General features: G+C 48.0%; 2 protein-coding genes across 3 annotated transcripts in view; both read left to right on the forward strand.

Moving 5' to 3' along the window:
- Window positions 1-8,958: 8,958 nt before the first annotated feature.
- On the forward strand, window positions 8,959-33,116 carry LOC127605782 (BMP/retinoic acid-inducible neural-specific protein 3-like). 2 transcript variants are annotated; one of them, XM_052073554.1, is made up of 8 exons: window positions 8,959-9,565; window positions 9,919-10,234; window positions 15,725-15,915; window positions 18,494-18,678; window positions 26,847-26,952; window positions 27,317-27,553; window positions 28,553-28,775; window positions 31,344-33,116. In XM_052073554.1, exons 2-8 carry the CDS (start codon window positions 9,981-9,983, stop codon window positions 32,458-32,460), a joined length of 2,313 nt encoding a protein of 770 aa, XP_051929514.1. In that variant the 5' UTR covers window positions 8,959-9,565; window positions 9,919-9,980; the 3' UTR covers window positions 32,461-33,116. The 2 variants fall into 2 exon arrangements, with proteins under 2 accessions (XP_051929514.1, XP_051929513.1); XM_052073553.1 differs by having other exon boundaries at window positions 8,960-9,565; window positions 9,927-10,234.
- A 35,935-nt stretch (window positions 33,117-69,051) lies between these two features.
- The window catches only part of LOC127605831 (regulator of G-protein signaling 5-like), a 5,117-nt gene continuing 2,422 nt past the window's right edge, over window positions 69,052-71,746 (forward strand). The window contains exon 1 of the mRNA XM_052073643.1: window positions 69,052-69,151. Within this exon, the coding sequence (XP_051929603.1) occupies window positions 69,111-69,151 (41 nt within the window). The 5' untranslated portion in view covers window positions 69,052-69,110. The remainder of the gene's footprint in view (window positions 69,152-71,746) is intronic.

Below are 71,746 nucleotides of genomic sequence, written 5' to 3' on the forward strand. Positions count from 1 at the left end.
CAGACACATTTCCATGAAAAATCAGTTTTGACTGAGACACAAAAGGTCAGAGGCTCAGAGGGGGGGCGGGGGGTGGGGGGGGGGGTGGAACCTTTTCCGTTGCCGCTCCTTCTCTGGAATGATTGGGCAAGCCCCATCGCCGCCCGTCTTTCAAACTCACAAACTTTTATTCTTCGGTTTTTGACTCGGCTTGAGACTTGATTATAGGCTTCGTATTGTTTTGTGTTTTTTGTTATTGTAAAGTGTCCTGAAAGGCGCTTATAAATAAAATGTATTATTATTATTATTATTTCAGCTGCGCATTTTTTCTGCCTTCAACCGTCTTTGATATTCATCGATTATGTGCATTATTTTGTCTCATTGTACAGCACTTTGTATCCGGTTTGATGGGAGTCCGTATTCCTTCTCCAAAATGATGACTGAGTGAGTCAAAAAGAAAATTGCTCCTGCAATAAACGACATTCAGTCCCGAAACACCCTCAGCCCGTATTAGTTGCGCGTCCCGCGCAAACGACTTTTACGGGACGCGGAGGCTTAAAGTGAGCCGGCGCGTTCCATTTCATTTTCTTTCCTTCCTTCACTTTGCCAAAGCCTTCAAAGACGAGCGAGTCGGCGTGCGCGGGGAGGGAGCCGCCGCCGCCGCCGCCGCCGCCGCCCGATAGCGACGCTGACGGAAAACGCGCGGCGGCGTGTTGGCCGCTCGCCTGTTGTGCTCTGCCGGACAGCCATTTGCCAGCGGTTTCACGTGAGGCTTTTTGGTCATCAAGCAAGGACGTCCTGTTCAGGAAGAGGAGATTAGTCGCCTAATGTCAAGGAGGGATTTTCTCTCCCTTGCCTACTTAGGGGGACGCTGAAAGCTCAGAGACAGCCATTTATCCCCACCCCCCCCCTTCCGCACCCCCATTGGCTTTTTTTTTCCCCCGCCAAATAACACTTGAGATAATGACATTAACGTTGGATGTAAAATGTCTCCACGCTAGCAAAGCTGGATTTAAAACTAAATGAAAGATCCAAGGTACATGGGGACGCAAAGGATTCAAGTGAAATGAAGCCTTCCAAAATCGGGCCAGCTCGCCTTGTTTCCGCGGAAACTCCACTATTCTCACGTGCCCCACCCCCACCCCCTCCCGTCAAAAAAACAAAAATCCAGTCCGTGCGCTGCAATGTCGATTGTAGAGGTGCATTTTCTGTTTTTTGTATGAATGTTACATTCCTTAGTCAACCAATTGTGGTATGGCCGTGCCCAAGTCGTTTCGTTTATCGTGGGTGGTTTTGGTCCCCATTAACCACGATAAACGAGGGATTACTATACATATATATGTATGTGTGTGTGTGTGTGTGTGTGTGTTCCTCAAAGGATTGCGGTCTCCTGCCAAGTCGCCCAGCCAGTTGACTTGGTAGTCCGCTCACACTGAAAAAGCTTTCTTCGATGGACAAGTGCCGCAGTCTCCTCTGCGATGGATGTGGGGACTCTGTGCTAGCACCTTTTTTTTTCTTCAATTAAAACCCAAATTTCAAGGAAGTTGGGACCTTGTAGAAAATGCCAATAAAAGTGATTTGGAAATCATTTTCAACCAATTTCAACCCACTTCAAGGGCAAGATATTTAATGTTCAAACGGACCAACTATTAGAACTATCCATCCATCCATTCTCACGCTTATCCGGGGTTGTTTTGCGGGGCCAACAGCTTTAGCAGGGAAGCCCCGACTTCCCTCTACCCAGCCACTTCTTCCAACTCTTCCTGAGCGATCCCAAGTGACATCGTTTCTCCGGCGTGTCTCGGCTCGTCCTGCCGGTGGGACATGCCCGGAACACCTCACCTAATTAGGCGTCCGGGAGGCATCTTGAGGCATCAGATGCCCGAGCCACCTCATCAGACTCCTCTAGACGTGGAGGAGTAGCGGCTCGGCCCTTAGCCCCTCCCGGATGACCCAGCGTCCCAAAGTAGAGCTCAGGAACTCATTTCGGCCGCTCGTATCCGGGATCTTGTTCTTTCGGTCACGACCCACAGCTCGTGACCAGAGGTGAGCGTAGAAACGTCATCCCAACCGCTTCACGTTCGGCTGTGAACTGCTCCGGGTGCAGTTGGTAAGCATCTTCATCTTCATGTTCAATGCAGTTAACTTGCTTTGATTCTTTTTGGACTCGTAGACTTGACATTTTGGCGTCTTCTCAATTCACGCTCATCAATAATTGATTGTATTTGTGGCTAATGGAGCGCCAACTAAGACGAGAAGACCTCGGGGCTGAGCTGCTGGAAGCTTCTTTCGGGAGAAGAGAGTCCAAGTGGCAGACAGCGATGAGTCTGAGCGCTACTGAGGGGTGTCAATATCGTCAAAGCGTCATTTGGGAAATCGTTACCTGCCACTTACGCGGCGGGGAGGTTTAGTTAATTAAGCCAAGATTCCCTCAGCGAATGGCCTTCATTTCAAGGGTGACTAAATGCACGGGCTGGCTTGGAAGGGCCATTCAGATCCAAGTGGATTCTCGAAACCAGTGCCTGAATTTTCGAGACGCTCTCCATTGCCGCGTTGTTTGTATTTTTGACTGAAATCTCTTCCCGGTGTGTTTTCTTGTTAATATTTGGATTTCTCTTGTCCTTTTGTGGCAAGCTAGTTGTATTTTCTTACACGCTGATTGATTTGTCACGTTTTTCCTGGTTTGTTTTATTCATTCATTCGTCTTCCAAGCCGCTTGATCCTCACTAGGGTCGCGGGGGGTGCTGGAGCCTATCCCAGCCGTCTTCGGGCAGTAGGCGGGGGTCACCCTGAATCGGTTGCCAGCCAATCACAGGGCACACAGAAACGAACAACCATTCGCACTCACACTCACACCTAGGGACAATTTAGAGTGTTCAATCAGCCTGCCACGCATGTTTTTGGAATGTGGGAGGAAACCGGAGCACCCGGAGAAAACCCACGCAGGCCCGGGGAGAACATGCAAACTCCACACAGGGAGGCCGGAGCTGGAATCGAACCCGGTACCTTTGCACTGTGAAGCCGACGTGCTAACCACTGGACTACCGCGCCGCGGTTTGTTTTATTATTTATTATTATTATTTTTAAATCATTCCAATTTGACAGGTTAAAAAAATGACATCTCTGCGCTGTTTCAAATTTAAAAGACATGCTTATTTATTTATTTTTTATTACAGGGTGTTGGGAAAAAAAAAAAATTCTAGCGCTAAGCTGCCACTTTGACATCCCACGGGTGTAAATCCAGCGGGACCCCAAACAGGAGTAAAGCGAGGACGCAGCCGGAGGGATTTCTTGCTTTGACCTCTCCGATCTGCACCATCTGATATGATACCAAGGTACGTTTGCAGGAAGCTCGGCAATACAAACGAAACTGTGCTGAAACGGTGTCCACAAAGAAGCGTTTTGGAAAAACGGTTGCAAAATGAACACGCTAACCGCTGATTATTTTGACCGTGTCTGGGAATCTATATTATATATTTATATATCTGGATTCTTCTTCATGGGGGGCGGGGGGGGGGCGGTTAATTTAATAGCTTTGAAGGTTCATTCGACTGGCTTAGTCCACAATTGAATCCAACCTCTCTCCTCGGATGAGATTTGCATGCGGTTAGCACGTATCCCCATCGCAGTGGCGACTCATTAAGATTTGCAATTTGGGATGCCATCCAGGCAAACGGCGAGCATAAAATTACAATACAATTATTCGCCCTCCCAACTCGTCAAATGTTGATCTCATTATTTTCTCTGCTTTAATTTGAGACGTTGTTATCGGCCCCCCCCCGATGCTTCCTTTTCCATTCGGGCCGTGTTTTGGAATCATCATCATCGTCATCGTAGAGACGATACTTGCTCCGTCCGTCCCTCCATTTCTGATATGGATTATTCCTTATACGGTGACGCACAGAAAATGTTCCTTCGCTCATTCCGGTGTGCCTCCTTCTTGAGAACCAATTTAAAAAGGAAAAGATCCAATTACTCTGAGAGGGAGGGAAACATATCTGAAGCGTGCAGCCGAGTAATAAATAAATACGCGAACTTTCTGCTGTTGGCTGTTTAATAAAACGCCACAACAAGAACTGCAAATCCATTGTTGGCAGCGTACACATCGGTGGAACAGCGAGGCTGTCTTGTGGTCACTATGGCAACGCTTAAACTTGCACCAGGCACCGGCACCGGTTACTGCTATTGATAGAGAAAGAAACAATGGCTTTGGTGCCTTGCCGCTTGGTCTCCGGAGTAATCCGGAAAGGCGGACAAGGATAAGACCGTGGAGGAAAAATTTTTATGAACAGACCAAGTACAATGAAGGATGCGGGTAACAAAGTGAAACAAAGCAAAAACCCTCGCAAAAGGCAATCGACAAGATAAATGTCTGTGGCTTGTCATGCAAACGACAAGCTAATCCAATACAGGAGAAGGGAAACGGAAAAATTGCAACAAGAAGTACTTCTGAGTGGAAAAACACAAACACGAAAAAAACCCAATAAAGCCAAGAAACAAAAAAAACAAAAAAAAAAATAACATGACAGTAGCACAAAACAATATGGCCGCCCTTTGAACAGAAACAGCGAATGACATGACGAGCAACAGGTGCGACGCCGGAGGAGGAAGCTCTCCTATGCCGCCTGCTGGTCACAAACGGAATACAACCATGACAGTCAACTACGAAAGGAAAATCAAATCTAAAGCAAATCTAAACAGAATCGTGACCATTTCAGTTGCTCAAGTTGATGTTTTAGTTTTGACTGTGCTCATTTCTTCTCCTCGAAATAAACTCGGTCTGCGGAGTAGTCTGGAAAAAGTGTATATTAAGTTCAAAGTGATACAAGACTGGATCGTTTACACATAAATAATCCGTGTGTGTGTGTGTGTGTGCGTCCTACAGAATACACGTCAAAATCGTTCAGTGTGAAGGGAGCCGACGCGCAGTGAAAAGCATCTTGCGACGAATATACCGAGCCGGTGCCTCTGTGAGGTGACGGCATTATTTCATGATTTTTTATTTTTTTTTCTATTTCAAGGTTAAGAATAGAAACGCGCCGTCGATACGGACTGCAGTGAAGGGTTCCTCGTTGTGATTGATCCCCACGCGGTGTTGTGTTTTTTTTTTTTTTTGGCAGCCATTTTCAATTTAGTCCAAAAAGCCTTCTTCGTTTTCGTCGTTCTCAAAACTAGTTTTCGTCGAAAAATATTCCAAAAGCTTTGAATCGCTTTGAGCTAAAGCTAGTTTTCCTCCTGTTCGATGAAGGATTCTTATGCACCGAGATGAAGTGGTCAGAGCGCAATCAATGTGCATGACTCCAAAATAAGACGAGAGCCCAAATATTTGTTTTGGCAAAATGAGCGCTAACAACAAACAACAGAATGATGAGACGTGCCCGTGTTGGGCCAGCTCGCTTTCTGCTTGGAGAAAGACGTTTCGGACGTGTGCTTTTCACAGCTGTCTGATGAATGCGCCGTTTGTGTTTCGGCCTTGACGAGAAACACGTGTGCCGCTTTGTTCGCTGGATTTTTTTTTTAATGAACGCGATTGTCATCATTTCCGACGTTCCAAAAACAAAAAAAAAACGTTTCCGACGTAGGTTTCGTTTCAACGTTTTGCCCATTGTTCTCGTTTTGTCATGATCGCTCTCACTAATGACGCCAGCAAATGAACCGAAATCAGGAGGGAAAGAAGAGGCACCAAGACGTTGCCGTTAATGCCGAGGCTTTTATTTTTTCACAAAGGAGATGCCCTCACGCCTCGTTGAATCCTCCCGCTCGTGATTTACAGCGAGGACATCTGAGCAACTGATTAACGCTTTGTTGGGCTCCGGGATTTTTAATCGCCACGTTACGCATGCCTCTAATCCAATATGTTGGCCATCCGCAAAGCGTTTTTTTTTTTTGTCTTGCGCTTTTGAACGCTTGCACCACTGATTGCAAGTGTTTTTTTTGTGTTTTGTTTTGTTTTTTTTAAATTATCTTGCACATAAAGCGGTAGTTAACTGGCATCAATAGGCCCAAAGTGCTTTTCATCGGAACAAAACCAAGGTCCTAAACGCATCTTGACGGTTGCAAGGCGAGCAGCGTAGATCACAAGAGGCGCCACCAACAAACGGGCTGACGGCTTTTCAAGCTAATTAAAAGCGCCAGCTTCAACACTCGGCTCCCTGATCACTCGGCACAAAGACCCACGAGTGGCATCAACGAGCGCGCGAGCGAGAGCTTAAGTGAATGTTGACTCCCTCTAATGACTGAGTGCCTCGGCAACTGCCAGAGTCCTCCCTGCCACTCGTTGACTCATCGCACTCTGACCGAGTCGCTCAGCCCGGGATCTGACGCTCAATAAATTGCCGGCCGTTATTATTTTGCTGCTGTCTAATGATGACTTCGAGTGGAGGAGTTAATTAGAGAAAAGCCGAGTTTCCGCTTCCGCACCTCGGTCCTCCTTCTTCGCAGCCACATCGTTTCGGACAGAAATATGTCTTGCGTTCTTGCTGCTGCTGCCGTCTGGCGCCTCATCTCCATGTCGTGGTACACGTGAATCTGCTATAGATCGATAAATATCTATCTCTGTAATGTGTATGTATGCATATATATATATATGTGTGTGGGGGGGTGTTAGTGCGCTCTGCTCAAGTGCAAAGGCCCACGTAGGGCAGTTTTTTTTTTTTATACATGTTAATTGGTCGCTACTTCGCGGCTTTTCGTTTATCGTGGGTGGTTTTGGTCCCCATTAACCACGATAAACGAGGAATTACTATACATATATATGTATATGTGTGTGTGTGTGTGGGTGTGGGTGTGGGTGTGTGTGTGTTACTGCGCTCTGCTCAACTGCAAAGGCCCACGTGGGGTAATTTTTTTTAATACATATGTTAATTGGTCGCTACTTTGTGGATTTTCGTTTATCGCGGGTGGTTTTGGTCCCCATTAACCATGATAAACGAGGGATTACTATACATATATACATGTGTGTGTGTGTGTGTGTGTGTGTGTGTGTTAGTGCGCTCTGCTCAAGTGCAAAGGCCCACGTGGGGCAATTTTTTTGTATACATATGTTAATTGGTTGCTACTTTGCGGTTTTTCGTTTATCGCGGGTGGTTTTGGTCCCCATTAACCACATAAACGAGAAATTACTATACATATATATGTATATATATGTGTGTGTGTGTGTGTTAGTGCGCTCTGCTCAAGTGCAAAGGCCCACGTGGGGCAATTTTTTTGTATACATATGTTAATTGGTCGCTACTTTGCGGATTTTCGTTTATCGCGGGTGGTTTTGGTCCCCATTAACCACGATAAACGAGGGATTACTATACATCTATATGTATATATGTGTGTGTGTGTATGTTAGTGCGCTCTGCTCAAGTGCAAAGGCCCACGCGGGGCAATTTTTTTGTATACATATGTTAATTAGTCGCCACTTTGCGGATTTTCGTTTATCGCGGGTGGTTTTGGTCCCCATTAACCATGATAAACGAGGGATTACTATACATACATACATATATCTCAACCCCTCTGAAAATGGATCTGACCGGTCATCCACTGCTAATCAAGAATGATGTTTTCAAAGATGAAAAAAACTTTTCCAACGGAGATGCGCAATCCGTGTCCTGTTTTGCGCTGGCCGGTCGAAGTCGGCAGTAGTTTGCCCGTCCTTCACAAGTCATCGCGGCTGCAGAGGGGCAAAAGAAAAGCCGCCCGATCCCAAGACACGCTGATGAAACTGTGACAAATCACCTCTTTCTCTCGCTCCCCTTTGGACGAGTGGCCTCGCCACGGGATTGCGGCTTCCCTTTGAGTTTGGGAGTCGACGAATCTCACGGCTCAGCGGTGTTCGTTTCTATAATCCGATCTCGGTATAAAATCGTCCTTTGAACGTCGACGGCGAAGCCGAACGACGGCACGTCTCGCCTCCTTTCTCTCGCTCTGATCCGCACGAGGCGCGAGCCGGGATCAAGCAGATCTAATTAACTTCACTTACGGCGAGAGTGATGACGATTGTGTCGGACGAATGAGTCGCGGGAAGAGGGCAAAGATGAAAAGTCAACGGACTTTGCGGTTTGATGCGGTTGCCGATCACAGACATTATGAAGACGAAACCGCGACGGAGTCGGATGCACTTGCACATAGAAAGACCACCTTTGCTCTGCCGCCAGCCACTTTGCCACTTTCTGGCCCATCCGGGAGCGGATTGAGCCACTTATTGGTCCACGTGGAGAGGAGCATGAAGTGGCTCGGGCATCTGATTAGGAGGCCTCCCGGATGCCTACACGGAGAGGTGTTACGGGCACGTCCAAGCGGCAGGAAAATCCAGCGTGGCAGAGCTTCCGAAGGTGGCTGGATAAGGAGGATGATTAGCGACGGGTGCGACTCTCAGGGGAACGCCCTCCACTCCCCGGCGGAAACTGAAAACACAAACGGGGACGAGATCATCACGGCCGCCTCCCGTTTGGAGGCAAACATTTTTTTGCCTCAACCGATCTCATTTTGTTTTCCTCCCAGCCAGCCAGATTGATAACATATTCGCTACTGTACAATAATAACAATCACAACTATAACTTGAAAATGTGTCATTGAATACGTGTGGATCAATCTGGTAGCCCTTGACGCTAATCAGCCACCGTGCATTAGCTGTCACCCTCAAAAAGTTTGGTCCCCACTTCCACCCCCCACCACACACACACACACACACACACACACACACACACACACACACACACACATACACGCAAATACATAAATGTGGGCTCCATCTGGTGTGGATCGTTCTGGATCTGCAGTTGTGCGTCTTGAAATCCGATCATGGAAGATGACCGGAAACAACAGGAAGTGCAAAATTGATTTCACGAGCCGCTTATTGAGTATCAGAAGTACGGGGGGGAGGAAATTAGACTGCATGACTCCAGCACTAAATGCTCGCGCCTCCTCCGACCACCGCCTCCTTGTGAACCCCCCCACTCTCACGCCTCCCGTGCTACGGGGAGTGCTCTCGCTGCTGGAATAAATGACAAAAAAAACGAGGCTGAGCGTTAAAGTCGCGAGGGAGAGGGCGCCGTTCATGCTCTCCACACCCGCGCGCACCCGCGCGCACGGAACGCTGTCAGTCGGCGCGCGGTCAGGTCGGCGTCGCGTTTGCGCCTCCAGCCGCCGTCGATCCGACTCGGTGCAACTTGCACTCGACATTTTAGCCGAAGCCAGCGAAAGAGTTGCACCAGACGCGGCACGTCCAGCCGGAATATGCGCTCTTGGATCATGCGCGACTCCTTCCGGGGGGATTGAATTGACGATGCCCATCGCCACATCATTTCAACCGGATTAAGGAGAAGGAGGAGGAGAAGGGGGGGGGGAGTGGGGGAAAGCGCAACGGGAGAAGAAGGAGCGAAAAGGGACCCACAATGTCGAGGTAGCCTTGGACTGAGCACTTTCGAAGGCGCGTTTGTTGAAATGTTGAAGACAAAACCGCGCTAAATTTTTTTTTAAGTACTTTTCCTTTGCCGGCTTGTCCGTTCGTCGAACCGCCCGCAACTTTGCTCGCCGATCGGAGGATTTATCGGGGACCCATTTCGGCAAGTTACGGACCGCAACGCTTCCTGACCAGGTAACGGATATCAATATATAAAAATAGCATTATTGACTGAAATGATTTGTTTTCATTTCGTTTTTTTGTTTATTTCTTGCTGGACTTTGGAATCGACATATTTGATGTGATTTTGTCAGTTGGGGGGGACTCAAACGTGTCCCCGCATTGTCCAAACCCCTGACCGACCAACCAAATCCATTCTTACTCGTCATTTGTACATAAACTAATCAATGTATTATCTAAAAACTGCAGTTCTCAATCATAAGGTCGAATTTATATTTTTAATTAAGGGGGGGGGCAGCTGCAATCCTTTGTTTCCTTTCCAAAAGATTTTCCGTGCGTCCGTCTCACCTGGCGCTCTCTCCTTGAAGATCTCGAGGACTCGACGGAATTGCGAGAAGAATGAGGAGTCAGCGGGGACGTTGGAAGCAACATGAGTGGCCCCTGTATCCTCTTTAGACCGACGGCCCTCATGTTTCTATGGACGTGGCTGACGCTAAGCCTGCTGGCGAGCCGGAGGTCGGCGGGGGTCGAGGCGGCCCAGCCCACGCGAGCCGGATTCGCCGGCTCGGCGGGGCCCCTGGGCTGGCTCCTGACGGCCAAGGGTCCTTTCCAGCGCTCGCAGGAGTTTATCGATTTCACCGAGCGCTACCGGCAAGGATTCACCACCAAGTATAAAATTTACAGGTAGGTGGCAAATGGCGACAGACTTCAAAATGAATGATCACCAATGTTTTGAGTTTGCCCAAAAATTTTTTTTTCTTTTGCATTTGATGATCGAAATAACTCTTTGAGTCATCCGCAAAACAAGTCTTGGCTTCATTACTTTTTCCGCAAATGAAAACGAGGCGCCTTGAGGTTTGGACGCATTGCTCCTTCATTTTCAGAATCGATTTTAGAAAACATGAAGCCTGCGTGTCGGTCAAAAGTGAAAATGGCGCAGGCACGTTTGAGCAAGCCGATAGCCTGCTGAGCCAGCTCAAGGGTGACGCGCTAAACAGAATGGCTTCAGAGGTGTGTGTGTGTGCGTGTGTGTGTGTGTGTGTGTGTGTGTGTGTTACGAGGCACAGTGGGTGAGTGCACAATTGACGCCACAGGCTATTGTTGGAAAGCTACTTCTTCGGGATAAAGTGAAATAAATATCAGGGCTGAAAATCAGCCTTTGGCAAAATACTTCTTACATCAGTGGTCTCCAAATTATGGCCCGGGGGCCATTTTCAGCGGCCTGCGACATGAGCCCAAAAATAATATTTTTTTACAAATCTCAACGAAAAAATAAATGTTTGACAGGGGCTGCAAGGTGAGTTGCAAAAAGGTGAAGGTGGGCAGAGTGAGAAGGGGAGGGGGGGGGGGCGGCAGAAAAAGACAATTCCATTGTCGAGCCCGCGCGTCCCCCGCTGGTGGCTCGTTTCCACCCGTCAGAACAATTTGCAGAAAAATTGTTCCGCCGTGAGCTCATATGGACGGAATCTGTTTCAGGTTCAGCTTTTCCTAAATAGCTCACCGTAAATCCACGAAATGTAAAATATGACATCCGTCGGTCCCCCACCTGCCCCCTCCCCCTCCCAAAATGCTGGTGAAAAAGAAAGAGAAATGCAAGAGAGCCACGTAAAAAAAAAATTGTTCAGCTCTAATTTGCTGTCTGGAAACATAAATGGACTGCTTCAAGAGGCGGCTAGGAAACGCAGGTGCCGGGAAGCCATTCCACTGCGATGCGTGCAGAAAATGTCAGGCAATTAACGTCACTCCTTCAATGACGATTCTTCCTTCTTACACTGACAGAATGAGTTTGACATTTTTGGGGGGGGCATCAGAGGTGGCGATGCGGTGGTGACGTGTTGAAAGAGAGCGTCTCACACCGCGTACCAACATGAGTGTGTCAAAACGTCAGCTCTTCATTTATCCCCGCTCCATGGACCATTATTTTTTTTTTCATTCATTCATTCATTCACTCCAATTTTTTTTTAATATCAAGTGACTACGTACGTCATTCCAAAGCCGCAACAAAAAAAAGCTCAAGCTTACTCACAAGCAAGCATAGCTAAGCCGCGTGTGTGCCATCTAGTGGCGAATGCTGATATTACAAATTCAACTACCCCGTGAAATCTCACCATCCCTGAGGGGAACCAACTGGGGCTTAGCCACAAGAACGCTTTCAGGTCTTGCGGTGTTGGTTGTGTGAAGCGCATTGAGTTGCCGTGTGCGTGACACGTGCTACTTGAATTTAGCGTCTTGGTTTTCTGGCGAGAAATTTTAAGCGTGACATCGTGTTTCACCGTCTTGGTGTTTCTTGAAGAAAATTGCACACTCGCTGGTGTACTGCCCATTGTCCAAAGTTCGGAAATCGCAGGCTTTTTGTTTTGTTTTTTTTAATTGCTTGAGAAATATTGCCTAGCACCGAAAGTGTTTGGCTACATTTAGCGCTAGCTTGATTCAGATTCAGAGAATGTCTCTGACAAAACAAGTGGCCCAGATGATGAGATGCAAGACCACCACACCACTTCGTATGTACACACAAATGCCCGTTTAGCTGGTCCAGCGAGAACCAAGTCAGTCTTTCGTCCTCCAGTCATAGGTTATTGTTGTCTTCAGGGGGGGGGGGGACCAAGCTGAGCAAAGTCCTTCCCCTGATGACCGGCAGCCATAGCAATGACGAGGACGTCAGCCAGCGCGGAGCTTATGACTTGTGACAAGTGTGTGATGGAGGAATGATCCTAGCCAGAAGAAGTTCTTCAAAGTAGCCCCCCCCCACCCCCTCACCCCCTCACCCCCTCCACCACCAGAAAACTATCGACTGTATCTGGATCCAGATGCTTTCATTTCGCGCTTACCACTTGACGAAATCAAATTGAGTACAGTCAAACTTGGTTACCACGCACCTTGTGGGGACATAACAAATCATAACGGTCGGTCAACAAAATGGCCGCCACCTCCAATGCGGACGACAGTACAAACATTTACAGACATAAAAACCCGAACATGCGATTCGGTATCGACATGAGATTTGCTTCCGTTTAGCAGACGCGTTTTCAGACCATGTACGAAGTAGAACGACAATGTACCGGGTCATTAACGGGGTATGTTGAAAAGAGGTTCTATTTTTTTTTGTTTTTTTTGTGCACAGCCACACCAGTGACCAACATTATCGTAATTGTAGCTTAGTTGATCGTTTTAGCTTCAAATCGATACGGCATAGCGCCGTATCGTAACGTGCCGCGAGATGTTTTTGTCTTGCGGTCTTGCTTGCACATGACGTATCGAGTTATGTATCGACACGCTTGGCGCTGTCTCGTACGAGTCACCGCATCACTCGTCAAAAGCGCCATGACAAATTGCAATCCGGGAGGGATCAGCGGGTCGTCCGTTGGCGCGGCCTTGCGCAAATCTCGCCGACTCGTGTGGTCTGCCGTTGTCGCAGGCGCGGTGGCCTTCACGGCAGCAACGAATCAATACTGCAATTTCCTTGCTTCATAAAACGCTCGTCCTGCACTTGTGCGGTATTGTCGCGCTAGGCGGGATTTAACCGTTTCGTCCGGCTTAATTGGCTTGTTAAAAGAGGCCGCGGATAAAACGAGGTCCTTACGTCGTCTTATTTTTGTCCGTCTTGAAAGCAACACGAATGCCACGGCACGGCTCGCGATGCTTACATGCTTTTCACTAGTGGAGACGCTGCCTTGCAGATCAGCCGCACTATCAGGGGGGGGGCAAAACAAGAAGGAAGGAATTCCTCTCCGGTCCTGCTATTTTTTGACGCGGTTCCAGGCAGACCCCTGTGAGGTGAACACGATGGCCCCAGCACTTAATCGCGGCGTTCTAATGCGCTAGCCGTTTCAATCATCGGTTAGCTTAGCAATCGCTTAAAGCTTATTTGTCGTCACCCGGGTTGTTTTTGCTCGAAGGAGCAAGGGCGCAAATGTTTTTTAGAGGACTCTGTTGACCTGCCGAGGATGGAAATGTTCATCGCGGAACAAGGTTACAAGAAAGCAGGCGGCGAAACCCGACGGAAACGACCAATTATATTTGCTGCGCTTCTGTGTGACCTTTAAATAGTCCCGTGATGAGATGTTTTGGGAATAGACGCTGTAGGTCATGAACATGAGCATGTTTGAGAAGCGGGCAGCTTCACACTTGCCAATTGAATAGCTCCTGTTGACCTTGGGAACCGCCCCCCCCCCCCCCGTTAAAAAAAAAAAACATGGCATTTGAACAAAGATTTGGCGACTTTCTACGTCGCCCGTATCCAATCAGGAAGGGCATTCCGTTTCCACTTTTTAGTGAGCTCCGCCGAGTTTTTATTCGCATTTGTGGGTTGCGCTTGGTGTATTTTTAGCGCGTTGGTGAAGTTGCCTGTCCAATTTGCCGTGTTCAGCAAAGAGGCCGCCTGCCTTCATGCGGATCCGAGGCACCTGGGCTCTGACGGACAGGTGACGGCTTACGACCTCTCCCGCCCATCACAGTTGAGCTGTCAAAAGGGCCGCCGACAGGTACGAGCGCATCCAGGCCTTCGTTATCTTGGTGGGCGCTCGTCTTCGGTCACGAGAGCTGTTCGGGATCTCGGCGGGAAACCGGCCAGTATTTCGCAAAGCTCGCTGGGACTTTCTGTGAAGTTCCGCTTGAGGTCTTCCAGTCGCGTTCTGCAGTTGCCGGCTCAGCTGGATGCGAGCCGCAAATCTGGCTGGAGTTCTTTCATTTCAAGTCGCTCCCCAAGGACGAAAATAAATAAAATGGCGGCCGGTCACGAGGACGGGGACGCACATGAAAGCGGGTTTGATGAGCTGTTTTCTGTTTGGTGTATTTATTTCCCGCGGGGGGGGTCGATGTTATTGGTGGGAAATTGATTGGCGGCAGGCCCGCACCCACGGGGGCTGAATGATATTCCGGGCAATTGAAAATTACTTTCAGCAAGGCTAGCTTTGTGTCACTGCTCGCTGCTGCGATACTGGAGACGAGGTTTGGCTTTAGTTTTTTTTGTGTGTGTGTGTAAGGGTGACCTCAGAAGGATTTGGAGGTTGTGGTTCATATCGTCACTCCTTCTCGACTTTACCTGTTTCGTCCTTGTTATCCGGGATTCCAAGTGTTTGTAGGTCAACAGATGGTTTTGGACATCTCCTCAGCTGCCGGTTAACCCGGCTGAACTTTGACCCACTTTTCTCCAGATTGTCGCTACACGTCTCCATTTTCTCTTTGATTATTTTCTTCTCTTTTCTATCTTTACCGCCATTTTTTATTTTTCTCCTTCTTCACTTTGGCCTGGGGAGTCAAGTTGAGCATTCGCTTCAATGATATCTGGCGCCATCTAGCGTCGTGAGTGTGTATAATGTCTAGGCCCCCAATATAAGACGATCTTATTTCAATGCAAGAAACACCGTCTCATATTTGGACCGATAGGGTGTTTTTGTGTGTGTGTTTGTGTGTGTGTGTGTGTGTGTGTGTGTGTGTATATACATATATATACATATATATATATATATGTCAGATCCCTGACTGCCCAGACCTCCACCATGGCACCCCGACGGCCTCTTAGGCCATGGGATGAATAAGAATAAGAATAAGAATATGTCATATACAACTAGTATAGTATATTGGAGTATCGTTAGACCAAAAAAAAAAACATGGATTGAGCTTTGCGATATACAATAAAAGATGTTGAGTAGCGACCCGATTGCAAGGTGTTTCATTTTCTTTGATCCGCTCAAATACGGCGTCCGTAGTATTTGGGTCCTATTCATCTAGTGTATGTATCAAGCATCAGGTTCTGCACCCCGTAGATAAAGACAGCTTGGCATGCTCCAAGGACAGGCTGAATATCAAACGCTTTCAGACCCAGCTTGCACCAAAAGAGGTGCTTAGAGCAGCACGGGTCTGTCCAACAAATGAGGGGGGTGAAGGGGTGGGGGGAGGGAAAAACTCGGCAAATGCAGATGAGATTGAGCAATGTTTTTGAATAATCCCCTACAGAGAAATGTTTTTCACTGTAGTGAAAAGCCATTGTCGCAGCCAGAAGCATCAAAATATGATCGTATGTGCAGCACACTTTTTTTTTAACGGCAGGGGGGGGGGCTCTCTTGATCTAAAACAATGATTAGATGACCTTGTGTAGCACATACTTGTTTTTTTAAAAAAAGACATGTATACGTGTGTCTGATTTGCGTTCTCTTCTTCTCGTTGTCTTTTCAGGGAGTTTGGACGATGGAAGGTGAACAGCCTCGTTTTGGAAAGGCAAGCGAACAACGCTTTGCCCTTTCCGCTGGACCCCGAGTTCCTCCAGGCCATTCGGCATCTGGGACGGCGGCCCAGTCTCAGCGCCATCACCGACAACATTATTCGCAAATACGGAACCCACTTCCTGGTCTCTGCCACGTTGGGAGGTAAATAAAGTCAACGGGACCTGGTTCGCTTGTCCTCTTCGGTATTGTCCTACTTTGAATCCGCTGCTGGATAAATGTGATCTTCGGAGCACGCCGTCTGTCAATCTGTGACATTTTGGTAAGTCGTCGTTATAGTAGCTTTCATTTCATTTGAAAAATCGCAAACAACCTTACAGGCTGGCAGCACCAAAACATCCTGAAATAACAGGATGCCAAGGAGGACACCGGAAGGACTCGCCAGAGTCCGCGCAGGTGATCAGGGCACACCAAGGGCATTTACAGTCAACTGCAAGATCTCCACTTGCGGATGATGTCATTTTTAGCCGCTATGGATGAACTCTTCTACTCCTGATCGTGCGCCCGTGCATGACAACACTCCCCTTCCACCACCACTCTGGTGGGGGTGGGGGGGGTTCTCGGTGGGGGCGCCTTGGTCCTTCTTTCTCTGACTCCCTAGGGGATCCTTCATTCATTCATTCATTCATCTTCCTAACCGCTTGATCCTCACTAGGGTCGCGGGGGGTGCTGGAGCCTATCCCAGCTGTCTCCGGGCAGTAGGCGGGGGACACCCTGAATCGGTTGCCAGCCAATCGCAGGGCACACAGAGACAAACAACCATTTGTACTCACACTCACACCTCGGGACAATTTAGAGTGTTCAATCAACCTGCCATGCATATTTTTGGAATGTGGGAGGAAACCGGAGCACCCGGAGAAAACCCACGCAGGCCCGGGGAGAACATGCAAACTCCACACAGGGAGGCCGGAGCTGGAATCGAACCCGGTACCTCTGCACTGTGAAGCCGACGTGCTAACCACTGGTCTACCGGGCCGCCCCTCCCTAGGGGATCGAGAAAGAATTTTTTCTTGACATCTTTTGACTTTCTCCTTGACTGCCCGTGTAAGAAGCATCTCTATTCATTCTCTTCTCCGCGTTTTGAGCGATATCATGAATGCAACACTGTGAGTAAGCAACATCCAATCAATATAGCTAATTACAGAGTAAGGGAGAAAAAATTATTAAAAATTTATAAAAATGTCAAAGTCAAGCAAAATGAAAACTCCAAATACGAATGAAAGTGGTGAGGTAGTCTCTTGAAATTGTTGGGCTCTCGGCAACAGCTGAACGGTCGCGCCAGAAGAGCGCGGCAATATTATGCCCTTGATTAATTAAATCTCCTGCATGCTCAGTGGGCCAGACATCTCGGCCGATTGTTTGTTGTGTTCTTTTAATCATCCAAAAGGTCACACACACACACACACAGTTCAAAATCTTGTTTTTGTAGTAAACCTCTCGATTATTCCTCAACTTGTCAGGCAGTGTGAGCTGCACCAGAGATGCAATTTATGCACCTTGAATCGAGCCCGTTCTTCTGATTCGTATTTTTTAAGCATATATGAAGTCATGTCCTTGCATTCCTTATTGTCATTTTTGATTTCAATCTAAAACGTGATGTCTTTGTTACCATTTTCCCATTTCTGAATGATTTGTCGATTCGTCTCCACGAACTGACTAAAGCACAAAAAAAAAAAATGCCTGAAAATGAATCCGTGAGCTGGATCGTAATCTCTTATCTTCCCCCTTGAACAAACTAATAAGAACAATACAACGTGACTGAGATTTTGTTAAAGGTTGACATATTACGGATATGAAAAATCACTTTTTAATTGCTTGCCCGCCCATCAAGCGCAGGATTTAACCTGCCACGCCAAGATTTTATGCGAGCTGCTTCTTTCCGTGTCCGTAAGCGAGGAATGATTACGTTTGCTTAGTCGCGACATTTGGCAGATGCAAATCCCCGCAGACACGCCCCCGTGACTTAGTAGCTGGGCGGAGCAAAGATCCCACTTGTCAATTAATGGATTCATTGTTGGACGTGCAGCTGACACGCTGAGCTGGTTCGCGGCCGTCGCGCCACCGCCCTGAGATGAGATTTTTCTTTTTCTTTTTTTTTTTTTTCACTGTAGAAGAGACTCAGATGAGTCTGTTTCGCTGCGGGGTCTCGGGCAATGAAACCAGCACCGCATCCGCCATTAAAGCTCATTTTGTCCGGAGAATTTTTCGATTGCTAACTCTCATTGCACCTCGGAGTGCTGCGACAGCTGTAGATTTGCATTAAAACAGAAAAAAAAAATCTATCGGGCTCAAACGGCGATGATGTGAAGGTGGCTTGAGATGACGCAACGCAATCATTTAGACGATTGAAAAAAAAAAAAAAGTGCACTCATTAGATATTTGCTTGTCTTTCTTTTTGAATGAAAATATCTCATTTTTTAAACGTAGCATTTCGATTTTTTTGAGCGTGTTGATGCAGATTTTATTTTTATTTTTTTCAGTGTCCATCACCTTGGGTGCACGCTTACAAAATCGTCTCGTTTGAAATAGAATTTTTTTGGGGCGAGTTTTGTTTTCATCTTTTTTTTTTAATTCGCTTCAGATTGTCCTGCAATCATGTCGCCGTTCCGTCTGGATTTGGATGAACGATGCTTCCATGCGTAAATTAGTAAATTAAAGTTGTTTTTGCTTGTGCTTCAATTGACTAATGACACGTTAATGCGTCTGTCTTTCAAATCGGCAGGAGAAGAGTCGTTAATGATCTTTGTGGACAAGCGCAAGTTGAGCGGCGTGAGCGAGTTGAGTGACGCGAACGGCACGGCGGTCACTCTGGAGGCTCTGCACCAGCTGGCCGCCTCCTACTTCACTGACAGGGAGAGCACCCTGCACAAGCTGCACCACATCCAGATCGCCTCGCCTGTCATCAAGGTAAAAAAATGTATGCGGAATATATGTGGAATGTGCACAACGCTGCCTCTGGAGGCCATTTGCCAAAAGACGGCACCGACTTTTTGAGGTTTTGTCAGATCGACAGGGATATGGAAATATATATCACCCCTTTTTTGGGAAAAAAAAATTTAAGCGGGTTGGGGGGGTCACGAGGGGCTTCAAACAAGCCAATGTTTTGTTTGTCCCATTCAGATGTCCCTTGAAATCAAAGGTGTACAGTGGAAGAGCAAGATTTTTGGAATATTTGGTTAGCCCTTAACTCATTCACTCCCAAAGACGTTTTTAAACGTCTTTTCAGGCTTGGTCCAGAATTGGCTGCTACCGAATGAGTTTTCATTGTCGGAATGGGACGTGTTTGAGCTGCATTGAAAGGCATTTTATTGCCATGTTTTGAATCTTCATTCGGCCCGGTAGCCAAGTGGTTAGCACGTCGGCTTCACAGTGCAGAGGTACCGGGTTCGATTCCAGCTCCGGCCTCCCTGTGTGGAGTTTGCATGTTCTCCCTGGGCTTGCGTGGGTTTTCTCCGGGTGCTCCGGTTTCCTCCCACATTCCAAAAACATGCGTGGCAGGCTGATTGGACGCTCTAAATTGTCCCTGGGTGTGAGTGTGAGTGCGAATGGTTGTTCGTTTCTGTGTGCCCTGCGATTGGCTGGCAAGCGATTCAGGGTGTCCCCCGCCTACTGCCCGGAGACGGCTGGGATAGGCTCCAGCACCCCCCCGCGACCCTAGTGAGGATCAAGCGGCTCGGAAGATGAATGAATGAATGAATGAATCTTCATTCATGGCATTCAGTCTGATCAGAAATGGGAAATCTTGCTTTTTACGCGTGATTGGGGGGGGGCGTATCATCCGCGGCTGTCTCTTCAGCCCCTGATGGATCGGCGGTGCCGTTCAGGAGGCGGCGGGTCAAAGAGAGGGGGTGGCTTCGGTTCCTTGGAAGCAACAGGACGTGAAGCTCCCCTTTTCAGGAAGCGCGCAGGGCGACCGATGATCTTTTGCGCTCTCCTGACCACTCGCCGGAGCCGCCGTCGTTCCGCCTCGGTGCGGCCGAGTCGAAACGCTCTCCGCGGTCGCGAGCGGCTTTCGGCAGATGTTGTTTTTCTCGAGCGGCCTCGGGGCGCGCAGACGCCGCCGCCGCGCCATCTTGATGACAGCCCAGGTCCGGGAGAGGTCGGAAGAGGTCACCTGAAACGTGAAGATGCGGCGCGGCGCCGTGTGTCTTGAATTTCCGCGTGTTACTGTCAGTTCTCAAGACAAACAAGTCGGTGTGGAGTCGAATGGCTTGCCTGGTGTCAGAAAGCGCAAAGGCGAAGATCAAAACAAAACAAAAAGATCCGTCTGTTCAGATGTGGCAACCATTTCAGCTCAGGCATTTGGAAAATAGTCCCAAGAAACTAATTGGCGTTCAGGAAATATGTTGACGTTCTAAATTGAGCCCGGATCGTTAGTGCAAGTTGCGCATGTACTGGATCGGCCTCTTTATTTTGTTTTTCTCAATATTTTAAAATGTTTTTTCGAAAAATTTTCTTTTGGAAGATGCATTTCAACAGCTGTCAATTATACGCAGCGAGTGAGCAGACCCCCATTGCCCCCCCCCCACCCCAATTGAAATGTTTTTCCATAATTTGCGTCAGGCCGCGGTCCTCATCTCCGCGCCCCGTCAGCCGGGGATTATCGTCCCCGCTGGAGCGGATGAAAGAGTTCCTTCGATTTGATGTACTTTAACAGTATCCGCCATCATGTCGTTCAAAACCATCACGCGCTGCTTTGGTCTCCGATGCCAAACGAGATGGGGAAACATTTTCCCAGCTCAGCTAACGGCCGATGATGTGATGCGTCATTGCAGTTGACATCCACAAAAGGAGAGAGAGAGAGAACGAGTGAGCGGCCGAGCGAGCGGCGCTGTTTGCTCATCGCTCGTGTGCGCGTTCGCCCGCTCGCAAGGCAAACAGCCAACTTTGCATCTCAAGATATGCTTGTGTCTGTAAATATCACGGTGCATCTTTCACCGCCGAGTACCTTCGGGGTGTTTTCATTCATCACTCTGTCACGTCTTATCGCGCCCGATGAATTCAATTGGCTGAGTTTGCCCTTTGCACCGCATGCCCAATCGTCATTATGGTTCCTCACGCTACCAACAAACACATCTCGCCGGCTGTGCTAACAGCTAATTTTTTTTCCGAATGGACTTTTCATTGACTTCCTGAGTGATGTTGTATTGGACATTGCGCCCAATCGAGGGGTCCCAAGTTGATCGCGAGGGCTGTAAGGGGAAATTTTTGAGCGATTTTGCTCATTTCACTTTCACCAAAAAAAGTATTTCATTCATTCATTCATCTTCCTAACCGCTTGATCCTCACTAGGGTCGCGGGGGGTGCTGGAGCCTATCCCAGCTGTCTCCGGGCAGTAGGCGGGGGACACCCTGAATCGGTTGCCAGCCAATCGCAGGGCACAGAGAGACGAGAACAACCATTTGCACTCACACTCACACCTAGGGACAATTTTTAGAGCGACCAATCAGCCTGCCATGCGTGTCTTTGGAATGTGGGAGGAAACCGGAGCACCCGGAGAAAAGCCACGCAGGCCCGGGGAGAACATGCAAACTCCACACAGGGAGGCCGGAGCTGGAATCGAACCCGGTACCTCTGCACTGTGAAGCCGACGTGCTAACCACTGGACTACCGGGCCGCCAAAAGTATTTTGAAAATAAAATAATCAAGCAGGTCCGTCGTTAGCGGTCCGTATGCGCGCACGTGCGGTAACGGGTCGATTGGGGGAAGCTAGCTGGTTGCTTGAAAAGTAGATCTTCGGTCCATCCATCCATATTCCATCCCGCTTATTGCGCAATTGGTAAACTGGAGCCTATCCCGACTTTGGACATTGGATGATTTGCTGCAAAATCATCAGCCTTACTCAAAACTTCCAACTTCCAGTCCCCAATTCACCCGCCATGCACGATTTTGGGAATGAAATAAGCTCGGCGAGAATGTGCAAACTGCACTCAGGCCAAGTCAAGGCCCGGATTTGAACCCCCGTCCTCGAAAATGCGAGGCGGATGTGCCAAACACCCGTCCCGCCGCGCGGGAATCCAATGTATCGTTTCTGTAATTGGCTTCAGCCCACCCCGGAATGACATCGGCTACATCGCCGGAAAAGCCGCATCAATCAATGCTCGTCCCTTTGATTTGCAGCCCAGCCTCCGCTGGATTGAAGATTCATTAAAGTCAAGTTGGGAGGGGGGGGGGGGATTTCATCGATGGGGAGGAGAAGCGATAAGAAATGTCTGACCCAATTTGTTCGGCATGCCGTGAGTGTTGAGGCCCGTCGTGCGGTCGTCCGCATCAAACCGTCAGAGCGGGAAGGAACACGACTCGGACGCAACGTCAGAAACCAAATTGCGGCCGTTGACCGCTAGCGTGAGAAGTCGTGGGCGCCCAGAGAGGGAAGCCCCCCCCACCCCCCCTCCTCACTAATATTCACCAGACTTGAAGAGTTACTTTCTCATCTGCCGGCTTGGCATGAAGAATGACTGGACTTGGCAACGGGGTTCAGTCTTTGCACTCTATTCTGGTATTTTGAAATCCGATGATGTCATCCCTGCTCTTCAACTCATTCAATGCCAATGACGTAAAATGACGCTGGCAAAACCCCTTTTCCTTGAGTGCCAAAATGTAACATTACCTTATTGCATTCATTCATTCATTCATTCATTCATTCATTCATTCATTCATTCATCTTCCGAGCCACTTGATCCTCACGAGGGTCGCGGGGGGTGCTGGAGCCTATCCCAGCTGTCTTCGGGCAGTAGGCGGGGGACACCCTGAATCGGTTGCCAACCAATCGCAGGGCACACAGAAACGAACAACCATTCGCACTCACAATCACACCGAGCGACAATTTCGAGTGTTCAATCAGCCTGCCACGCATGTTTTTGGAATGTGGGAGGAAACCGGAGCACCCGGAGAAAACCCACGCAGGCCCGGGGAGAACATGCAAACTCCACACAGGGAGGCCGGAGCTGGAATCGAACCCGGTACCTCTGCACTGGGAAGCCCACGTGCTAACCACTTGGCTACCGGGCCGCCCGTACCTTATTGCAGTTTTTTAAAATTCCAAAAATCTAATCATGGCCTCAGCGCAGCTCTTAAGTCCGTATCAAAGCCTTGGGAGTGATTTCGGTGTGATAAATCGCCAACCGCGACGCGGCAGGAGTGGCTTTGAGATCCTGGTCCACACACACATTGTGTCCCGTGGCCTTCAAGACCTTGACGATGTTGAAACGGTTGCATCCACCGTCCCCAAATCGCGAGTGTGACGTCTTTGCCACGTGACGTCATCCACGTTCCTTCCATAAAAGACTTCCTTTGCTCCGGTGTGGCAATGAGCTGGCCTTTATTGCCGTGGCGAACGCGCAATAATCTCATTCGCACGCTACGCGGCCCCGTTTTATTTGCGCCTGCCGTCGAAAAGCTCATCTCTCCCCCCCCCACCCCCCGCGCTCAACATTAGACTGTAAGCCAGTGCTCTTAAAGATTCCGAAAGACTGTATAAACAGGAGCGGAATTGTCGCCGAGATGCAAATGTGGATTTGCGCGTCTCGCGTGCCCGAGTGATTAGGCAAATGACACTTTGGGAAGGGGGTGGAAATGAAGCAATTTTGAACCAAACGGCGCTTTTCAGGAACTATTAAAGCCTCTTCCACTTCTCCTTCCAGTAAGCAAAACATAGCGGAGGTAACAGAGCGCATTCGAGCTTTGTAAGTGACATTTTATGCTGTTGTTTTTGGAAGGGGGTTGGGGTGGTGTTTGGAATTATTCATGAGCGCTTCTTCGCGCGGCTAAATGTTCATCAGTAAAATACACACACACACGTGAAAGTGGTTCTCTAATAATTTGTAGGCTAATTCTTTTTCCTTTTTTAAATAATGGATGGGCCTCAGAGCAATCCGTCTCTCCGCGGACCACGTTCACGGTTTTTAAATACTGCTCGGGCGATGCCGAGGCGTGACTCGGAGGAGGCGCTTCATCTCGCTATGGTGCAACAGCCAGTAAGAAAAACGTACTCTCGTACCTGCGCCGGATTTCGCACATGACACGGAGGACCCGTTTCGGGGGCAGAAAATCAAAGTGGTACTCAACATTTTTAATGAGTCAAATCGATGATCTGAGAAGATAAGGGAACCGAAATTATGACTGTAAAAAGATTCAAGAAAAGAAAGAAATGAAAAACTGTTAGGAAAGCTAAGTCAAAGCAAAAGCTCCCCTTGCACAGGACCGATACCAGTTTGGATACTCAACACCGACGCCGATCCCACTAATAGTTTTCATACATTAAACCCCCCCTCCCCCCCACCAAAAAAAACCCAAACGTGTCGCCAGGTAACTTTAAAGACCTCTACTCCTTAGTCTCGCACTTTACCTTCAAATTATTCATTCATTCATTCATCTTCCGAGCCGCTTGATCCTCACTAGGGTCGCGGGGGGTGCTGGAGCCTATCCCAGCTGTCTTCGGGCAGTAGGCGGGGGACACCCTGAATCGGTTGCCAGCCAATCGCAGGGCACACAGAAACGAATAACCATTCGCACTCACAATCACACCTAGCGACAATTTAGAGCGTCCAATCAGCCTGCCATGCATATTTTTGGAATGTGGGAGGAAACCGGAGCACCCGGAGAAAACCCACGCAGGCCCGGGGAGGAGAACATGCAAACTCCACACAGGGAGGCCAGAGCTGGAATAGAACCCGGTACCTCTGCACTGTGAAGCCCACGTGCTAACCACTGGACTACCGGGCCGCCACCTTCAAATTATATGAAGGCAATTTCCATTTCTCGACGCATATGAACAGAAATGGCATCTTAATGGCCGTCTGTCAGACCAGTGTTGCCTTTCGTGGCTGATCGTTAAATGGCCGCAAGAGGGGCGTCGACGCTGGCGTTTTCCAAGTCTGACAAATGACATTGTGCCATCAAGAAAATGACATACTTGACTGCAAGCTTCATCACGAGGGAATTTGCGTCTATATTCCGTTGTCCGATGTTGACACTTTTGGATCCGAGGTCAACGACCCCGTCCAGATGCTATTTTATGGCTGTAGCCATTTTTTTTCCCTACCCCGGTGTATGACTGGGGAACAAAAAAAAACCGCCCGTCCATCAAGTTAGTTTATTTAACAATCCGTGTTCTCCGGTGACCAAGTCGCGTCTGTTGTACCTTTGTCGCGGTTGCCGCCGTGACGCAGTTTGAAATGCATTTCATCGTACATGTGCATGTTCTCAAACAGCCTCCAGGCTTAATTAAATATTCCATTAAATGTAGTCGTTGGTTACTTTGCCACCTCAATTATCGGCTCGTCAATTATGGCACCTTAATAATCACTCTCTGCCGTTGCATGCGTTCCATTTAAATTTCACCGCGAGGAACACTGTGTGTGTGTGTGGCATGGCATTGAGAGCAACGGTGTCCAAACTACGGCACGGGGGCCAATTGCGGCCCGCCATTCGTTTTTCAGCGTCCCGCGACGTGACCAAAAATAAGACGACGAATCGCATTTGACACGGGCGGCAAAGTTGGTTCGAAAAGGTGAACGTGGGTGGAGCAAGAAGGGAGGGTGGGCCGTCCAACTTTCCGCTATATTGGAAGCTTTGATGATGAAAAGAACAAGAATGTATCTTCAAAACTCTGCGGTGAATCAAGATAAATCCATTTTAGGGGCCAAAATAGTTGTGGTCTGTTTTTAGTACAAAACCAACTGACACGTTTGTGTTCCCCAACGCCACCGAGCAGACATGGCATAAATGTATGCAAGCGCTCGTTTACCCGCCAATGCCCTTGTCCGAACCATGGTATCATTTGCTGTATCGGTTTTCAGTCACACTTTAAAGCACAATCACCGAGCAACAAATGCAATTAAGCAGATGTTTTTTTTTTATATCCTCCATCCACAAATCTCTTCATCCAAATCAAATATCAGACCGCAGCGGTCCAATAAAATGTTATGGTTTGAAATTAATCAGGTTCGTCGTTGCGCGGAACAATTGCTTATTTCTCTCGTCACAAAAGTGCAGAGGCGGAATTAGTTTTTTGTGGATTCATCCAAGCAGAGTAACACTCAAATATCTTCAGTTGAGCGGCGGCTGTATTGTCTGCAGCGCGTGAGCGACAAAGCAAAAGGATCACCTTCTTCTGAGTTTTTGCCCACAAGCTGTCTTCCCATCCTGTTCCTCTCTACCTGTATTCTTATCTTGATCAAAATATAAACGCGACACTTTTGATTTTGCTTCCTTGATTTGAGCTGAACTCAAAAAGTCAAATGTGTTTTCTTTGTACTCAGAGGCCCATCTCTCAATTGTCTCACACAGATCATTGATACGGCGGCCCGGTAGTCCAGTGGTTAGCACGTCGGCTTCACAGTGCAGAGGTACCGGGTTCGATTCCAGCTCCGGCCTCCCTGTGTGGAGTTTGCATGTTCTCCCCGGGCCTGCGTGGGTTTTCTCCGGGTGCTCCGGTTTCCTCCCACATTCCAAAAACATGCGCGGCAGGCTGATTGGACGTTCTAAATTGTCCCTAGGTGTGAGTGTGAGCGTGGATGGTTGTTTGTCTATGTGTGCCCTGCGATTGGCTGGCAACCGATTCAGGGTGTCCCCCGCCTACTGCCCAGAGACGGCTGGGATGGGCTCCAGCACCCCCCGCGACCCTAGTGAGGATCAAGCGGTACGGGAGAAGAAGAGATCATTGATACATGATATAGTAAAAACAATAAAGGTTCTAGCATAGACCCCAGGGGTACACCGCAGTTTTTTTTTTATCATTGATGGTCATGACAGCGCTGGTAATTTAGCCAAGCCGTCTCTAACACATTGCCAGACTCAAAATGTAAACGTTGTGCTGTGTTCTACGTATTACTCCAACGAGACTAGGACGACACAGCCAAAGTGACTTGAGATGCCCACCTCTGAAGTTGATCTGCCGCCCACAAATTATAGTTGAAGATTTCATTCAAAGAAACACATTTTACTTGAGGTTCTCTCACTTGTTGAAAGTTATGATACTCTGTCATCCCCCCCCCCCCCTTTTTCAATCCAACCTAATTGTGATGCATTTCTGTTTCCCCCAAACCCCCCCCCCCCCCCCCCCCCCCCGTTAGGTGACTGAAACAAGAACAGGCCCTCTTGGATGCAGTAACTATGACAACCTCGACTCTGTCAGTTCCGTTTTGGTTCAGAGCCCTGAAAACAAGATTCACTTGCAAGGTTGGACATTCATAATTGAGCTCACATGATTTCTGATGGAAATGTCACACTGTCTCTTTTCTGGCAAACTCATAACTTTAGCACAATATCGTCAGAATGAATCTAGCTTCAGTCACCCCCCCCCCAACCCCACAATCCTCTGAGGACTTTTTGTGCAAAGTGTAAACCAGGCGGTCATGACCGAGAAGAAAAGCAGCGGAAATGCGAAGCGTTCAATCAGCATTTTGCATGTTATGCTCAGAATATGTCAAGTATGACAGAACGCATGCCAATATGAGTGTTTGGTCTTCAGTGCGACACGTGGAGCAGATTTGCTACCGTGGGTCATTATCTCGGTGACATAATGTTGTCTTGCATGACTCAGGCCTTCATGCCCTACTGCCAGAATATCTGCGGGACAAGTTTGTGCAGGCGGCGCTGAGCTACATCGGATGTAATGAGGAGGGCCAATTGGTGTGCCGGAACAATGACTGCTGGTGTCAGTGCGCCGCAGACTACCCGCAGTGTAATTGCCCCCAGTTGGATTTGAGGTCCATGGAAGACAGTTTGCTGCAAATTCGAAATTCCTGGAACATGGCCAACCGAGACTTTGAGGAGTCAGGTGAGTGTTTTCACTTCTCTGACAGCAAGGGCGGGAGGGCGGGTAATTCGGGACGGCTCCCGAATGTCAAGTCTATTCCAGACCATTCTGGCCATCTTGTTTGTTGTATATAGATCACTTCACGTCATCCCCATCATCAAAACCTTAAGATGCCGTTTTTAATCTGATGGAATGGGAGTGCCCCATCACATATGGGGTCCCTCAAAGCTCAGTACCTGGACCCCTTTTTTTACCTAAATTATACTGTGTTGACAGTCATGGCTATGGAAATGACATGCAGTTTGATCAAGCAAATGATTACAGTTCAATTCTTCTTTGATTTGAAATACTTTTGACATGTTGTACTTTTCATCATGCAAAGCACCCAGAGTTACTTAAAGTGTGTATAAAATGTGCAGTCTAAATAAAGCTTTGCCTTTGAATTGCAGAATCATCGTGCTTGTTATTTAAGTGAAGCTATCACTTGGGCAGACGTTTTCTTACATTATTAATCAAATGTTGCCCCTTTAAGCTCGTTTGACTGACGGCCACCAAAGCAGTCATTTCATCATCCGACTTTCAGATCAGTGAGAATAAATAAATGGTTGATGACGACCATGGAAATCAATCTGTTCATCTTAAATGGTGTTTTTATTTGCAACTCAGATAGTCTGCCAGCTCCTTCCTGTGCCTTGTGCTCCATGTCAAACCTATTTTCTCTCCCCAAAAGAAATAAACTCTGGAAAAGCCTTTGGCTGTTCATGAGAAAATAGAAAAAAAAATAGCCCAAGCCCTTATTTAGCTCTGCCGTTTTTCATTATCATATGCATCAAACAATTTCACTTCCAGTTAGCCTGGGAGCTGCCCGGGTGGCCTGCGTGAAGGGATTCTCTCATTTAGTCTGATTAAATTAGCCAAATATAGTTGGAGCAAAGCAGAGAAGGCTCGTGTGTGTGTGTGTGAGAGAGAGGGGGGGGGGGGGGGGAAGGAGTGCTCACGTTTTATTTTCCTGCTTTCCAGACGAGTTCCAGAACTTTGTTCGAAGGCTTCCCACATTTTATGCTTTGAACACATCCGCCGTGGAGTATTTCTGGAAAACCGAGCCGGAGATTCATCAACGCTACAAACGGCTGCAGCTCACCAGCCAGCAGCTTGTGAGCAAATCGGGGCGCATCATCAACAAGCTCTTCACCCTGGGCAAGAGGTGCCACGCCAAGCCCAAAATCATTCTGCTGAGAGAGAGGTGAGAAACGCCGCTCTCTGCTGTTGTCAAGTATTCCTGCTGACCTTACTCTTGACACGCGTGTGCGAGCGCGCCGCCGCCGCGTGACGGGAATAAGCACAAATTCTCCAGCCTGCAGCCACACATCACACGTCCCCCGTTCAAGCCAGGCAAAAATGGCACAGCTCATTTCTTTTTTTCTCCGAGAGCTTCTGTGCGCAGCACTTTTGCGAGGGCCTGAACTCGGCGTTATGCTAATCCGACGCACAATCTACCGGGCCTTTGATTTTTTTTAAAGCACCGCCGATATTGGCGATAGTCTCACACCTGATCATTTGGCTGCGCGTTCAGACGACACGCTTGACTAGAAACTAAGACTCTACACGTGATCTTTTTTTTTTTCCACATTTGTATTTTAGGTGAGAACCCAAATAATCATTCACTGTGATTTTTAGCAGGCACAGGCGCCTTCTCAGTTTTGTTTTTCTTTCTCATTTGGGTAAAACATTTCATAACCATTTTTTGGGATCGATGAAACAACCCGACATTTCATTTCGGCCGCCCGGATACAAGCGGCCGAAATGAGTTTTCTCCGCAGGGTGTCCGGGCTCTCCCTTAGAGATAAGGTGAGAAGCTCAGTCATCCAGGAGGGGCTCAGAGTCGAGCCGCTTCTCCTCCACATCAAGAGGAGCCAGATGAGGTGGCTTGGGCATCTGATTCGGATGCCTCCTGAGCGCCTCCCTGGTGAGGTGTTCCGGGCATGTCCCACCGGGAGGAGACCCCGAGGAAGACCCAGGACACGCTGGAGAGACTATGTCACCCAGCTGGCCTGGGAACGTCTCGGGATCCCCCGGGGAGAGCTGGAAGAAGTAGCTAGGGAGAGGGAAGTCTGGGCTTCCCTGCTAAAGCTGTTGCCCCCGCGACCCGGCCCTGGATAAGCGGTAGAAGATGGATGGATGGATGGATGGAAATGCTTTAAAATATGTCCCTCCACACGAATCTCTGCCATTGTTTGTTGAAGTGAATTTTGCCATTCACTTGCCAATCACGTTGTCTCACTGGAAACAAAAAAAAAAAAGACAAATAAACGATTAAAAAGTACACACAATTGTTTTCCACAAACTGAAATGAGAGCAGCGATCTGTGTGACAGGAGCTGTAAGTGGAGACGAATAGTGACGAGCTTTTCTCTTTTACTCACCGTTCAAACTGCGTCTCCATGACAGTTTACGTGTCCCGCTGACACGCTGTGCATCCGGATGGCGGAACAGCTTCCTCTCGCCTGCTGTGCGCAGCCGAGACTGCAAAGAGATGTGCATGACAAGCGGATGGCTTTCACGGGAAACATTCCGCACATTGACTGACAACACAATCGGATTCATTAGAACGTGTCATGTTGTTCGCTTTTTTTATTTTATTTTTTTTCATTTAGCACATCTAATGTAATGATGTTTGTCTAGCTTGCTCTCCGGCTTTCTAGTTCTCTTGCTAGCTATTTAGCTAGCTATCTATCTCCGGCTTGCTAGTTCTCTTGCTAGCTATTTAGCTAGCTAGCTATCTCCGGCTTGCTAGTTCTCTTGCTAGCTATTTAGCTAGCTATCTATCTCCGGCTTGCTAGTTCTCTTGCTAGCTATTTAGCTGGCTATCTATCTGACTAGCTAGCTAGCTAGCTAGCCGACTAGCTCCAGTTCCATCTCAAAATGACAAAGATATTCAGTTGAAAAATGGGTCCAAATGACCAATTAGATGAACAGGATGGCCCCCGAATGGTGGGCCATGTTTTTAATATTGTTAGCAGTGAAATTAATCAGATATTGATTCTCAAAGTGGGTCAGCGTTTGAAAATGACGCTGTAGCACACTTTCTGAGAACCACCCGGTACTGAACACATATCTTAAATCAGTGGATGTTTGGCTTGTTTATTTGGTGGGAGGTGGAGTGGGGGGGTCTGTGTACTGAATTTATACTTCATGTGGTATGAATTCAGTATACATAAGTGGTCTGAGTGGTAAAACTCAAACTTGTTTGCATGATTCGTGTTTTTGTTTGGTGTAATGTCTTGTTTTCTCGTTAGGGTTTTGTGTCCACTTTATCGTGTGTACAAATCAGCTTGCTCACAAACTTGTGTCTCGTCAAAGGGGGGGTGTACTTTGTTGTCTTTTTAGTTGGCTCGTTTTGAGTCGCCTGCTTCGGTTTGGTCTTTGTTGGACGGTCGCATCGGTTTGTTTTTGCTCTCAGTCACAGTCCAGGAGTCTTGTCCCATGTAACTTTGATTGTGGTTTTGGACGTATTGGATTCGCCATGCTTGTTTACTTTCCTTTTTGAGAGAGAAAATTCCCCTTTTTTGGAGCAGGGGCTTTCCTCGCCTTCACTTGGGTCCTCAACCTCACATCCGACCCTTGTGACATAACACGTGGGTCGCCGCATCGTACTGGCCGCGGCCTCCAGTTTTCATACGCGCACGGTGCACACTACCGGCTCTACCGTGGACTTGATGAGCTGCGACAAGAGCTACAATGTACAACATTGAGTATGAATTTGTCGGCGTGGTCCTGAAAACTGAAGGGCGCTCCTCTTGTCTCTTTTCCAGACCCGTCACCTACTGGTTGAACTACATCCTCTCCATAATGTACTGCAGCGAAAACAACCACGTGGGCGCCTATTTGGAGGAGACCCGCAGTTGCTCGTGTCCCTACGAGCGCCCGCCCTGCCAGAGTGTGATTCCCTGCACGGTGGGCGAAGGCACCTCCTGCGGCTCCTGTTCCTACGAGAACCGCTCCCGCTGCGCCACGTGCAACCAGGGTTACATGCTTAGTCAGGGCACGTGTCGCGACGAAGTTCCGGACTCCATCGACCATTACCTCGGTTTTGAGACGGACCTGCGGGACTTGGAGTTACGCTATCTTCTGCAAAAAGGGGACGAGCGCATCAGCGTCCACGGGATCTTTGTCAGCAATGACGTCAGGCTCAAGAGCTGGTTTGACCCGTCGTGGAGGAAGAGGATGCTGCTGACTCTGAAAAGCAACAAATACAAGTCCAACCACGTTCACATGCTTCTGGGGATTTCGCTTCAGATTTGCCTGACCAAAAACATCACGTTGGACCCGGCGCTGTCCGTCTACATCAATCCGTTTGGGGGAAGTCATTCGGAGAGCTGGATCATGCCCATTGACCAAAACAACTACCCCGACTGGGAGAGGACTAAATTAGAGCTTCCCCACGACTGTTATAACTGGACCTTGACTTTGGGCAACAAGTGGAAAACCTTTTTTGAGACGGTCCACTTTTACTTGCGGAGTCGGATCAGGGGTCCTTCGAGTCTCGGAAACGGATCCGTATATTACGAGCCCTTGGAGTACCTGGAGCCGGGGCAAAATCTGGGCTACATGAAAATCAACAGCGTCCAGGTGTACGGCTACAGCATGCACTTTGACCCCGATGCCATCCAGGACTTAATCTTACAGCTGGACTACCCGTACACTCAGGGATCCCAAGACTCGGCCCTGCTGCAGCTGCTGGAGGTCCGGGATCGGGTAAACCGGCTGTCCCCGCCCGGAGCGCAACCTTTGGACCTCTTCTCTTGTTTGCTCCGGCATCGGCTCAAACTGTCCGCCGCGGACGTCGCCCGCATCCAGGCCGCGCTGCAGACGTTCAGCGCCAAGCAGCCCAAGTCGATGGAATACGAAGCGACCAAATTATGTAGCTAATAAGCGGGCGGATGGAACGCGGTTCTCGCAAAGGCCCCCGATGACGGTTAGGAGCGTTTGCGGAGCGCTGCAAAGGATGTTTGAGGGACATTCTCAATGTCATCGTGAATCTCGAGAGAGCACATTCAGCCTTCATCTACAACACGAGAATTTCATCACTATCTGGTTTAGGATGATTCTTTTTCACGGACAATCAGACAAGTTGACAACACGGGCGCACAAAGTTCTTTTCCTCACGGAGAAAAAAAGTCCGAGCCCTTGTTAGCCGTCAAACAAAGTCACGTTCTCGCGTCTACTTGGGCACCAGCATATTTGATATTTTTATTGTCATGTTTTGCAGCTCAGACAAACAATATTTGTTGCCGATATATCCTTGACCTTTTAATTTTATCTTGCGACTTGATTGGCAGCTTTCACCGTTTCAATTCCATTTTTAAAAACGAGGCGAAAAGTCTTACGCGTATTTGTATGAACGGAACACATACAAGAACGCTCCGCTAGACTTGTTCAAACGACATCATAATCACGATATGGTACACGTGTGTTTATTTTTATAATATAGTTGTTTGTTGGGGGCGCGGGGGAGGGAGGGGGTGTATAAAATTGTATTAGCTAAAATGTGTTAATACACGAAATAAAAAGCTTTTTACACGTGATTGTGTAGAAAGTGCATTTTGTGTGGGGCACGACAGTGATCCCTCGCTTCATTTATCGCGGCTTCAGTACATCACGTTTTGGGGTTTTTTTCTTCCAAAGTACTGTATTCAGATTTTAAAAAATGCCCAATGACTCCGAGGTTTTGTACCTGCCCGTACGCATGATTGGTTTATCCCATGAGCTGATTGAAGGGACATATTCAATCCAAAAGACATCTGGCGAGCTAAGGTTTAGGCTAACCTTTGCCTAGGCTAACCCTTGCCGAGGCTAACCCTTGCCGAGGCTAACCTTTGCCGAGGCTAACCTCACAGCTTCCTCCACCCTCTTCTCTCTCTTTCTCTTTCTTTTTGCGCTGACTGAACTCGAACAGCCAGCTCCTGACTGGACTGTCTGCTTGCTTGAGTGATTAAAGGGAGCTTGGGGCCGACAGTCTCGCCATCCCCGATAGCGGCGTGGAAGTATAGTTGCGTTGTGTAAGGCCGAGCGGACAAAAGAGGGTCGCTTGGTGAGATAGGAGAGATCCACAGGCAGATATGATAGAGATGAGAACAAACACACTCAACCAGGCGGCGATGCTCATTTGGTAGAAAAACTTGAGACGGAGGAATCGGATCAGGCGTGAGCCGCTGATTGCTTTTTTTGTTGTTGTTACGGGAGCCGCGTTTGGAATGAGTTACGGTTCTCTGCATCCGAAATCTCTCAATCACACCCGAACGCAACTTCTGCCTCTATCTATTTGAGTTCCTTTCTGAACTCTGACTGTAAATTTTCCCATTGCGGGACTAATAAAGGATCTTATTTTGTACTTAGGGCGGCCCGGTAGTCCAGTGGTTAGCACGTGGGCTTCACAGTGCAGAGGTACCGGGTTCGATTCCAGCTCCGGCCTCCCTGTGTGGAGTTTGCATGTTCTCCCCGGGCCTGCGTGGGTTTTCTCCGGGTGCTCCGGTTTCCTCCCACATTCCAAAAACATGCGTGGCAGGCTGATTGAACACTCTAAATTGTCCCTAGGTGTGAGTGTGAGTGCGAATGGTTGTTCGTTTCTGTGTGCCCTGCGATTGGCTGGCAACCGATTCAGGGTGTCCCCCGCCTACTTCCCGGAGACAGCTGGGATAGGCTCCAGCACCCCCCGCGACCCTCGTGAGGATCAAGCGGTTCGGAAGATGAAGTATTTTGTACTTTATCAGTTTTTTCCTTTTTAGTTGAAAACGGCTTCCCCTAACGCACATTGCGGCCAAAGGGAGAGCCACAGTCGGTTATTACATCGGAACTCTCGGCCCAGGAAATGCTTGCTGCGGCGCTGTGGGTCCGAATGCCGGTTGCCATGACGACTACTTCTTTCTTTGCCTTGAGTTAGAGTTTTTCTCTCCACCAAGCGACACTGTTGTCTACATTTCAGACCATAGAGATATGTAGATGCGGCTCGTCCTTTCTAGCGCCGCAACCTGTGTCCATTTCATTTGAAGCAACGAAACATTTTCTTGGGATTGTATCGTATCAGCGGTGAGAGGCACTCGAGGCAATTTGAAAATGACCGAGCTCCACGTGGTCGCAGGTCCTCGTAGAAGTCATTAATTGCTGACATTTTGCCAGAGCTCCTGGAAGGAGATCATCGAATGAAACCGTCTGTCTGTTGCTTAGGTTGAGCTTCTTATGAAGACGGGGGACTGAAAACCAAAAAGTCGTTCATTTCTGCCATTGATCTTTCCCATTTGATTAAGGGCGTCGCAAATCACGGGCGCTCCACCTCAGCATCTGACTATTAACAATAATAATAATAATAATAATACATCACATTTGTAAGCGCCTTTCACAACACTCAAGGACACTGTACAGCCAAGACCAATAATAAAACACAGATAAAATAATAAATAAAGAAAGAAAGATTTAAGGCGGGTAGGCAAGTCTGAATAGGTGGGTTTTGAGCTGGGTTTTGAATAAGGAAAGAGAGTCAATATTACGAATGTTGGGAGGAAGTGAGTTCCAGAGTTTGGGGGCAGAGCGACTGAAGGCTCTGCACCCCATTGTACTGAGACGGGCAGAGGGTAGAAAAGGGTGGAGGGAGGATGAGGACCTGAGTGAGCGAGAGGGAATGGAGATTTGAAGAAGATCTGACAGATAGGGGGGCGCAAGGTTATGGATGGCTTTGAATGTATAGAGAAGTATTTTGAAGTTGATTCTAAGTTTGACAGGAAGCCAGTGGAGCTGTCGGAGGATGGGGGTGATATGATGGAAGGAGGGGGTTCTCGTGATGATCCGGGCTGCTGAATTCTGAACAAGTTGAAGTTTATGGAGGAATTTTTGATGGACACCGAAGAGGAGTGAGTTGCAGTAGTCAATACGGGAAGTGACGAGACTGTGAACAAGGATAGCGGTGGTGTGCGGAGTGAGTGAGGGACGGAGGCGGTTTATATTGCGAAGGTGGAAATGAGCGGACCGGGTAATGTTATTGATGTGGGAGTGAAAGGATAGTGAACTGTCAAGGATGACACCCAGACTCTTCACCTGGGGGGAAGGAGATATAGTGGCATTATCAATTGTGAGGGAGAAACTGTCGGCTTTGTTTAGAGTGGATTTGGTACCGACGAGTAGGAGTTCAGTTTTATTGCTGTTTAGCTTGAGGAAATTGTGGGTGAACCAAGATTTGATTTCTGAGAGACAGTGAGAGAGGGACGAGGGTGGGAGAGAAGCGTCGGGTTTGCTGGAGAGATAGAGCTGGGTGTCATCCGCAAAGCAGTGAAAGTGTAAGCCAAATTTGCGGAAAATGTTTCCGAGTGGAAGGAGGTAGACAATGAAGAGGAGCGGACCGAGGACAGAACCCTGGGGAACACCAGAAGAAACGGGGAGGGATTGTGAAGTAAAAGAATCAACTTGAATGAACTGAGAGCGGCCAGTGAGATATGAGTGGAACCAATGTAGAGGGGTGTTGGTGATGCCTATGGTAGAGAGTCGATTGAGGAGGATGGGGTGAGAGATTGTGTCGAAGGCTGCACTCAGGTCAAGGAGGATGAGGATGGAGATAAGGCCAGAGTCTGCTGCCATGAGAAGATCGTTTGTGATTTTTATGAGGGCTGTTTCAGTACTGTGACGGGGACGGAAGCCGGACTGGAATTGTTCATAAAGACTATTGTCGGTGAGGTGGGAGTGGATCTGAGAGGCGACAGTTTTCTCCAGAATTTTCGAGATGAAGGGAAGATGGGAAATGGGGCGTAGGTTATTGAAGTCATTGGGATCTGAACCAGTTTTTTTCAGGATTGGTGTGACAGCTGCAGTTTTGAAGAGTACAGGAACAATTCCAGTCGACAGAGAGGAATGGATAATGGCTGAGATGAAGGGAAGCAGAGAGGGTAGGCAGGATTTGACCAGAACTGTGGGGAGGGGATCAAGCTGACAGGAGGAAGTCTTGGATTTAATGATGAGGTCTGAAATTAATGAGAGATGGGGGAGTTCAAAAGAAGAGAACAGTTTGCAAGGGGTGAGAGGTTCAGATGAGGGGAAAGGTACAGAGGAGCCCAGATGCTGGTGGATTCTGTTGATTTTTTCATTGAAAAAGAGGAGAAGTGCATTGCAGGTGTCACGAGAGTAAAAGTGAGGTGGTAGGGAGTCAGGAGGTTGAGTGATTCTGTTCCAAAGGGAAAAGAGAGTCTTAGTATTTCCAGCATTGGAGCAGATGAGTCCGGAGTAGTAGTGTGATTTTGCTTGAGAGATGGAATCCTTGTAGAGGGATAGCTGAGCTGCATAGATGTCCTTGTGAGCAGTGAGGCCGGTTTTCCTATAAAGTCTCTCAAGCTGCCGGGTTTGGGATTTCAAGGAACGTAGATGAGGGGTGAACCAAGGGGCAGACCGAGTAAAAAGGACAGAGCGGGACTTGACAGGGGCGAGCGTATTGAGGATGCTGGTGAGACCAGAGTTGTATTGGAAAACCAAATCATCAGGAGTGGAGTCAATGTCCGGAGTCAGGGTGGTCAGCCATGCAGTGAGAGAGTCAATGTTAATGTCTTTAATATTACGGTAAACAATGGTCCGGGGTGATTTGGCAGTTGAGAGCTGGAGTGTAATGTTGAATGAGATAAGGAAGTGGTCCGTTATTGGAAGTTCGTCAGCAGTACAGTTGGAGGGGGAAATACCAGAGCAGCAGATCAGATCCAGGGTGTGACCTTTGATGTGTGTGGGAAAATCTACAAATTGATCAAAACCAAGACTGTTAATTGAAGAAGTGAAGTCAATGGTGAGAGGAAGAGCAGTGTTGTCCATATGTATATTAAAATCTCCCAGGATTATTACATTTGGAGACAGAGAGGAGAGATGGGAGAGGACAGTAGACACTTCATTTAAAAAGTCGCGGTGGGGTTTGGGGGAGCGGTACACTGTGGCAATAATCGTGGGGATGGGTCCGGATATTTGACAGGCAAGGCATTCAAAGGAGGAAAGTGGCGGGAGTGAAACCGAAAGTACTTTCCACTTCTCGCGGTATACTATCGCGAGACCTCCTCCGCGACCAGAATCGCGGGGCTTGGAAATGTAAACAAATCCCGGGGGAGTGGAATCGTTCAACTGTGAGAAGTCCCCGGGAGTTTGCCAGGTTTCATTCAAGCAGAGAATGTCAAGCTTACGGTCCGTGAGGATATCTTGAATGAGATTACCCTTCCCAGTAAGCGAACGGATGTTAAGTAGCCCGAAGTTGACGGCGGCAGTCTCGCTGCTGCGGGGGCCGTTAGCCGACCTAGCCAAGCCGGCTAACGCACGATGGTCGATGGATCGGCCGGCGTTTCTGGATGGCCGACGGGAGGAAGACCAGAAGGAGACGATGGTGTTGGATCGGTTGAGGCAGAAGCCCCGACGAGACCCACGATGAATATATTTCCGGGAAGGAAAGCGAACGATGTCCGGGAGCCGGTGTAGCGCAGGAGGAGGGCCCAGCCATTGGAAGCGGAGCCGAAGGAGCTCGGCCAACGAGTACTGGAGCAGACCCTTGACAGGTCGATGGAGGATCGACAGGTTGACAGGTAGGACGCTGAGACGCCGGGACGAAACAGTCGAAGATAGTTGAGAGTGCGAGACAGGCCTGAATGGGGGCTGGGTGGAATGACTGTGAGATGATGATCGTGATTCCATGCGAAACAGTAAAACATTCGAGCGTAAAAACACCGTAAAACACAAAAGTTTGTGGGAGAGCAGCGGCAGCCAAAAACGCGCCAGCGTTCACTCTACCCGGAAGTCCCAGAATGCTCTGGGACAAATATCAAAGGCGCCGTTTTGGATTCCGGACGACTGGCAGGGACACTTCTTACAATGAAACATTCTGTGTCATCAGACGAGAGTCACCGAGAAAGGCTTAGGCGGATATCGCTAGAAGGAATAGCCCAACTCTTTCACGTTATATATTTGAAATCTACCCGGCAACACTAATGAAGGTACTTAAACTGGAAATTTGTCGAACAAAAGCTGTTTGTTTTTTTACACGGAGGCCAAAATTCCAGCAATCGAGTGGCCCTCCAGTAGCTGCGAGCCTCACCCAGCGACAGCCGTGAACGATGACACCGGCGGCGGCATATTTCTTCCAGACATTAGAACGGTGATGATGGATGAAAGCGCAGGCGGGCTATGGAACATTTTCACAGTATAGATGCCTGAAATGGATAGCGCTTAGGGCCAGAAAGGAAACAAGCAACTCTCTCCTTCCCTACCTTGAAGATAAAGAGACATTCACCTCTCGCTAACCTCACGTGTCAAAGGCGCATGAAGAAGTGAGGCCTTTTCCCAAGGGACGGGCTTCATCATGATGATGATGAAATGCTTTGAGCGCGCCGCTTCTTCTCCGATACGCCAGCCACTATAATATAGAGTAAGGAAATATAGAGGTCGCGACCTTCAGCGGGGGGTGCCCGATACGTCCATCGCGATCAACCGGGTAGCCCGCGGACTGGTCCCGAGTCGATCGGGAGGGCTGTCGGAGGAACCGGGTTCTTCGTATGATCGATTTTTGCGTTGGTGCAGTTTCATCCGATCAGTTTCACATTCACAAAAAATCCATCCATCCATCCATCCATCCATCTTCTACCGCTTATCCGGGGCCGGGTCGCGGGGGCAACAGCTTTAGCAGGGAAGCCCAGACTTCCCTCTCCCCAGCTACTTCTTCCAGCTCTCCCCGGGGGATCCCGAGTCGTTCCCAGGCAAGCTGGGTGACATAGTCTCTCCAGCGTGTCCTGGGTCTTCCTCGGGGTCTCCTCCCGGTGGGACATGCCCGGAACACCTCACCGGGGAGGCGTTCAGGAGGCATCCGAATCAGATGCCCAAGCCACCTCATCTGGCTCATCTGGCTCATCTGGCTCCTCGTCGAGCCGCTTCTCCTCCACATCGAGAGGAGCCAGATGACCGAGCTTCTCACCTTATCTCTAAGGGCTCTAAGGGAGCCTGAACCGGTTCAGGCAAACGCCTGAACCGGTTTGCCTTGTCCAAATTGCTTAGAATTTGTTTTTTTTGGCCCGTCCCCCCCATCGCATACGCACATATTCGTCGTGTTCAACGGCGGCTTCATGCATTCATGCATATGTTCCATGACAACACATACATTACGATGATGTTTGCTTGCTGAGCGCCCACCCCTCACCACACCCCCCCACACCCCGCGGCTCCACAAAACACAAACAAAGCAAACGCGAGCAATCCATTATTTTGTCCAGCTCGTTGTCTCTAATAGAGAGGTAAAAAAAAAATACTTGGGTCAGCTCTTTATGTCTTTGGGGATAATCAGGAATGGGCGCGGGGGCGGGGTTGGGGGGGGGGGGGGGGGGAGAGAAAAAAATGGTGCAGACAATTTGATCCCGCACTCCCGGGCAGGAGCTCTCCATTACCTGACCGAAATAGCCCTTTCCCATGAGGCCACTGGCCTCATTGAGTGAGCCAGGTGGGGACTGTAATTATGTCTCGGGCAAAGCCTAAATCGTACGCCATTTAGTCCGCTTCCAAAACACGGCCGCAATCTCCTCAATATGCCCCCTGCAGCTCATATCCCGGCCCGTGTTGACAGCTTGGCACTCTCGGGCCGTCTGCTAATTTATCAGGGTCTTAAACGTCTCGTGCTATGTTGGTTTTGGCTCGGCGCGACCGGCAGCCCAAATAGAAACGCACGACCTCGGGGAGGTTTTGTTGTTGTTGTTGTTGTTGTTTTTAGGACTCGTTTTTAATTTTCTAAACCACCCCAATGCATTTGCGTGACAATTCAGACACATCAATGTAAAAATAACCACAATCAAACGGACGGCAGTGCCGCCATTTAAAGACCCCAAATCAAAATGTGCAAAATGTGCAGCAAGGCTACTTGAGGCATTTGGCAGATGCCGTCTTGGGTGTGCCTGATTGATAATAGTTTGGCCTCCGCTTCTGTTTGAGAGAATCTCAGCCCGCTCTTTTCAGATGGTCGCCATGCACACGCAAAAAGCCTTGAGCAAACGCGCGCTATCCCGACTTTGCTCGTCTGATGTCAACAGTGGCAGCAGGCGGATTTGATGTGGAAAGTGAAGGAAACTAGTCGCGGAGGTTCCGTTTAGAGCTTCGAGAGGTGAGCGGGCTAATGGCGCGGCGCGCTAAGCCGCAGCCGTGTCGGTAAACGTGACCTTTGAACCTGCCTCGGGAGCGGGCCACCTCGCTTGAGAGAGGGAGAAAAATGGCACGTTGCCCCCCCACCCTCCACCGATCCAAGAGAGTGATAACAGTTTAGCCGCTCAGTCAGAACCAGACGGCGTCCAGAGGCCTGGTTAGAAGATAAGAAAAACCTTGATTAGTCTCGCAAGGGAGAAATTTCCGCTTCGCAGCGGCAATGTTATGAAAGGAAGAAGTCGAACTACAAGCTTATGTTATATTATTAATTATCATTTTTTGTTTGAGCATCAGGCGGGCCGGTAGTCCAGTGGTTAGCACGTGGGCTTCACAGTGCAGAGGTACCGGGTTCGATTCCAGCTCCGGCCTCCCTGTGTGAAGTTTGCATGTTCTCCCCGGGCCTGCGTGGGTTTTCTCCGGGTGCTCCGGTTTCCTCCGACATTCCAAAAACATGCGTGGCAGGCTGATTGGACGCTCTAAATTGTCCCTAGGTGTGAGCATGGTTGGTTGTTCGTCTCTGTGTGCCCTGCGATTGGCTGGCAACCCATTTAGGGTGTCCCCCGCCTACTGCCCAGAGACGGCTGGGATGGGCTCCAGCACCCCCCGCGACCCTAGTGGGGATCAAGCGGTACGGAAGATGAATGAATGAATGTTTGAGCATCATATTATTTCATGTTAAGCATACCTAAATTATATGCTGTTGTTTAATAATTGCTTAGGTGTTTTTTTAATATTGATGGGTTCTGATTGGCTGTTAGAGTAAGAGAAGCAGGAAGTGATTTTAGTTAGGGCAGTTGTGTTCTCGGACGTGCTGCGGTGCAGACGTTTTTTTTTTCTTTTTCTCCTTTTATTAAACTGGATTAAAGGATTCCATCTCTCTCCATCTGTCATTCATAAAGAAGAGCCATCCACTGAAAAACAACGAAACCCCTCAAATTACAGAACAACAAAAATATAGGAGCTGCTGTAAAGGCAGCGGCCGCTCACGTGGCGCCATTTTCAAGTCAAAATAACACAACACAACACATAGGACACAAAGACAGTCGCGCAATCTTCACCACGTTTCTGCATACTTTGTTGTCTGAAGTGGTTGGAGATGAAAGGGGGGAGGATCAAAGTTTCCTTTCATCGGTGGATGGGGGGTGTCATGCTGAAAATGCGCACACGCCTGCGACCAGCTGAGTTTGGAAAGCAAACGCGTCCATTGACCAAAAAGAGATTGGCTCACATCTCCTGTCCCAGGTAGATCCACTTAACTTTTATGCCCGCCCCCACCCCCCCACCCCCTCAAAAACACAGAAAATTGGCATTTGAAGAGGGTGGGGGGGTGTTGATGAATGATTTCGTAATGATTATGCACATATAAAGCTCCGTATCTTGTGCTGTTCTCTTCCAGAAATTTCGAGAGCAACACTGCTCGCATCTCAAGGATAAGAACGAAAACTCGAAGGGGGGGGGGGGGGGGGGGGGTGCGCGGGTGTATAGTCCACAAGCGGCAGAGTCAGTTCATCATTCTATTACAGTGGCAAGCACAACAATTTTATCGCCTCTTCTCTTCCTAATGCCCTCGGCAAGGTCAAGCCAATCTCATTCTCGCTATCTCCATGACGGCTTTGACGAGTGGGACGCAAACTCTGGACATTTTTTTTATTTCGCTTTTTCTGTCTCAGGCTGGAGTCGTCACGGCTTTGTGAGCTCGGGAAGTTTTAAGTCACCGTCAGGGTGAATGGAAAATTGTTGCAATTGATGTGAAATGTGTCCCGAGCACCTTAGACTTGCTCGCCTTGAGGTTTTGCTCCCCCACACCCACACCCGCGTTAGACCCTCAGATTAACCGTATCAGAGCTGGTCGGAAGCTACGCCCAGAGAAGTCACCTTCGCTGTTCCGGGGCGTCGACCTTGGGAGGCCCGCGCTGCCAATCCGCATCGAAGTCATGTGGGGGGGGGGGGGGGTCATCCTCTTTCCCCGGGATAGGCCGCAACTGCCTTCTTAACTGTCAGAGGAGATCGAGGTTCCACGTCACAATGAATCAAGACATTCCGACGCAAGCAGCCAAGCGACCATGTCACTTATCTCATTAAGATTCACTTGTCTCCCCTTCGTAAAAAACACTGCCTTGATGGCCCCCGCCCACTTCAGCTTTGTGTCATTCGGACTTGAAGTTGTGAATGTTGAAGGGCGTTGTCTCGTACTACTTCAAGTGTACCTGCGGTACCATCCATCCATCCATCCATCTTCTACCGCTTATCCGGGGCCGGGTCGCGGGGGCAACAGCTTTAGCAGGGAAGCCCAGACTTCCCTCTCCCTAGCTACTTCTTCCAGCTCTCCCCGGGGGATCCCGAGGTGTTCCCAGGCCAGCTGGGTGACATAGTCTCTCCAGCGTGTCCTGGGTCTTCCTCGGGGTCTCCTCCCGGTGGGACATGCCCGGAACACCTCACCAGGGAGGCGCTCAGGAGGCATCCGAATCAGATGCCCAAGCCACCTCATCTGCGGTACTCCTAAGCTAAATCAGATCAAATGCCCGATGTCGCTAATTCTTGCGATTGACGACTGAGCGACCGGTGTCGGGTGCGCCGCTTGCTCGACGAGCGTTTCGCAAGTCACGTTCGAAATGTTTGGACATGTCGTGCTTTGTCAATTCGGCCGCTCCGTGATATCGATGGTCTGACGGTTTCAGCCCTTGTCGGAGTTGCCGTCACTTGACGAGACTGGAATCGAACTCCCGTCATGTCAAAACACAAATCTTCTTTTTCTTCTACTTTGGAAGCACGGAAGAATGAGAAAAGAGCTGCGGAAATGCGAGAAAAGGTGTCGGACGGTGCCCGAATTGCATAACGTGACTCTGAAATGAGCCAAGCTCTACGCGGGAGATAAAGAAAACGTGCGCGTCGACTTCCTCGACATGGGCGGTGAGCTGGGATTTGTCCGTTTTCATCAAGCTACTCTGGATATGATCAGTTGGTGCCAGTTTGCCTTTGCCGGCGTTTGTCGACGGAGCAGTCGAGGGACAAAATGACCGTCGCCTTCCGACGCGGCCGGCCCACGGCGCTCGGAGACGGATTGGAGCGGACAGTATGTTGACACCGAAGTTGGGAATGGCTCGCAGGAGAGCACTGCCACCTAATTCACAGTCATGACCTGAGCAAACACGGACCTTTGGGGACGCGCGACTGTCATCTCCACACAAGCGCGCCGTATTTCCACATAATGAGCACCGGTGGGTCGCTTGTCTGCTGTACGCCGACCGGCAAGTATTTCTGGCCTGGACCCAAAATGCAGTTAGAGCAACGACAGGGCCTCGGGGTACTGGATGAATGCCTCAGCGCCCGCCTTCACCTCCTATTATGTACACTATGTGTGTGTATATATATACAGTATATATATACATATATATACAGTATATATATATATATGTATATATATATTTTTTGGTCTGTTTTGTGTTTGTCTTGTACAGGTAATAGATGAAGTCATATCGGAACCAAATAGCATGATTGACTTGCCAGAAATCTTGTATAAATATCTGTACCTTGATGAAAACTGAAAAATCGCAGCTCACAGCTCATGTCGAGGAAGTCGACGCGCACGTTTTCTTTATCTCCCACGTAGAGCTTGGCTCATTTCAGAGTCACGTTATGCAATTCGGGCATCGTCCGACATCTTTTCTCGCATTTCCGCAGCTCTTTTCTCATTCTTCCGTGCTTCCAAAGGAGAAGAATTGAAAATAGCGACATCACAGTCACATGAAAGCGCATGAAAGCCTGTGCCGCAGCCGAGCTTCCGTTTCACTTGCTATTTTTAACGTCGGATTGTCTTCATTGGATCCGTCAATCAAGGATCTCCCCGGCAGACCCACCAGCCGACTCGTGCGAGAAATATGAAACCGAAGCCCGACGCGCCTTCTGCCGGGACGGCTGAGAAAAGGAGGAAAGGTCAGTCGGTGTTCAAATTGCTCTTTTCTTGCTCGACAGCAGAAGGTAATCAACACGGCCCCCCCGCGATATTTCATCCAAGCCAAAAAAAAAAGCCGTGCGGCGGCCGATCCCTTTTCTGAGCGTCACAACTGATCTCGCATAGATGTGTTTCGTTAGTGAGCCGTTGGGTGCGAAATTGAGCTGGATACGCAGCGCGGCCCCGTGACACCTCGTTCGCCACTCAGACAAAAGTTCAATTTGCCACTTAAACCCCCCCCAGACGAGTCCAGAATTCAAAGCTTTGATAACACATTCTTTTTCCAAGATGGCAACGGCCATCGCGGGACATTGAACCCAATTTTTTTTTGTTTTTTTTTACCCTGAGCCAAACTGCAAAATGGCCCCACCAAATCCGTCTCACCCAGCTGCCCACGCCGTTGCGCATCTTCGGCTTCACCGAGCAATTTTGTGATGAAAATTTTAAAGGTAGTGTTCGAAGGAAGCAATGAATGACCAGTCAGTCCACCTGCACTTGGAGCTTTTCACTTTCAGCAATTCGCCGCAGAGAAACAACATGGCGGTGGCTGAAACGGCGCTCGTGAGTTGTTTCGAATAGTTGTAATAACACAATCTACAGTGAAACCCCGCTATGCGACCACCTTAAAAATACGACCGGTTTTGTACAGTCCCAAATAGAACGCCTATGTATTGTATTGTATTGAAACCCCAGAAATGAGACCACCCCGGAATTCAGAATTGCGACCGCGATATCCGGTCCCGAGGAAGCTATCGCCTCATAATTGCGACCAGGTGTGAAAATGGCAGCAAGCAAGAAGAGAATTGATTTGACCCTACAACAGAAAATTGAAGTTATTCGAGCCAGCGAACATTGGCTGAGCGGTTTGGAGTTGGAAAAACTCAAATCCAAACCATTTTGAAGAAGAAACGGGAGCTCCTAGACGCATACCAAGCAAACGCTAGCTCTTCTAGAAAACGCCTGTGCTACCGAAGTGACTACGACGACGTGGACGAGCTAACTTGGCGATGGTTTCAGAAAGCGCGCAGCCAGAATATCCCTATCAGCGGACAGATGATCCAGGAACAGGCACGAGAATACGCGAAGGAGCTTAAAAAGGACAAAGTCTTTAAAGCGTCCAACGGTTGGCTGGATCGTTTCAAAACAAGGCACAACATTGGAGGCGCTAAGCTGTCAGGAGAGCGAGCCAGCGGTGATATGTAGTTTTTTTTCTCTTGCCTTATACATACATAGACTATTGAAATGCTTAAATTTCTTTTGTGTACAATACAGTTGCATGTACAATCCATCATTTATTACTCATTGTGTGTACATGACGCTACAGTATATTGTTGCATGTGAGCCACATTCTGCATTATCATTACTGCATGCCACTTCAGAAATCAGACCACCCCGAAAATAAGACCACCTTGAGCAGTAACATAGGTGGTCTTATTTCTGAGGTTACACTGTATATACCTGCAATATTTTTTTTTTACAAATGGTAAATGATTGATTGCAACAATATCAGGAAAAATGACCAAACCGTGTTTTGTTGTGTTCGTGTCATCGTCACAAAAGATCGAATTCAATTTGGAAGTATTTCGATACCAAGGGACGGAAAGAGCGTTTTCTCCGACAAAGGTCACCAAGATTTAATCAGGCTCTGCATAAACAACAATCACTTTTCAGTCGGAGATAGACGTCTCGTATTCCTCGTTGTCTCGTGTAACCGTCTTAAACGATCCATGTCGCCACTGCACTATTTTCTCGGGCGTCGCGTTTTGCATTAGCATTTTGGCTGTCGTCTTCAACTTGGCTGGAGGGAGGCAGATAAGAGCCTCAAGTCTGTTCCGGTGTCGAGAGAGAGGGTCCGCTATCTCTTCTGGTCTCTTTGCAGTGGCCCGCTGGCTATAGCCTCCCTGCCGATAATAGAACAATCTCAAGCCTCCATCTTCGCCCGGCTCGATTGCCAATCCGCGGGGCGCTCCAAACACAGTTCAAATGGAAATATCAACCAGGGCGGGGGGGGGGGGGGAGCGGGATGTCACCTGAGTGGATAAGATGCAAAAGTCAAAGTCAAGTCATTTGCACCGATTGGAGCGCAAGTCAAGTCACGAAACGGAGCTAAAGACGGAAAAATATTGGCTGGCTGGGATTCAAAATTGAATGCGCGGGGATTCGTTAAAAGGCTGACGCTAAGCATCGGCGGCGGTGGCTTCGGTAATGGGCTGCCAAGCCATTTGCGCTTAGAGACGTGGATTGGAGCCAGGCAGGCATTTTTCCCGATCTGATTTCAGCATACAACGCTGTTGATGTGGACCCAACGAATAATTGAGGGAGAAAATGGCCCGGCGCTACTTAATACGACTTCTGCTAAGCTAGTGGCACCTCATAACTGGCTCCGTGAGAAGGCGGTGAGCAGTCACATGGAGCTTGTGTTTTTCCTCTCTGCCTAATTATGATCAGCGCGCCATTTCAACCCCCTTTACATATTTTAGATCATGATCGAAATGCTTCCGGGCAGGTACGTACGACGCTCGCGGCGCCCGCCTCACGTGCTCGGCAATCGCGGCACGGCCGTAAAGCTCCAGCCGTATTCATCATCGTTATGATTTTGGTGACAGGGTCCCGCCATCGACCCAAACGCCCCTCCCCTTCCCCCCCCGCGTGAGACGCAGGACTCGTAAAGACTGCCTTCCCGCCCGCACACCTCCCTGTTATGGCGGCCGTAATTGGCTGATTGGTGGCGAGGAGACAGCAACGCTGTCGTGTGAATGGATGACCCATAAGGTGCAAGTGTGGCCCCCCGGGGTGGGAAAGGACCCATTAAGGCTCCTTTCCAGTTCAACGCCTCATTGTCATTGTTATACACACACGACCTTTTCACACTATTACCTTTTTTTTTTTTTTTCGCCTCTGCCGTAGTGCAGTAAAGCATCAATTCTCCATTGACCGTTGTCCGGAGAAAGTACGATGTGGCCCAATTTAGCGCTGCTGCGTCATGTTTCATGGCCTGCGTGGCTCAACTGCGCCAGCTGTTCCGAGGTCGTCGGAGCGCACGATGGTGCGAAATGTTCTGAAAAGGATCGGCGCTCGCCAGCGGGGTATTCAATTCCAAACTAGCTGCAATTGATATTCCGGGATCGCTTAACTCTTTCATTCCACAAATTAGGCCCCGCCTACCAAGGATGTACTTGTACGTCTAAGTCTTTTTTTTAATTTTTTTTTATTTTTTTTGGCATCATAGAGAGGAGGAGGGTCTGATGCAATCTGTGAATGAGAATCAGCCGTTTGCATTGTGAATCATGTCATTAGGTGACCAGGAGGTGGCAGTGGTGCCTCGGGTGCTTGAAAAATTAGCTTTTTTACAAAAAGCTATTTTTTTCCCCCGTTTTTTTGCCCAGGAATCGCCATTTTCATGAAACTTAGCCATTTTGTAATGCCGATTGCTGAAGAATGGAAAAAGAAGAGAGTCCAAACTTTATTTCCGTAGGCTCCGTGTTCATATAGCATTATACCCAAATATTTCAGTCCAAATCCTGGAAACCGCTGGGATTGACGCGGTTGCTCCAGTGAAAACGGCTGGGATAGAATGAGTTAAATGAGCACATTTGGTGTCGTTTTGTATTTTAAATCAGTTTCAATAAACTTTACACGCATTCCCGAGATTAACATTCTGCGCGCAGCGCCGAGGTTGAGGGTCTGTAGGCTAAACACTCTGTCTTCATGGCAGAATTATCTATGCAGATTCGGGGCAGTGCCCGAAGCTGCTTTGGTTTAATAAAGATCTGATGAATGAAAATCGGGCCAGAGAGACCTCGAGATGAATAAACTGCCGCCGCTGCTGCCGCTGCTGTCTCAAGTGCTTTCACACTGAAATGATAAAGTTTGTTCACTTGTCCATTAAAATGCCTATCCTGGCCGTCCTCGGGTAGTCGTCGGTGGACACCCCGAGCCGGTTGCCTGCCCATCGCAGGACACACATAGACAGACTAACAACCATTGGCGCTCAGAATCACACCCCGAGACAATTTCGAGTATAGTAAGTATAGTATGGATAGTAAGGTGGTTTCTTGCCGAAAAAAACGACCATGTATAGTAAGGCGATTTTAGGTGAAAAAAAACGACCATGTATAGTAAGGCGTTTTTCGATGAAAAAAACGACCATGTACAGTAAGGCGTTTTTAGCCGGAAAAAAACGACCATGTATAGTAAAAAAACGACCATATATAGTAACGCGTTTTTTGCCGAAAAAAACGACCATGTATAGTAAGGCGTTTTTTGCCGAAAAAAAACGACCATATATAGTAACGCGTTTTTTGCCGAAAAAAAACGACCATGTATAGTAAGGCGTTTTTTGCCGAAAAAAAACGACCATATATAGTAACGCGTTTTTTGCCGAAAAAAAACGACCATGTATAGTAAGGCGTTTTTTGCCGAAAAAAAAACGACCATGTATAGTAAGGCGTTTTTTGCCGAAAAAAAACCAACCATGTATAGTAAGGCGTTTTTTGCCGAAAAAAAAACGACCATGTATAGTAAGGCGTTTTTTGCCGAAAAAAAAACGACCATGTATAGTAAGGCGTTTTTAGCCGAAAAAAACGACAATGTATAGTAAGGCGTTTTTTGCCGAAACCCCCCTTCCTGCAAACCCTCCAAAGTGCATGTCAAATATGCCTATCACGCAGAGCAAATGACAGACACTGGTGGTGTAGTGGAATACACACCGGCGTTCCGCCCAGGCAACTGCAGTTCAAAACCAACTTTGTGACGTGAGAAAAAAAACTCGAAACAGTTTTTTCCTGCGAATCCTCCAGAGTGCATGTCAAATATGCCTATTGTGCAAAGCAACTCAGAGGCACTGGTGGTGTAGAGGTATACACACTGGCTTTCCGTCCAGGCAGCGCGGGTTCAAACCCCGTCCAGTGACAGCATATACGTCGGTTCCAATGGCCTAAAGCTGGGATAGGCTTCTCATCTTCCCAGCGATAGTCAGCCATGTAGAAAAGGTGTTTTAGCCCAAACTTATGTATGGAGTGTATGGCATTTTTATTGCCCCCGAAACACGACCATGTATCGTAAGCTGTATTCAGCCCACAAAAACAAAACGACCATGTATAGTAAGGTGTTTTTTGCCGAAAAAAACGACCTAGGATAGTAAGGCGTTTTTAGCCCGAAAAAAAACAAATTAGTATTGTAAGGCTTTTTTAGAGCAAAAAAACGACCATGTATAGTAAGGCTATTTTAGCCGAAAAAAAATGACATAGTATAGTAAGGCGTTTTTAGCCCGAAAAAAACGACCATGTATAGTAAGGCATTTTTAGACGAAAAAAAACAACCATGTGTAGTAAGGCGTTTTTAGCCGAAAAAAACGACAATGTATAGTAAGGCGTTTTTAGCTAATAAAAAACGACATAGTATAGTAAGGCGTTTTTAGCCCGAAAAAAAAACGACCATGTATAGTAAGGCATTTTTGGACGAAATTTTTAGATGAAAAAAACGACCATGTATAGCAAGCCGTTTTTAGCCGAAAAGAATGACCATGTATAGTAAGGCGTTTTTCGACGAAAAAAAACGACCATGTATATATAGTAAGGCATTTTTAGCCGAAAAAAAACGACCATGTATAGTTAGGCGTTTTTAGATGAAAACAACGACCATGTCTCTCCTGTGTACCTATTGACCACGCACCGTACATCCAATTCATCATCATGACGCGACCTGAAAATCGGGATCGCGGTAGGATCCTCATGACGGAAAAGAAAACGGTGACGGCTCCGTGCTCCCTTTTCCACGTCTTTCTGCTTTCCCGGCGTGCATCTAAAGCGGGACGCAGCCGGGCCAAGCAATTAATGGCCGTGTACGTAGCCAAGTTGTCAAGGGACGAACGCAGGGGCAAATTACAAGCCCTTATCGCGCACAGTGTGCAACTGCATGTGTTGGAGGATAAGAAAACACGCTTTGCCGGTTGTCCTGGCAACCTCTTGTTTCCGTCAACCCGGAGCCACAAATCAATTATTTATTGTGTACAGTATATTCACACTGCTGTCCGTCATTTACACACACGCACACGCCTCTGAAGCGATGCTCCTAATGGACGAGACCTGGATTCTTTTTGTTCATGCACATTAAATTGAATTTTTAAAACCATTTCAGGGCGGCCCGGTAGTCCAGTGGTTAGCACGTTGGCTTCACAGTGCAGAGGTGCCGGGTTCGATTCCGGCTCCGGCCTCCCTGTGTGGAGTTTGCATGTTCTCCCCGGGCCTGCGTGGGTTTTCTCCGGGTGCTCCGGTTTCCTCCCACATTCCAAAAATATGCATGGCAGGCTGATTGAACACTCTAAATTGTCCCTCGGTGTGATCGTGAGTGCGAATGGTTGTTCGTCTCTGTGTGCCCTGCGATTGGCTGGCAACCGGTTCAGGGTGTCCCCCGCCTACTGCCCGGAGACAGCTGGGATAGGCTCCAGCAACCCCCGCGACCCTAGTGAGGATCAAGCGGTTAGGAAGATGAATGAATGAATAAACCATTTCAGTGACGGAAGTTATTATTATTAATTTTCATGAAATCATGAGTTTGTGGCTGTGTCTTTTCCGGTTCAGGATGTGCTTGGAATGATTTCTCTTGGTCTCATTTTGTCACATGACAAGAAGCCGGGCTTTGGACTCCAGCGCGAGAACTTTAAGGGCAATAAATCCACATTTACACCGTCGTGTTTAAAATTTTGAATCGCCGAGGTCAAACGGATGAAATCGATGCATGTATATTTAGCGTCCGGCCATGTCGTGATGATTAAAGCATTTTTCCATCATCGATGTCGAAAGAGATTTTCATTTGTGCTCTGGCGCACTGCCCAAAAATAAAAACATCATCTGGCGCGGCGCCATAACTGAAAAATCACAACATGTGCACCGATATTTATTATTTATATGCAATTACGTTTGTTTGTTTTCAATGCCCTTTGCTCCGAAGATCCAAACACTCTCAGCAAAAGTGCTTCCATCTTACTTCATGGACCAAATGCACTCACTTTTTATTTCAGATATTGGCGTGTTTGTGGGTTTCTTTGAAATGTTAATTCGATACACGTCAAAAACAAATGGACGCATACTTTAGGGAAGTCGCCACAATAAATATTTGATTTGTCTTTTTCCAGTCTTCGTCTTTGAGTCTGTAGGGAAATGCGATTGCGTACCGCGTGACGGAGGTTTGCGGAAAGCAAAGCGAATGTCTGAACTTGCCAACGCTAAATTGGCCTCTGTTTGATGGAATCCCAAAGCCCCGTGACTCATTTCTGCTCGGTCACTCGAGTTCGGCGGAACAGAAAAACAGAAGGAACGTAACGTGTGGTGATGACAGCTGAAAAAGAAACCGGCCATTTTATGGGGTGGCCAACAGCCCTCGATCTCACAGAATAGATCCGGCTCTGCACTGAACAGCAGATGAATCCCAGCTCCACATTCAGAACATTCATTCATTCATTCATTCATCTTCCGAGCCGCTTGATCCTCACTAGGGTCGCGGGGGGTGTTGGAGCCTATCCCAGCCGTCTCCGGGCAGTAGGCGGGGGACACCCTGAATCGGTTGCCAGCCAATCGCAGGGCACACAGAAACGAACAACCATTCGCACTCACACTCACACCTCGAGACAATTTAGAGTGTTCAATCAGCCTGCCATGCATGTTTTTGGAATGTGGGAGGAAACCGGAGCACCCGGAGAAAACCCGCGCAGGCCCGGGGAGAACATGCAAACTCCACACAGGGAGGCCGGAGCTGGAATCAAACCCGGTACCTCTGCACTGTGAAGCCGACGTGCTTACCACTGGACTACCTACCGGGCCGCCCACATTCCGAACAAACAAAAACAAAAAAAAAGTGTAGCAACCCAGTCAGCAAAGACATTTGGCCCACAATCGGCATGAAGCTGACACAGGTGGCCTTGCGTCGGCACTGGAATAAGACATGTGGGCCAAACGTGGCCCAGTAGTGGCAAAGGAGACATTGGCTTCACTCTGGTCAACCAGATGTGGGCCAGTTGTTGAGTGACGTATGTGGGCCAGAAATCGATTTACAAGGTGACCACTTTTCTTAGATCGGTCATCGAGCATCAAGTGGAAGACACTCTTTTTGCCTGTAAAATGGACTTCTCTTTCGTCACCACAGTGTTTGGAAGATAAATTGTGTTATTCTGTGAATCGTGAGTGGCTCGTTTGTATCTTTGAATATAGGGAAAGGTTCTGCGGTATATAAATTGGAAGTAATGGGACGCCCTCCCCGAATCACTCCGCCCACTGTCACCTTTTTGAACGAACTTGGTCAAATGTCATTTTTAGTTTTTTGTTGGAGGGGTTTTTTGGGTCATGTCGCGGACCGCCCAAAAATGGGTGGCGGGCCGCATATGGCGCCTGGCCATAGTTTGGACACCATGCTGGTCACATTAACAAAAGCAACCTGAATTAATGGCTTTTTGCTGAAACACCGTGAAGGTCACAAATCAGGTTTTGTGGTTATATATTTTTTGCCCCCCCCCCCCCACGCCTCCATCTCATCCTAGCTGATCGAGGCGCACCCCGGGCTGTTCGCCAGCCCACTCAAAGACCATGAAAAATCCACTCAGGAGGGCCCCGAGTCGAGAATTTCACCCGGGAGGGAGCGGCCGTGACGCAACCGTTGTCAACACGTGACGCCGGATTTGAATTGTAAAGGGATGAGACTGCATTTCTCGGGTCGGGTCGACTTCCCGGGGCAAACAAATATTGTCAGCGGACCGCGCTAACAGGTTTTTCCCGCCTTACTGCGCGATCAGCATTTCCCGTCACGACCGCCCCAAAAAAAATAAAATGGGCAGGCCAAAGCAGCTTTGGGATTTCATGCTTTTTTTTTTCTCTGCAACCTCCCATTTAATTTGCTATCCCGTCGCTATCCCCCCCCCCCCCCCCCACTCCTTCCAATCTCGGCGGTTGGCTTCGTTACACACGGTGCCAGCAGAAAAGCCCTCATGGAAAGAGACAGAGCCATTCCAGGCTGACTGCTGTGGAAATGGGGAGCTTTGCCATAGGGGGGGCGGGGTGGGGGGCGGCTCGGACAAAATGGCTTGTTGTGTCCTTTTCTATTTGTCGTGGCGGTCAGCCTTAGACACTTGGCCGCCGACATCAATTCGCTTCCAAAGAGCTTTGCGGCGGCTCGCGAGGAGGCCCACTTGTCACAATCGGAATCGATAACTGCCTTCGAATTAAAACACTTTTTAAAAATGACAAAATCGAAATGACAAGAATTCATTCATCAAAGACTGGAAAGAGGATACAATTTTTTTTTTTTTGGGATGCTACAACCAAAAATCACTCCACTCAAAGTTTTGTTGATGCTTCTCCTGCATATGTCATTACAAAAACAACAAAAATAGAATAATGAAGCTTGAAACTATAGGCGACATAGATGGAATATTTTCTGTTTTCTTTTTAAGAATTTTGGGCGTGATTTAAAAAGAAATCAAGTCAAAATGTCCCCCCCACCCAACCCCCCTTCCACAATAAATGTTCTTTACTCCAAGGTTGAGGGTCAAAAGGTTGAAGGTGAATATCGTCCCGTCACTTGATGACCTTTGCTGTTGACCTGATCGTTTTTTTGCGCCATCCAGAACATTGGAAGGCGCATGCGCATTTCGAGTTTCAGAGTGTCGACTTGGCCGGATAAGAAGGACACGGGCTCCAAACAAAACCTGCCAAATGCTCAATTTTTAATTTTTTTGGCTTCTAACTTTGCGCTTGCCGCCGTTGTGTGTTGGACGGGGCAGGCAGGCAGCCCTGGCAGATGAAAGCGCACGCCACGCTCGGCTGGCACGGCTCGGAAGCAGCCGATCAGAAGTATCCGCATGCCAAGTCAGAGCAGCGAAGGTGGTCTGAAGATTGGCTCGCTTTTACGCTGTGGATCCTCTTCATCATCATCATCATCCGGTCATGCTCACGCAAATTTGCTACGACAGGAGACTTATTTATTCTCATCATTGGTTGTCACTATGTTTCCGTTGCTTTCTACTTAATCTACACAAATGTGAACGGTAGCACTGAACGAGTTCATAGTTGACATCTGGTGCAGGTTCCCCGCTTGTAAGAAATTGTTTAATGGACCAAAGATTTCATCTGGATTTCCCCCATTAAGCAAGCAACGATACAACAGTCAAAGTACTGGGCGCTTTCTGCGGCTAAAGGAAATAAAAGAGTGTCTCGAGTCTGGCCTCTGGAGATAGGAAGCTTCACGAGGAATTAATGAGTTCAGAAAATGTGACTCGGGGAAAACTGCAGGGAACGTTTCTGGATTGCGCTTGGGTGCCGTTCCCTCTGCTGAGTGGCAGAGCAGAGCAAAAGTTCAAACTAACGCTTTACAAATGCCCAAAATAACGCTTCCGTGATGAAAGCAGAATGTTCATGCAAACCAGTTGACATTTCAGCACACGTTTTAGCAAGAACATATATCAAGAACGGGGCGGCCCGGTAGTCCAGTGGTTAGCACGTGGGCTTCACAGTGCAGAGGTACCGGGTTCGATTCCAGCTCCGGCCTCCCTGTGTGGAGTTTGCATGTTCTCCCTGGGCCTGCGTGGGTTTTCTCCGGGTGCTCCGGTTTCCTCCCACATTCCAAAAACATGCGTGGCAGGCTGATTGAACACTCTAAATTGTCCCTAGGTGTGAGTGTGAGTGCGAATGGTTGTTCGTTTCTGTGTGCCCTGCGATTGGCTGGCAACCGATTCAGGGTGTCCCCCGCCTACTGCCCGGAGACGGCTGGGATGGGCTCCAGCACCCCCCGCCACCCTAGTGAGGATCAAGCGGTACGGAAGATGATGATGATGATGATGATGATGATGATATATCAAGAATGTTCATCATAAGGCCAAGCCAGGCCATTTCAAGATTTAAGAGCAGATACGGTGAGAACAGCTGAGGCCCCGGAATTGAACCCTGTGGAACACCACATGACAGTGGGGCAGTTCTTGACTCAGAGCAACCCAGGGTCCTCCGAACGCAGAAAGATTCCAAAAGTCACAGAGAACATTCAAGTTGATATGATACCGGGATTGCATTACAAACTGCATTATTTTTATTTTCTTTAACAAGTGACTATAGTAACTATCTCGTAATACATTTTCAAAGTAAGCCTCCCAAACCCGAATGTGGCTTATATGAATTGAATGCAACCGAGTGTCATGTTTTCCGAATTCATTCCAGCCTCGGCCGACTACTGAAGCGTCTGCTTTTGAATAGTGAGCACAATCGGTTGGAATTAATTGACTGTTTTCTATTTTTCATGAGCACTAATTCATAATGAGGCAATCTCGTTAAAAGAGAGCACCAACAAGAGATTACCTTGAATGGCAAGGTCATTGGAAAGCAACACTTGGCACGCTCGCTCTCATATAAACGCATTCATTAAACATGAAGTACGACGGCCAAATGTCGCCGCCGGAAGCTCACTTTGACCTTTAGCACTGGATTTCCTTTCTTTTTATGACAAAATAATTCAAGCCTACGCCAAGTGCAGCTATAAGGTTTTATGGGGAATGCGCACAACTGCAAAATGCAAGATGGATGACTAAAAAAGACATCGTAGAACACGCACCACCTGTCATTGCTCCATCTGAAAATGGGAGTCTTGGGTGGTGCGCCGAAAAAAAAAAAAATGGCTTTGCCGTATTCAGTTACATTCACAAAATCCATCCATCCATCCATCCATCCATCCATCTTCTACCGCTTATCCGGGGCCGGGTCGCGGGGGCAACAGCTTTAGCAGGGAAGCCCAGACTTCCCTCTCCCTAGCTACTTCTTCCAGCTCTCCCCGGGGGGTCCCGAGGCGTTCCCAGGCCAGCTGGGTGACATAGTCTCTCCAGCGTGTCCTGGGTCTTCCTCGGGGTCTCCTCCCGGTGGGACATGCCCGGAACACCTCACCGGGGAGGCGCTCAGGAGGCATCCGAATCAGATGCCCAAGCCACCTCATCTGGCTCCTCTCGATGTGGAGGAGAAGCGGCTCGACTCGGAGCCCCTCCCGGATGACCGAGCTTCTCACCTTATCTCTAAGGGAGAGCCCGGACACCCTGCGGAGAAAACTCATTTCGGCCGCTTGTATCCGGGATCTCGTTCTTTCGGTCACGACCCATAGCTCGTGACCATAGGTGAGGGTTGGGACGTAGATCGACCAGTAAATTGAGAGCTTCGCCCTTTGGCTCAGCTCCTTCTTCACCACGACAGACCGATACAACGTCCGAACACAAAATCCATTTGAGAGGAAAATGGGAATATTGGCATCCAGCAAAAGGCCCCAATATGGTGTGCGCGTGTCTCCATATGCACACACGCATGTGTCATATGTCTAAGTGTGCGCAAAAAATTCTGAGGCAAAGCGGTAAAAGATGGATGCATATATAATCGCATCACGCCAACATAAAAAAAAAAATCTGATCATTCAAGTCCCGTCATTTTGTGGGAAAATGAAGTCCGACAAGAAAGTGTCACCGAAATGCAGCAGATGGATTGGCTGTGGGCACACGCAGAAGGTGCTGAAATGTCAGCTTTGATTTCTTTCCTCCTCGTCCGTCCATCTCCTGTCAGTGGGACAGAAGGAGGGCGAGTCCGCCAAGGGTGCATTCGTCCTGCGGCCTTCAACCGCAAGCAGATTCTACTCATCAGGATAAGTACCCGCCGGACACTGCATGGCGTCATCTCAGCCTTGACCTTGATTGATTGGTGTCAGCCATCAGCCCTTGGTTCAGAGCGCGCCGTTTATGCAACTGGCTTGCGTATTTATTGAGTCGACGAATATGCAACGGTCATTTGGGGCGCGGGAAAAAATAACGTTGCGTTTGAGCTCTCAACTCAACTGTATTTCGAGGAGACTTTAAAAACGACCACCGCTATACGTGGAGAGATACGTGGTTCTCAGTGGTGGTGCGAGGCCATTTCAAGATTGGAAAACAAATCAGAGGATCTTAAAAAGTTTCGGGGGCCTGCGAAGGGATGCCAGAGTCGGAGTGATTCACTCCCATCAAAGTAGGATTTGACGACAACGGCTCCGATTTTGCCGGTCCAATTTCCAATCACTGTCCAGTTCCAGACTATTGGCTTAAGATAAGGAGCCAGGGGCGGCCAGAGTCCCCCAGGAAGCGATGTACAAGGATTGTTTATAACCTGTTCGATTAGGTGCACTTCTATTAAAAAGGGGGGGGGGGATGTATGAAGACAGCAAGCGACAACTTACACCCAAAAAAAATGGTTTGTTGAATGGACTCCATTTTATGAGGTCATGTGGCTGCACAAAATAAAATCATCCGGTTTTAGATACACATACCCGTTTTTTTAAGATGTGGATGGTCTACCAAAAAAAATGTATCAAGATGAATTTATTAAATGCTCCCACTTCCTAAAATAAAATGGAGTCAATGCAACCATGATTGTTGGGAGTCGGTTTTCCCTTTTGCTGCGAGATGACGGACGGTTTTCATTCACAGAACCCATGTAGCCAACGCAGACAATTAAAATGCATGTAAATAACTCCGAAGGTATCAATCGGCTGTACAAAAGCAATCTATAATATATGAACACGACGAATATTAAATGTTACAAAGGCTTTAATTCAGGGGTGTCCAAACTTTTTGCCAAGGGGGCCAGATTTTACGTGGTAAAATGTCGGGGGGCCGACCTTGGCTGACATTCTTTACATTGAACAACAATATTGTTCAACAAATTTTAGTAAGCCAGTCTGTTTCACATTTCCATTTTTATTTTAATTTCAACAATCTTAAGAATTTCTTTTGGTTCATTTGAAACAGGAATTTGAAATGTGACATATCAGTCAATATAAACACGGAGTGATGTCTTGTTAACTCGTGAGTGATGCCCTCTAGTGTCTAAATGCTATTACTCATTTAGTGAATGCTATTACTCATTTAGCCACTAGAGGGAAGCAGTACTCTATGAAACATCACTCACCAGTCTACGAGACCTCAGTCAATGCAACACGTGTTCCATTGCGCCCAACCTGCGGGCCAGACGGCACTGATTTTATGACAGGGGCCGAGGGCCGGATGAAATTCGACCGCGGGCCGGATTTGGCCCGCGGGCCGGATTTGGGACATGCCTGCTTTAATTGGTCTGGGCTGACTTTGCCCCCAATTGATTTCAATTCATCCAGTCGATCCGCCATCATCATCATCATCATCACTTTGTTATTGCAAAACGATACCTCGCATGCGTCCAATCTAATGGGCGTGTGCACAAATAAATGTGATTGGGCTCCACGCATATGCGAGTATTTTAGGCTTTTGCTTGTTTGTTCAGAGCAGTTGGCCGCCAAGTCCGACTCTGGTGTTTCCATAGGAACCTGAAAACACTTTTATGGCGATGAATATTCTTTTTTTTTTTTTTAGGCACCTGGAGTGGCGTGGGAGGTGGTTCATACACTGTTCCTCTCGTATATTTAAAGAAAATGCTACTGAACACAGGGTTTTTTTTCCGGAGTAGTAAAAAAAAGAAGAATTAATCTCTGACAAATGAGTTCAACTACAAGATTAATTTCTCGCCCAGGATTGATTACAGCAGAAGTGTTGAGGCATCCAAGTGTATCCATCATCATATTATGGATTCGGGTCAGACTTGGTGGGTGGGACTTATTGATTTATTTTGCACGCTTCTCGACGTGAGTCTGTATTCTGTAAAAATGTGTGAAAGTAACAACATCTTGTAGTGTCCGAAATGTATTCATCACCTCAAGGCTGACTGAACAAAATATCAGGAGCTTTACTGGAAGACGACAAAGCGGCATTTGAAAAAAAATGATACTCCAGGTTTATTTTATTTTTAGTCAATCCGAGTATCGTGATGCAAACCTAATGGTGTGCTGATTGTCAGTAGTTAAAGGAGTGGGTGGTGTCATGGGGGAAAGCACTCTCGATGTTTGGGAGCATGTCAGAAAATCTCCCCGGTACTCCCTTGCAATTGGGTGCACTTAGCACCCAATTAGTCAGAATGTGACAGATGGCTCTTTGGCAAGGACGGTTGGATTGGAGTGTGTTCTTCATCCATCAAGGTGTCAATCACATTCTGTTCTTGTCAAGGTGCTCTCACGTTTGACGGGGAGACGGTGGCAAAATAAAAAATTTAAAAAAAAATGCGGGTGGCTGTGGTCCGCGTGCATGACGAAACGCCAGCTCCCTCTCGTGTCACATTGTTTTGCTTCGGTTTCGGGTGTCACCTTGATCGTAAGTAAGTGTATTATTGTCGATTTCATAGTGCAATTTGTTAAAACGTTGGGATTTCCAGAACATGTGAGAGGAAGACCTCTTTCGTGGTTCGTTTCACCAGACTTTCAATCAAGAAAGCGCATCTGTTGTTAATAGTCGATCTTTGACGTATTTCTCCGACTTTCAATCAAGAAAGCGCATCTGTTGTTAATAGCCGATCTTTGACGTATTTCTCCGGCGTAAAACAAGTTCTGCTTGCAGTTGCTTCAGAAAATATTACGGACGCCAAACACTTGGAAAACGTTCGTCTTTTTATCATACTCACATACATACATCCACACAGATGGAGCGTTTTGCATTTTGTTGCCTGTAATCACAAGAGAACTTCATAAAGTGAGCCTCGAGGCCGGAGTTTTCTTGACTGTCTCGCTGCACACGTTCACGTGTTGAGAGGGCAGCAGCACGTCAGGACAACTTGCAGCTCGCAGTGGTGTCTTCTCTCAGCACGCAGAGTGCAGTTATTATGGAGTGAGGGAGAGCAGCAAAAAAATAAAATAAAATACCCCAATCTTCCTCGTCATTTCAGGTGGATGGAGTAGCAGCAGTGTTAGTCCCACTAGTCATTCCCATCCTTGAACTCGTGCTTCCCCCCCTGCTGCTTTCGGAGCTCGAGTCACGGCTGCGAGCAGAATCACAGGATTTACTGGTCCAGTGGGGAGGAAAAGATTTTTGAGACTTTGGAGGTCAACATGTTTGGTTGATGAGGTGTTTGGAATCCATGCCTGTGGTTCGGCTTTTCACAACTCACAATGTTCGGACGCCGCGCCATGAAGGCAAAAATGGACGGGCAGGTCAAGTGAAACCATTACAAACGTCAAAGCGCACTCAGTCGAACTTTTGGGTCACTCTTCCAAACCGAAAAAGCTTTTTGTTGAATGGAATTAATTGTATTTTGTCAAGTGGGTGCACGAAATAAAATCATCTGGATCCAAGTATATTTTTAAATTATTTACTTTATATTTACTATATTTACTTTTGACTCCTCTAGATGGCACAGTTGAGTTCAAGAAAGGAAATTAAGAAATGGCAAATCAGTGTATTTTCATCCCCAAGTAGAAGAGAGAGCAGAGCGCCTATAGAGGGCTCGATAAACACCACAACTGGTTCGCGAAGCATCTTGAAGTTTCATTTTCGAAGCATCTTGAAGTTTCCTTTTCCCATCACGATGCACAACTGCGGTCACCAAACCGGACTCCCTCTGGAACCGAATATCCCGTGTTTGGTACCCTGTATTCCCCGAGCACCCCCTACGAGATCCCCCGCGGTATAAGGTCGAACACAAAGCACGTGCGATCAGGCGAACTCCCATGCGCCCTTGCCGAGGGAGTAGCGCCGGCCCGCTGTTCCGATCAAACAATCAAACGAACACCAGCAAGTACAGTAGTCCGCGTGTGCTTTCATGCGCCACATCGTTGTAGGCTGTTGGTAACCTTGAAGAGACGAGCCCCCGCCTACAATTTCTACCCACTGCACAATATGCACCGCAATGAGGCTGTTTTATGAAAAAGGCAGTATTCATTATAAACGCCTTGATCCCAGCCAACTCCCTACCTCACATTTCATCCTTAATGTATAATCAGTCACAGCTCCAGGCCGGGGAAAACTTCTTAGGTGAGAAAGAACAATGGGGAAAGCAGACTACCATCTAAAGCTCCCATATCGCAGTAGATCAAACTGCCTGAATTATCCTATGTTCTCGCAGGGTGAAAAAGTGAGGGGGAAAAAAAGGCATTCCTGGGAAACTGGAGGGGAACAGCAGATTTGAGTGATTGACTGGGCCATTATGCGCACTCTGTCGTTCCTTGTTGGGTGGCCAACGCTGCGCTGCTTTGCATTTCTGTCCGTATAAAGCTTCGTGTGAATGCTAACCGACAAAGCAATGATTAAGAAACGAAAAAATTGGAGCTTCCCTTTAAAAAAAAAAATGCTTTTCGCTCACTGGACTTCATGTAGGAAATCAACAGAAGTTGATTAGTAAAGCTCGGCACATCATCGTCACCGTGACAACTATATAATAATATATAATAAACAATAAGACAAATCGGTAAAGGCGGTAGAAAGCACCAAACAGTAAAACCAAGAACAAATCAAGTCATGTTGAGTCGAATGTCAAAGAATATAAAATATAAAGAATATAAAGAAGAAACAAGACATACGAGAATCGTGTACTTCAGCGCATGCAGCCGGATGCATGCGTCCCCGTTGCCTCCAATGACCACACCGTTGATATTTCTGGCGATTTATTCACCGGCGAGTCAAGAAGGTGTAAAACTTGGAACAGACAGACATAAAAGCACTTATACGTTGCGACGTAAAACGTGGTAAAACAATGTGCCCCACTGATCCGACATGTGACGAACGCGTGGCTACGCTAGTATAGCTAACGCTAACGAGCTAATACGCTAATGTGCTAATCGCTGTGCATAAATGCGAAATAAACAATAGAAAACCCCACAAAATTTAAGTCCACACTGAACACACGCCAAGAATTAATAATACGGCACACATTTGGTTAAAATATTTACATACAGGCTGTGCTTGCCCTACGACACGAAGTTGCAATCCATCGTTCGTTTCCCCGTTCAACCAGAAGTGTCTCACTCCACAACGTCCGGTGTGCCCTTCGCAAAAACGAATTAACCTTACAAAATAAAGCAGATCTGTAGTTACATAAAATATGAAAACAAATGTAACGTGGCTCTTCAGGAGCCACAACAAAGTCAGCCACTCACTCTGACACGGATTTCAGATGGAGCCGGCTTGCGTGGCTCATTCAGATGACGTCACGTGACTCCGCTGAACGGCGACTCCCTCCAAATTGGCTCGGCGCTGCCATCTGCTGGAGGAAAGTGGTAGCTTTCCCCGATGCAACCTGCCCGTCGGCCCAACGTTAGTCTGTCAAGCGGACCTGTCATCCAAGTCCACCTGGTGGTCATGCATGAATTTCCTCGAAGACAAAACATTCATTAAAAACACTGAGGAGAAAATGAGATATTTAGAAAATGTATCGATTTTCAGATGAGCAGGATAAAGCGTGTATGGTTACCAGCGAGACGGTGCAATTAAGGGAGAAAGCAGAGCGCAGCAAAACATGATTAGTTACAGCCGGACGGATGATTTGTTCTTTTTCCTCTGTCTTGCGTTGCAAAAACGACGATTATGTTTTTTTTTAAATGTCCTTTTACAACAACCACGCTTCAAAAAAGTCAAGTCATTAAGTGACAGTTTGACCAATGATGGAAATAAAATCTCTATCAGTGAAAACGTGACGGATGTGCATGTCGACCATTTTAAAAAGATGTAAATAGCAAACCCAAAAGGGGAGAAAATATGCATGCGTATATGTCATTGAAGCTAGTTTAATATGCACTACATACATGAAAAATGACCATGCAAAGACATATTTTTTTCCCATCGTCCATATTTCACCGCCCCTAGAGCATAGAAGGCATAGGAACAAAATTCGTTTGGCAATTTAATTGCTTAATCTTCAATTGGGTAGAGACCAGCTGCTGCCATCCGGCATGTGCACTTTTATTGATTGTTATTCCAAATACATTTCTGTATTCCCTTGGAACCAAAGGCAATTACGTCGTGTAAACTGCATACAGCTGGCAGACTTGTAAACAGTTGCACGGAACAGGCAGTCGTGTTCTCTCTCTTTCTCTCTCTCTCTTTCTCTGGACCACAAAAAAAAACAGAAAAATCAGGGAGAGGAACGACGTAACGGAACGTATATTGTTGTACTGTACCATCTTGCGGCGGAAATGAGAACATCACATTCTGTCAGGAGGTCACAGAATCAAAGAACTGACGTCATAGGTCTGACGAGTTCAAACATAGCTGTCATCTTTTGAATAGTTTGCACAGCAACCAAGCAACACAATGAAAGGGTTTTCTAATTATCTGGGGCATCTATTATTTGCGTTTCATTTTTGTATGCAAATTAGAACCAAATGAATGAACTGGCGGCCATGAATAAATGAAGGAATGTTCGTGTTAAGTGTGATGCCTGCCTATGACCACTAGTGGGCAGCATCTCCTAACAAGAAGAGGCTTTTCATATCACAGGCATTTGAGGAGTCATGGAGTGCTGAGCAGGGGGGGCACTTGGTGGAGGGGGGAGTAGTTTTCTGCTCTGTCAGGTCCTTGACAGTCACGTGCCTCGGCTGATAGTAATGTTGTTTCTCTACCATTAATCTGTACCACGAAGTTGTGGGTTCAATCCCTATTGATCAACTTGTGCGCGGAAGCTAAGTTGCCTGGGGGCTTTTTGTGGCCCTTGTGGACCTATCATGGTAAACGGGTCCGAGGCGACAAAGTTGCTTTGCAGACCCCCTATGATAATTAAGGCAAGGAAAATGGTGTTTCCTCGTCTGGACCAGGGTGGAGGTGGGGCTCGTTGCCGAGTCCGGCACCCAAAATGACAACTTGGAACATATGACATGTTTGCTTCTGAGCTGTTCACGTCCATACTTGCACGGCGTCGGTATCGGCTGCACCGAAGACCGCTTCTTACTCAATAGCAGATTTTTACTTTAAAAAAAAAAAAAAAGGAGACGAGACGAGTTCCTCATCTGCTCTGCACAGAATCCAGGTAAAAGACGAATATTCATTGACTAATTGATAGTGTTATGTAACTCTTCTATGAACACGGAGCTCAACATATGATGAGAGTGGTTGCTCTGGACTCACGCTTCACCGACTGGTTGTAATCTCCAGCTTTTAATGGAGGCTTTCTGTTGATTCAGAGAAAACAACCATGATCAAAAGACTGTTTGGAGACTAGCTCCAAAGACAAATGACACGATGGCTGGAAATAAATCCCAATTCCAGCAAAGTTTGAATATCAATTAAAAAAATGGAATACTGCAAAAAAAAACTGATGACTGTATTTCATGTTCAAAGGGATTCAATTGGAAAGGTCGTGGCCGAGCAGTGGCCTATCCCGGCTGGCGAGAGGCGGTCATGATCCCGAACTGGTCGCCAACCATTCGTAGGGCACACATTGGCACCTGCGGACCATTTGGAGTCTTCGGTTCCTCTCCACTTGGGACATGGGTGTCTCTTTGCAAAGCCTCCGAGCATCTTTCAAGGACAACAAGCCAACGCGCTCTTTCCAATACAAGAGTTGTGCCAGTGTGTGTTTGGGGTGCGCTTGCTGTTGCTATTTTTAGCTCCTTGCCTCCGGGAGTCGGCCTTTGCTGCATGGCCGCACCGTTTCCTCCTGACTGCACAGATTCGTCAGGATATTGTTAAAAATAGTGCAGTGGAAGCACGTGTCGACAGACTACTGCAGAGCTTGACGGAGCAATCGATCAGAAGTGGGGGCGGGGGCCTGCTGGGAAAGGTGGCGGAGCAGCAGCTTGAGCGGGAAAACCCAGACTTCCTTCTCTCCGGCCACTTGAATGAAGAACTTGGACCTTTGGCGCAGCCGAGGCTGTTGAGCGGGTCCGATTTGGTGACCGCAATATTTTCACAGATGATGTGTTGGCGTTGGCTTCATCCAGTCGCCATCTTCAACTCTCGCTGACCTTATTCCACCATGTCAAAGCCTGACCCTGAATATGAAGAGGAACCGCTTTCAATTTACTAGCGGTCCCCATAACGCATGTAAGTTGAAAATACGTGTTTACCTTGGAGCGTCCAGCACGCCAACCGCTCTGCATCTGTCGCGGGATAAATCATACATAAAAATCACCTTCGCTATTACATAATCCATTAAAATGCATGACGGCCATTCTCACCGAGGCAATTTTCTCCCCCCTCAGATTGTCAACAGATGAGTCGGAATCATTTGATCACATTCTGTGCCACAAATGTAAGTCAACAACATGTTTCTGTTTTGGGGCTTTGGGGAGAAAAACGTGAAATTATTCGACTACTACACTACACGTGTTAAACACACTTTCGCTGATACCGCGCTTTTATCTGGGACATACTGCCATTTAGCATCTCCTATTTAGTCGTATGTCAATGTAACAGACCTGGTGAGTCCAAATTGAAAAACAAAACAAAAAGATAGATAGATAGATGTGTGTACAGGTGTATAAGTGAAAACACACACACACACACACGCACACACACACACACACAATTTAGAGGGTGTCAAAGTGAGGACCGGCCAAAATGTCCTCACTCTGTTGGTTAAAAACTCGTGCCGGTCCTCACAATGTCATGAGTACAAGAACACACATACACACACACACACACATGCACGCGCAGCGCTACTGTGCGTCCTTGTGCAAAACAGCATGTTGTGAGGGCTGCACAAGTCATGTTGCATATTTACAGATGAGCCATCCCGCACACTCTTGCTTCTGTCAACAACAGGGACGAGACGGATGGAGTCGAGATGTCAAACCGACACGGGGTTTGTAGAAAAACATTCCCTGCCCTTCCTCTGCCGCCCGGCGCATAAATTGATCATTTATCTTTGCTAATGATTTGTTTGTGTTCTCGCGAAAACAGCCCTCGAACATTTCTGGGAACAAGAGTCGCCTCATAGAATCTCACTGAAGAATATCGCGGGGGGCGGGGCTTGTTGCTACTTTGCCATATGAATCATGTTTACCTTGATATGTTTGTCTGACCCCACCCCTCCACACCCCCTCTTTGTCTTGGCACGTGCAGATGGTCTGGCCTTCGAATCGACGCTGCTTCAAAGTGGATTTTATAGAAATCCCCTCCTGTAAAGCAGACTATGAGCTGAATAAAACATCATTTGATATATTTGCACAATTCTTGCTCAATGGCATGGTTGTGGGGTGGGGGGCTCGGTCATGTTAGCTTGTTTTGCGGTTTACAATATTTCAAAAACAAAATAAAACAACAAAATCAATATAACGTTTAGGCTGCGAGCTGTTGAGCGCCGGCGAGGGGGTGTGGCCGGGGGGCTTCGCGGGCCCTCGCGCTCAGACTGCGGACGATTGCGTTGATGTCACATGGAGCAACGCACGCCCCTGGTCACGCAAAGTATCAAGGTCAAGAAAAGCATTTTCCCCACATCATAATGGTTGCCGGTGTTCATCGTGTCAGCTTGGTTGGCTTGCGTCTAAATAGACCCCCGAGAGAGTCGCTGTAACTTTGACAAGTGCGGAAACACGCTTAAGTGGTTATTATCTAACAGCCTTTGCGACCATCTGGCCGGGCCCTCTGCGGGCTGTTCATCGGCTCCCCGGAGTCCCGTCAGACAACTGAAAAAAAATATAATAAAATAACAATAAAAATCAAAGTTGCGGCAACGCATGCTGCCAAACAAGCCCGCAGAGACCACACGCAGAAGCGTCTCATGATGTCCTCGGACAAATTCCGGCGCTCAACGGCAACAACAACAACATTTGGGACGTGTGACTTTGTAGAAGTGATCAGTTTTCTATCAATTCCAGGACTTTTTTTAAGGAGGGGGGGGGCATTCCACTCATCATTTTCACCACCACCTTTACAACAACTTAATGGAGGACTTACATTGAAGCTGGTTTTATCTGAACAAACTCGGCCCGTCACTCTGGGAACGCATTTGGTTCACACACCACACACACTGAGGTCCCCGCAAAGACGTCAGGTGAACGGTGACACCCAAACGTTGGACGACCGAGTTAAACGACTTGCCGCATGACGGGGGCAGCCTGGCCTTCGGCTCGAAACAATAACAGCGCGATGTCGGGAAACATCATCGCGACTTCCTCTAGCATTGACCTTTGACCAGAAGCTTGTTTTCTTTCGATTCGCTCTTCCGGAGTAAATACAAACAGAGTCTGAGCACCTTCCCGTCAAATGATTGGCGTTTGTTTTTTGTGAATGACGTGACGTCGACGCTACGAAGCGACACCGCCGTCCAAGTGAGACCCTTTCGGTTTCGCTAATGACATCCGCAGCAGTAGCCTGGCAGCGGACGAGAGTTGACACAGATAGGAAACGCTTCCTCGTAAATCATTGGGGGCAGATGCTTGGTGTGTTTGCTATGCGCAGCTTCTGCGCTGCGGATGTGATTTGTGGTCGGGATGGCAAAAGCAAATAGCACTCGCAGCGAGTTCAAAGTCTTTTCTTCTTTTTAGCTTTAGCGGGCATGGATCCGGAAATTGGCCAGGATGTTTTTGTCCCAATATCCAAAGCTGCCCGAGTCCAAAAGCGGACGGCACCCCGGACTGGTCACCGAGCCGTTACTGGACCCATCCAGACAAGCGTCGCAGAGTGGAAATTCCACCCACAGTACTCGTCAAGCACTTGGCCATCAGCAACTCTGTGAAGTTGCTACCATTAGCAAGTTTGCCAAACGCCTCCTTCCAGAAGGACTCCAAAGTATCACCGTTGAGTACAATTCAGTTGTGTTGCACTTTTAAGATCCAAGATGCTTATTTGTCATATACACGCTAAACAGGAGCAGTGGGCAACGAAATGCTACCTTGCTAGTCCGTTTGAAAGTCCCCCCCTTTGACCACATTTCCACCCCTGTAACGTTCACATTTCAAAAACCCCGATTTCCCGTCATTCATTTTCTATTTCCCGCTTACAACGAACACCTTTACAATGTAAAGCTTATTGTAACGACCGGATTTTGCCCATAAATTAATGAAATGGCCTTCGTGGAACTGTGGGAAGCTAATTGCCGCAAAATGCAGGATTGCCCTCCATTGCTCAGCGATGCGACCGATCGACTCGTACTTTGTTATACGACTTCCGGAGAGGCACGGCGCAAATGCTCTGAAAAGACGTCTGGTCAACGGAAGCCAATGTGGCTGTCCGCGAAAGGCTGAAATTGCCTCTCGCTTTCGAATGGGTGTCAGATTGACGATCTGTGCATGAAGAAATTTAATCTGGGCTGTATGTTACGCATACGTACAGCACATTTGACAATAAAGTTGGATTCAATTCATGTCCCTCGGGGTACGTTGCAATGAGATGCGATTGTATTTTTATCGTCATTCAATTTTTATCGTCATTCAAATGAGACCTCAATAAGACAAGGATTTGAAAACGACAGTCGACTGGAAGTGCAGTGTGGGGAGCAAAGCAACCAACAGGTGGCAGTAGTGCGACGCACATGAAGCCAACAAGCTTGTTCAAGGCCAAAGAAGAAAATTCAGGATTTTTTTTTGTTTTTTCTTGCACCTGATTCTTCACTCAAAGACAAGCAAGCGATCGATGCAGTTGATTGATTGACGTAGCTCACAGGCACAATAAATGCGCTCCGGACACTTGAGCCTTGGAATCCGTCCATCTCTGTAAGTGTTTCTAAGTTCACACAAAGTGACTGGAGCTTCAAATGTGTCTTTTATTTTGACGATGGATGTATGGAAATTTATCAATGCAGAGATTTTCCACGACTGAAATTTAGAGCTGCTCGTAAAAGTTTTTGTTTGGATATGCGGGAGGGAAACGTTGGAACGGGTACAAGACAAGCAATGGCAAAATGGTCACCGTTGCATCAGCACGTGGTTTGGACACAAATATGTGCCGTTTTGTACTTTGATTTGATTCCACTTGTCTCTTCCCATCATGGGGGGGGGGGGGTCGTTCCTTTTCATGACCATTGTTGGTCTGAACATTTGATGCAGTTGATCAAAGCATTGCTTTTTTTTTGTCTTCGTTCCAGTAAATCTGACTCGAAGTAGCTCAACAAATTTTGCAAGCGTCATGTTCAAGAGAGGTTCACGTTTTCTTTTTGTTCGGGATACGGCCAGTTTTGAATTTTCTGCGAGCACGAGAGAACTCCATGAAAGCAAAAACAAAAACAAAACAAAAAATGTACGCCTTGTGTAGGGCCTTTTTGTTCACATTTCGGCTGGCTGCTGAGCTTCCCCACAGCCACGTGTCATAAGGACAGCACATACAGTGCCGGGTGTAAGTGGGCCATCATTTTGCACGGAACACAGCGAAATTGTCATTCGACGGTCGTCTGTGGAAACATTTTCACACTCTCATTTCAGAGTCCCGATGTCACGTCATTTTGCTCGGAACATTCATTCATTCATTCATCTTCCGAGCCGCTTGATCCTCACTAGGGTCGCGGGGGGTGCTGGAGCCTATCCCAGCCGTCTTCGGGCAGTAGGCGGGGGACACCCTGAACCGGTTGCCAGCCAATCGCAGGGCACACAGAGACGAACAACCATCCGCGCTCACACTCACACCTAGGGACAATTTAGAGTGTTCAATCAGCCTGCCATGCATATTTTTTGGAATGTGGGAGGAAACCGGAGCACCCGGAGAAAACCCACGCAGGCCCGGGGAGAACATGCAAACTCCACACAGGGAGGCCGCAGCTGGAATCGAACCACGAACACCTTTATAAGGTCAACTTCATTCGAACGACCAGATTTTTTTTTTCCCCCTCACAAAATAGTTTATGAACAAAAAGTACAGCGCGGGACTGAATGCCATGTACGTATTTGTCACGGACATGTCTTACATGTTGACGTTTTTACACGTGTAAACGTAAGCGACTGCGTTCTACAATCGGACTTGGCGGCCATTTTTAGGAAACGGTTACACGATTGACACGTTGGTGATGTCCCTCGAGGTACATCGTAGCGAGGTTCGACTCTTCCCGTCGGTTAGCCGTTGGCTCCAAAGAGAGCAGAATACAAGTCCACTGACCGTCGATGACTTTCCCGACATACCTTTTCAGCGCCACTAAAAGCCCCCCCCGCCCCCCCAGTGGAATGAGAAGAAGGTTCAGATCAGGTATTGTCCGCGACGCAAAATAATATTTCGAGGAAGCGCTCACCTCAGCGCATCCTTCCCGTCTTTGCTTTGGAAGGGATTAGAAAACAAGCATGCTGAGCTTCCGATGAGATGCCCCCCCCCCCGCCCCCCGCGCCCCCACTCTATTCTAATGGAGCCCGAAAGAACAGCTTTTTCACTGGCACGGACGTCAGCGGGCGATAAGGGGCGGGGGGGGGGGGGGGGGGCGATTTCAGGTTGCATTGGGTTAAGAGATTCTGTCGAAAAGCCCAGGTGGGGTAAAGCAAGGTTTCCGTACGCCGAGGGGGCGGGGGCGAGGGTTCTTCGCCCAGCTCGGGGCGTGTCCCCGTGCTGTCGGCTGCTGTTTTCATGTTGCGTCAAATTTGGTCTGTCGAGTGTTGACGTGAACTCAACAAAACGGGACAGGGGGGGCTCGGGACAAGCGATGTGGAGCAGCCAAATACAGCCAGGGAAAGATGACCTTTGACACGGGCCGCGAGAATTAGGGGCCACCACTGCAAACGCATTTGCTTCCCTTCTTTCTCGTCGAGTATACAAAGAAATCATTTCCGATCCAAAGAGATAACGCCGTTTCTCTTCAAAACACTCGAGTGTTTCTCATTCTGAACGTGGAGAGTCGGCGGTTGCGAAAACGTGAACCGCTGGATCTATACCGTGCGATGGAGGGCCGTCGCTCACCCCAAAAATTCCCAACACGCCTCAAAACCTTGAACGGAAAAGCTGATGAATGCAAACAATCTCAAATCACCTTCTTGACAGACTTTTCGCACGTTGGAAAAAGTTGACGAGTTGTGCTCCTTTCATCCTTCCATTTTTTTTCCGTATGCGACGCGGCCCTCCCAACGAAAAACCTTAAGGACCCCCCCCCCCACACTCCCTCTCCTACGTGACAGTTTCCAAACCAGCGCATTAGGAAACGAGAGCCAAATGCTTAAATGTCATCGAAATGTACATTTAATGCCTGCACATTATGTAAACGCCCCCCCCACCCCCACCTCCCCACACTTGGACACCAAATTGCTGGCCGCGTTTTTTTTTTCAGTGTTTTAAAGCTGCTCGTTTTGTACCGGGGAGGGAGGCGGAAGAACAAAAATGTTTTTTTTTATTTCTTTCTT

This window comes from Hippocampus zosterae, chromosome 8 (assembly GCF_025434085.1).
Source record: "Hippocampus zosterae strain Florida chromosome 8, ASM2543408v3, whole genome shotgun sequence".
In the NCBI taxonomy this organism is placed as follows: domain Eukaryota; kingdom Metazoa; phylum Chordata; class Actinopteri; order Syngnathiformes; family Syngnathidae; genus Hippocampus; species Hippocampus zosterae.

Excerpts from the sequence above, each read along its gene's own strand:
- LOC127605782 (XM_052073554.1), top strand. The coding sequence starts at position 9,981 with ATGAGTGGCCCCTGTATCCTCTTTAGACCGACGGCCCTCATGTTTCTA. Across the intron at positions 15,916-18,493 it reads GGTCTCTGCCACGTTGGGAG|GAGAAGAGTCGTTAATGATC; the intron begins GTAAATAAAGTC and ends TCAAATCGGCAG. Across the intron at positions 18,679-26,846 it reads TCGCCTCGCCTGTCATCAAG|GTGACTGAAACAAGAACAGG; the intron begins GTAAAAAAATGT and ends CCCCCCCGTTAG.